The sequence below is a fragment of the Microtus pennsylvanicus genome, chromosome 5 (genome assembly GCF_037038515.1).
Source record: "Microtus pennsylvanicus isolate mMicPen1 chromosome 5, mMicPen1.hap1, whole genome shotgun sequence".
Taxonomy (NCBI): Eukaryota; Metazoa; Chordata; class Mammalia; order Rodentia; family Cricetidae; genus Microtus; species Microtus pennsylvanicus.
The window spans coordinates 11,408,607-11,480,695 of record NC_134583.1 but is presented as its reverse complement, the minus strand read 5'-3'; positions in this window follow the sequence as shown (position 1 = coordinate 11,480,695).

Sequence of the window (72,089 nt, the reverse complement as noted above, 5' to 3'; positions counted from 1 at the left end):
AAATCACAGGATGTCTTTGCTTTCATCATGTATTGTATTGTCCTGAACCCTTGGTGTCTCACAAAAGGCTGCAGTCATGAGGTGGGAATCTTTTGTTCCTGAACCTGTAAGCGCATGAAAATTCCTTAACAAATGCTTGAATAATGTGCCGCTAGAGTATGTGAAATAGTTTTTATTGGCAAAAAATTGATATGTTCTGGAAATTGGATGTACAGAACTCTATGTTGATATAGAAACAGCAACTTATTATTCATAAAATATAAAATTATAATGAATTCTTAGGATTTTAGCAACTTAGATTCAGCAGATCTATGTTTTCATTCTTAGAGAATTTGTGGATTAGATGAAATATTTCAAACAGAAAATTGATTTCAAAGATAATTAAACTAGTTAGGTACAGTGTCTGTCATTTCAGTGCTTGGGAGGCGGAGATAGGGGAGAATTAATTTAAGTTAAATCCAGACTACATAGACCCTACTCCATAAAAAGGTAACTAAGTAAACTAAAAATTATTCTAATAATAATAAGAAATCATAGAAAAGTAAAAAATGCATTTGAAAAAGTCTGCAACAATGAATTTTTTATTGATTTTTGTTGAGCTCTACATTTTTCTTTACTCCCCTCCCTGCCTCTCCCCTACCCTTCAGTCCTCCCCCAAGGTCCCAGTACTCCCAGTTTACTTAGGAGATCTTGTCTTTTTCTACTTCCCATGTATATTAGATCTGTGCATTTCTCTCTTAGGGTCCTCATTGTTGTCTAGGTTCTCTGGGATTGTGATTTGTGGGCTGGTTTTCTTTGCTTTATGTTTAAAAACCACATATGAGTGAGTACATGTGATAATTGTCTTTCTGTGTTTGGGCTACCTCACTCAAAATGATCTTTACTAGCTCCATCCATTTGTCTGCAAAATTCAAAATGTCATTATTTTTTTCTGCTGTGCAGTACTCCATTGTGTAAATGTATCACATTTCCCTTATCCATTCTTCAACCGATGGGTATCTAGGTTGTTTCCAGGTTTTGGCTATGACAAACAATGCTGCTATGGACATAGTTGAGCATATGTTCTTGTGGCATGATTGAGCATCCTTTGGATATATACCCAAAAGCAGTATTACTAGGTCATGAGAAAGGTTGTTTCCTAATTTTCTGAGAAATCGTCGCACTGACATCCAAAGGGGTTGTATCAGCTTGCATTCCCACCATCAATGCAGAAGTGTTCCCTTTACCCCACAACCTTTCCAGCATAAGTTGTCATCCCTGTTTTTGATCTTGGCCATTTTTACTGGTGGCAACTCAAAGTTTTTGTTTTGATTTGTATTTCTCTGATGACTAAGGATATTGAACATTTTCTTAAGTATCTTTCAGCCATTTTAGATTCCTCTGTTGAGAGTTCTCTGTTTAGGTCTGTACTCCATTTTTTATTGGACTATTTGTTTTTTGTTTTTGATGATGAATTTCTTGAGTTTTTTGTATATTTTGGAGATTATACCTAATGTGGGGTTAGTGAAGATCTTTTCCCATCCTGTAGGCTGTCATTTTGTCTTGTTGATCTTGTCCTTTGCTTTACAGAAGCTTTTCAGTTTTAGAAGGTCTCATTTATTAATTGTTTCTCTCAGTGTCTGTGCTGCTTTGGTTATATTTAGGAAGTGGTATTCTGTGCCAATGTGTTCAAGTGTACTTCCCAATTTTCTTTTCTCAAGTTCAGTGTGGCTGGCTTTATGTTGAGGTCTTTGATCCATTTGGACTTGAATTTTGTGCATGGTAATAGATATGGGTCTATTTTGATTCTTCTACATGTTGATATCCAGTTATGCCAGCACCATTTGTTAAATATGCTTTCTTTTTCCATTTTACACTTTTTGCTTCTTTGTCAAAAATCATGTGCTTGTAGGTGTGTAGGTTAATATCTGGGTCTTCTATTCAGTTCCATTGTTCCTCCTGTCTGTTTTTATGCCAATATCAGGCTGTTTTCAGTACTGTAGCTCTGCAGTAGAGTTTGAAGTCAGGGATTGTTATGCCTCCAGAAGTACTTTTATTGTACAGGACTGTTTTGGCTATCCTGGGTTTTCTGCTTTTCCGTATGAAGTTGAATGTCATTCTTTTGAGGTCTGAGAAGAATTTTGCTTGGATTTTGATGGTCATTGCATTAAATTTGTAGATTGCCTTTGGTAAAATTGCCATTTTTACTATGTTAATTCTACCTACCCAAGATCATGGGCGTTCTTTCCACTTGCTGGTGTCTTCTTCAATTTCTTTCTTCCAAGATTTAAAGTTCTTGTCATACAGGTCTTATGTATGTTTGATTAGTGTTACTCTGATATATTTTATGCTATTTGTGGCTATTGTGAAAGGTGATGTTCCTCTGATTTCTTTTCCTACCCTTTTATCATCTGTGTACAGAAGGGCTACTTATTTTTTTTAGCTGATCTTGTATCCTGATACATTACTGAAATGTTTAAGAGCTACAAGTTTTAACTGAATCATTTTTTCCTGGAAAGGTAAAAGAGTTGAATATTGTAATATATGATCAGAGTGTTTTGCAGACGTTTTCTGATGTTTTAGACCAAGATGATCTGAATCACAAATTTTATCATTAATATTCCCATGCAAGCTCAACTAGCCCTTGAGATGAATTACAGCCAAAGACAACTATTCCTCTGTAAAGTTCCAGATTCTCACCCTTTTTTCTTACATATCTCTGCTGTTTAGAGTTTTATCTAGCATGATGAGAACCAGCTAAGCTTAAGGATGGGACCACTTAGACACACTGGTATTTAAAACCTCCTAGCAATCAACATCACAAATGAATCCTTGGGACCTTTGATTACATTCTCTCTGTAAAAGATTCATCTGAGAAGAGCTCCATGAGATTTTCTAAAACATCCTAAGATACATGAAAGCCCCAGCACTCAGCTGTGGCATGTATATCGTACATGTTCTATAGCTTTTAATTCCTGAGTTAACATCCCACACTCCCTACCCTCAAGTCTTTATTCTTAGAATCTGCTTTCAGGAACACAGAAGGTTCCTTGAATGATACTTTGGCATCACGCCATCCCCAATCAAGTCCTGCTTCTGCATCAATTCAGAAAATGTAATTCACCCTTTGAAAGAAAATTCACAGTTTCTGTATAAAAATGAATAACAAAATAGCACTCCATTATACAACATATTTGAAAAAAGGTTGAAAGCATAAACCATTTAAATCAGTGATAATATATACAGGAAACAACATTTTATTCATCATTACATGAAATATTAATGTAACAACTTTGTTACTAATGTTATCCCATGAACATCCATCCCAGTTTCATCTATGATGGTGTAATGTACAACCTTAATCACTACCTTCCATTTACACAAGTAGAGCCTATCACTAGTGCCCTATTGCAGCCATAAAATTCTTCTGTATACTCTATATTTATGTGAAATTAGATGGATACTATAATATACATATGTTATAGAGGAGTACATAAGGTTCTATAGGAACTTCAAATAAACTACTCTGTTCAGTTTCTCAACTAAACACAAACATTATGATCCATGATCTATAACTGTAGTTTCCATATGGCCTTCCTTTCTTGTTTATATTCACTATAGCTTTAAAAAAACTGATGGAGCTGTGAACTATGAGCTTATGTCCTTGTTATTAGAAAATTAATTTTTATGGAAGTTCCCAATCTCACTTAATGTTAATGCCAATATAATTTCTCCAGTTTGAATCTCTTCACTTTCTTTACATCTACAGACAGCAATTATTTTCATAGCAATTAAAGTTTACTGATATTTTCACCTTTGCATTTGGTCAGTCTTTGGTGCCCAGGAGTCAAGGGGTCAGTACATACCCTCAGGGTCCTGCCACTGACTCATCCTGTCCTCCTTTACTTGAGCCTGACATGTACTTTCCATCATTTCTTCTAGGTGGATCTCCAGATTTTTGCATGATGCACCTTGCATTTTTCATCACTGCTCCCTGGTGTCATTCTTAATACTCCCTGATTGCAAATCACTACTTCATAGTGTACCTATGTCTTAACAATGGTATTGAGAATCTTGCTTGGGCTGCTGTCTGTTGGTGCTTATGCCTGGCCTTTTTCTTTTAAGGATAGTAATAGGCTTTAAGTTGAGAATCAATCAGTTAGTGAAGGACCATATAAAATAAAGTCCTCAGTAATATGCCCGTAGTTATTGTAATTTAGAGTGCTGGATGTGATCAAGGGAAGTTCTATTTTAAATATGAGACCAATATGTTATCATTCACCCAGATCAAATAAGTGAAGGAGAAAGTAGAATCCAGTTACATTAGCTAAAATAAAGAGTCTAAACAAGGTAAGGAACATGAACACCACTGAGTCATCTATACATTCCTCAGCAGATACTTTATATTCCAAAATGTGATTCATATGAAGTTATAAGATGTTTTGATTTTGTTCTTTAAGCTACTGTTATCTTCATGAAATTTAACTGTTATAAATCATACATTATTATATTTGCATAATTAAAAATCACCTCATTTATCTATTACAGAAAATAAACTTTATCAAAAAGAAAACCTTTTATTTTCTCTTATTGACAAGTCATTTTAACATCATCACTTTTCTTGTTATTAAAACTTTGTGATTTACAACCCATAACAAACCTCAGATAACTGTGAAACACTTTGGTTGTAAACATGCTTTTTATTTAAAAGACTTTTAGTAATAAAACTATCCTCCATGAGAAGATCTATAATTGCTTAAACATCCAAGTGTAGTACAATTTATATTAGAAATTATTTTATTCATTAATTAACTACTAAGGCTTAGTAACAAACTTATCTAAAACTGTAGGACTTTGATTTACTTTTCCCCAGTTCATTTAATAAGTTTCATAGGGAACAGTGTCAAGACTTTTCCAGTCACACAAATTTATCTGTTTTGTGTGTTTTCAGGCTTCTTTGAGTTCATGAATTGGACATTGTACATGGGCTAAGTAGACCTTTGTAAACAATAAAGAACTAATAAGGACATGATCTCATGTTACTTTTTTTTTTGGTTTTTTTTTTTTTTTTTTTGGATTTTTCGAGACAGGGTTTCTCCGTGGCTTTTGGTTCCTGTCCTGGAACTAGCTCTTCTAGACCAGGCTGGCCTCGAACTCACAGAGATCCGCCTGCCTCTGCCTCCCGAGTGCTGGGATTAAAGGCGTGCGCCACCACCGCCCGGCTGATCTCATGTTTCTTACATGCCTGAAGAAGAATGACTGCTCCTCAAAAGAACATGTTGCTCTAATGAACATTTGTAAGAATATGCTAGCATTTCACATGGAATAAAATTATCTTTAAAATAAAACAAATGTGACATGAAATAGATACGATAAGTCTTTTGACTTCGACACACATGATATGCCACACAAACATGCATGTACATACACACAAATAAAATAAATGAAAATGTGCAAAGACAAAAGGGGCAAAATATTTCATCACTGAAGTATTCAATTTATAAATGATTTATGCTGTAAACTCTCATTATCTTGCCTTTGTTATCATAGCTGTTACTTCATGGAGCGTAGTGATTTCCTTTGAAAGTCTTTTATTAATCAGACAATGTGATTATTGTTTTCTGTTATTCAGGGGCATATGTCATTCAAATTCAAACCGACTGAGATAGTCAGCTACTGAAATAACTAGAAGTACTGCTTAATTCTTATGGAAATTTCAAAAAACTATTTACTATTTTAATTCTTAAATCTCCAGTGACTATGTAAGTTAAAATATCTTTATAGATGATTTGAATGCCATAGTAAAGCATTTCTGATCAAATGAGACTCACCAACTCTTTTTAGGTCTAATGGTCTAGGCAAATCTGAATTTCTATTAATGGTATGCAATGACCATTTTTCAATCTTCAACTTTTCAAACCATTATGGGTATTTTAAAACTAGAATGTTTGTGTTACAGAAAACTATCAAAAAGCCTATGAAAATTAAAACAAAAGCAGCAAGCCATCCTACCATCAAAATATATTACTGTATTTCCTTTTATGCAAATGTATATAATTGAGATTATACACACACACACACACATATATATAGGCATGTATTAAAGTTTGGAAAATGTCTTATAATATCTGACATTATAATACACAACAATTGTACTTCTTGTCTTATTGTAATACTTTGATGATCATCTCTATGCAAAAATTTGGCCCAAATTCCCAATATATAATCATTGAAAAATAGCAATAGAATGTCCATCAAAATTGTATTAAGCTCCAAGCTCTTTTATCCACACTGCCAAATTATTTCATGATATTCCTTTGCAAAAACTCTACACTCATGTATGAATAGATGAATTCAATAGAATTCTGCCAAATATTTTATTATAGTATACTAGTTGCAAATTGGTTTTGGCTTTGAATTTCTCCATCGTTCTTTTTTGTTATCATGGAAGGACTCCAACTATAAAGGATGTAATTTACTAGCATCAAAATGTGATAAAAATCTGTGTGCCACCATTTATCTATAAATAAATAATGATACATTGATAATAATCTCATATTGGCTGTGAATACAGTGTTCAAGTATTAAAATACTATTCTGTCATTTATATTCAATTTAAAAGGGAGTTCAACTTCAAAGTAGTTTTGAATTAACATATCTACTAGAGATAGTATAGCAGCTTCCTAGAAGAAAAAGAAAATACCTTGACACTACACAATTGTAGCATTATTGTTTAGTAATCTGATTAAGATTGGGGTCTGATGTCAGTTTGCATCAACAAAGTCAAAATAAAGCAAAAGACAATTGATGGAGACAATGAACCAGAACACTCTAGCTCAATTTTTCTGTCTCAGAAGTATCTTTCCAAATGAGGCACAAGTAGACGAGGGAATAAACAACATACCAGGATACACTTCCGTCTGTCAGTTTAATATCAAGTAGAGGCAGATGCCAACAGAACAATAAATACAGCCACAGGGTCAACATCTAAAAGTTGTGGCATTGCAATTTAGAGAAACAGTATATAGATTCATATTCAAATATCCTTCCTGGGATGAAAATCAAAGCTTTGAAGTGTAGTTTGCATAAGGTATTAATATTAAATATAGAAAAAGTGGTCTCTGCTCCTAGATAGTTGCACTACCTTTCTCCCTATGGAACAAGCGGCCATTATCTTCCTGATACTCTAATCCCGTCACTTCTTCCTTCCTTGGAGTTCTTGGAGTGCTGCTTATAGAACAGGGTGCATTCAAAGGTTGAGATCCTCTCTAAAATACAGACACACACACACACACACACACACACACACACACACATTCGTAATTTCAACTGTGATCACAAGGTAATGATTATTTCAAATTCCAAAAGAGCTCTGCATTGAACCCAGTTTCTACTAAGTATTATAGATGTTAGAATAGGATATATTTTGAGGCATGCCAACTCTAAGATTAAATTTTAAGAAAGAAGAATTGAATTACCAGTTTAAATGTTACACAGATGCACCAAGAGTAGGCTAAGGATTATTCTGGGAATGCACATGAGATGATGTTATGGTGGAATTCATAGACTGAGCAGGAAATGGTTGCACTGCTACATTAGATCTTTCTTTTACAGTAGAGGAATCAATCTGAAAGACTAGGAAACTGGAGGATAGGAAAGTAGAATTTTCATTTAGAATTTATGCATCCTCTAGGAATTCCCAAGTGCTCAATATTTCACAATTACTGAGAATAATCCTTAATCTGAGAATAAATTTTCCTTCTATGCATGGACTTACGGAATGTCTTTTCTAAATTCATGCTTTCCAAGCAGTGATTTTTCTAACCAAATGTTTTCCTCCACCACAAAACAAATATAGCAATGGAACCTTGCTCATGGGATATACTAGTTATACCATTTTCACCAATCTTCACTAGTTGGTTTAGTAGCCTATCTCTAAAGAATATGTCAGTGTGCCTGTCAACATGCATCACTTGAGAAATGAATAAAATTCTCCAAAGGATGGCTATGCCCTGAACAAGATTGTGGTGCTTTTAATTTAGTCAGAATTAATGAATCCTGGACTAAGGAGACAAATCAGATGATAAGATGCCTGCTGCATGAGCATGAGAACCTGATCTCACTCCTGGGCACAGCAGCACAACTCTAGTACCAGTACTGCAGAGACAGCGACAAGAGGACCAACATCTAGTACCTATTTGCAGTGTTTCAAAAGGTAAGGGGGAGAAGAAATCAATAGTCTCTGACATGTATGTTCATGTGTATACATATTTGTTTTGTTTTTTATTTAAATTTATATATCATATTTTACCAATAAAGACTCAGTAGTCAGATGCTGGAGTAAAAACCTGCCAAGTCAGAGGGGTTGAGAGCAAATAGTTGACCTTCCTCCTTAGCTATATCTTAAAAAAGAAAGTATTCTCCTGTTGCAGAAAACAAAACAAAACAAACAAAAAAAGACTGCCACACTCAAAGCTCCTTCCTACTAGCTCCTGTGCACGTCTCTATCCATCTTTCTGACTCCTTCTTTATTCTCTTTGGCTACTTACAGTCAACTCACCATTGGCTCTGCCTTCTGATTTCAGATTGTCATTTGATTAAAACAATCTCAATTTCCATGGTGTGATCAAATACCCTGAAACATATGTTTGTATTTACAAGCACACAAATATACTTAGATTTTGGAGAGAGAGAGAGAGAGAGAGAGAGAGAGAGAGAGAGAGAGAGAGAGAGAGAGAGAGAGAGAAAGGAATCAGAGTAGTCTTTATGGTTCAATAATTATGAGTTAGCAGTAAAAGTAGTAACTCACTAACATCAGTGATAATCAATAAAAAATGTGTATTCTCTGTCCCATCAACTTTACACTGCTGCTGGCATGTAATTTGTGGTTTTAAGGAAAGGGACAACTCTACATGGAGTAACTGTAGAGATTTCAGGTTTTTTGGCCTGGAGCTATGACCTTCTGAGCTCTATATATGAACATGCAAAGAAGAACCTTATTTTACTGGCTTGGGTAATTGATCTTGAACAACCAAAGGGAATTAGGCTACTAATCCACAACAGAAGTAGAGAGCATTATGTCTGGAAATTCAGAAAGCTCTTGGGAACATTCATTAGCTATATTATACTCTAGAAACAAGGTTAGCAGAAAACTGTCAAGGAACACAGGCAAGGATTAGTGGATAGGAGAGGCAGAATTGCTTTGTTGTTCTCTCTCTCTCTCTCTTAGAAAATTATAGAGTCTAAGCTTACATCCCTAACTAACTAATCTGGAACTCACTGTGTAGGCCAAAGTAACCACGAAGAACTGACTATACTTCTGCCTAGGTTTCTAATGGATTAGACTATACACATGTACTACCACATCAATAAGAAGCCAATGAGAGAAAGACATCAGCTATGATTGGATGATGAGTTACAGAACTGTAATACATATTTCAATAGTTTGTGTTATTATAAATGTTTTGGTAAGTATATAGCAAGTTTTTGAATTTGCTATACCCTCCAAATTTCTAAGAAAGTGAAATAATATATATATTAATTTTAATCTATAGCTTTATCTATTAGTACCATTAACACCATAGTTTTAAGTGTAGTATATCACATAAAAATCGCCACTCAAAGATTTCGACCTTCTCTTCTGGGGAAGGGCTTAGTGCATTTTGTTCTAAATACATTAGGAAGTTACACCGAGAAGGAAACCTGACCTATAACCATACTGTTATCTTTTTGGAGTACAGTGTAATAAGAAATATGTGGGTAATGATCTGACAAAGGATGAATTTGTGATAGTAACTGCTCTCTGTCTATTTGACCCAGACATTTTGCCAAATATTCATCTCCAAGTTACTACGACAGTGCTTCTGGATGAGTTTGATCACTGATATAAACTTGTTTTGTTCCAGTAAATTTGAACTTGCTCTAATATAACACCACAGAGTAATTCGTAAGAAAGATTTCTCTGTCCAGCAGTTTAAGAAGCCCAATATTAAGGTACCAGCGGGCATCTGGCAAGGTTCTTCTAGTGTATCATTCCAGAAAACAAAACCAAAGAGCCAGAAGATTCAAAAGGATCACTACACAGGAAGGGAATCAACTCCCTTTCATACAAGCACACTTCTCCAGCAACCCCTCAATTCCTGTTAGAACAACATTTGTTTCTTTTTTAGATAACCTCCCTCAATGCATATGCCCTGCATCATTTAATCATCTGTCAGGACTTCTCTCCTAAAAATTTTGAATGAGTGATTTCAGCTGAACTTCAGAGAACAAACTCAACCTCATATTTGACTTCATCATATGAGTTGAACACTTAATGAGGACAAAACAAGTAAGGATGGGGAATAGCTCTGATCCATCTACCATGGCATAGACAAAACCAATCACGGTCTGTAGACCTAGACTGAAACCTTCGCTTCTCTTGATTTTTAAATTTGGGTTAGAACTTAGTAGACTATTTTCTCTGTTGAGTCTTGCCAATGTGAGGTCAGATTTTTCAGCCCCATTATCATTTGAGATGATGAGCAATAACTTTACACACACAGTTAAATATATATGTATGATGTAGGGAAAATACATATATTCTGTTTCTTGATATAACTATTAATAACAAACCCATTTTAGAAGGTTAACAAATGCATGACAAATGAAATCACCATAGCAAATTGTCTGAATTGTGCATTCCTCCTTCAGATTGCACTGTTGAGCTATTCCTCCATACTGAACACTTAATAAGTTCTGGGAATGCCTTCTTATCTTGTCTGGATATTTGAAGAACTTTTCTAATCTCATCCATGCCCTGGTTCACTCTCAAACTCTACGGCTTATTCTATATACAACAGCTGGAATAACCACATCAAAATATAAGTCCAAATTTATCATTCTTAGCTAAAGACCTACAAATATTTTCCCCATTCAAAAATAAAATCCAGGTTTTACAGACATGGGTTTAAGCATTATGAAGTATCTAAGCAGCTACATGACATACCTTTTCTTCTTTGCTTACCTTCACTCCCTATTCACAATATTATTATCCTTCTGCCCTGTAGTCCCTTAAACTCACTAATGTTCTTTTTTAGTTTGCTCCTTGTTCATGTTCGAACATGCAACATCCATAAAAAGCAAATACTTATTTCAGTTCTCTGTCCTCTTCTCCACCAACAATTCAGTATATTGAAGATGGGCCACAAATGCTTGTTTTGCAGAAAAGTATAAGTGAGATCTACTATTTATAATCTTCAATGCATTCCTTAAGCTCACAAGCCACTGAGATTTAAATAATATTTTCCCTTTCTTCCATATCTGCTATAGTATATGGTAGTATCATACCCTGGAAAATCTGGTAGATATAAAATTTAGCACAGCCTGGATTTGCCAAGACTGGTGGCAGGTACCAGGATTGAGACACGGAGGCATCTTTTTAGGTGGAAGAACATCTACCTTTATTCTGCCCCAGCCAAAGCCTTTTATACCTCTACTGCTTCTGTGGAAAACTACCGGCCAGAAAAAAACACAAATATCCTTGTCAATTACAGACCACAAGGACGTTCCCCTGTCGGTCAGGGGGAGTGAGGGCAGCTAGATCACAACAGTATATGGTAGTATCATACCCTGGAAAATCTAGTAGATATAAAGCTTAGTAAATATAAAAATCCAGTAGATATTTTAAATATAGAAATATGTTTTTGGAGAATAATAAAACTGAAACATTGACAAGGTATAAAATTCTCATTCAATACTGACTATAGTCTTGAGCTTTTCTATTTCTTTGTATTTCAAACGGCACAGAAAAAGGAGATGGTCTAAATATCACTGTGTTTGTTATCATTGTTATTACAAGTACCTGCAGATCCTCTTGCCCAAATGGTGCTTTCAATTACTAATTTTGTGCACAGCTTTTTGTATTGCTCACTTGAGCCTTAGCACCTGGGGATCTAGAAAAGCTTTGTATCCCATAATGAATGCAGCTATATATTGCTTCTCTTCTCAAGCTGTTGTTTCTTTTTTTCTCTGGGAGCGACCACCTGCTGTGATAAAAACATTTCCTGGGGAGACACGACTTCTTCTCACCCCAAATAGGGAGCCCACAGCAAACCAAAGTACTGAGAGCACCGAAGTCCAACTTTGTGAACCTTAAGTTTTATTGTAGTTACTTACAGGAATATGGGTGAGGGTTACTTACAGGAGCAGAAATGACTCAAAGACAGCTGCATCAAGAACGCCTACCTAGGCCCTCTGAATGTAGTGGCAGTTATCTGGCTGGGACAGACGGTGGGGCCACTGGCAGTAAAAGCAGGATTTGTCCTTACTGCTTGTACTGGCTTCTTGGAATCCATTCTCTTTGGAGGGATGCTTTGCTCAGCCTAAATACAGTAAGGAAATCCTTGGCCAAGCTTCAAAACAATTTACTAGACTTTGTTGACTTCCCATGGGAAACCTTAACCTCTCTAAGGAGTGGATGGTAGGTGGGGTGGGGCAGAAGGTGGAGGGAGAGGAAGGAGGAAAGGGAGTGGGAACTGGGATTAGCATGTAAAATGAGAAAAGATTGTTTTTAATTAATTAATTAAAAACAAAGAAAGCCCACCCTAGCATCAGTGACAACTCACAAAAGCTGGGAACCTGGAGTTCATTGCACAACCTGCAGCCAGCTCAGTGGGTTGCAGAGTGTCCCTTCCAGATTCCTCAGCTGCTTTTCCATGCAGCTCACCTGGTTTCTGCTTCTTCCAGGGAAGCTGGCTGGTCTTGAGTCTTCTTCTTCTTTTTTTTTTTTTTTTTTTTTTTTGGTTTTTCTAAAATATATTTTTTTCTTTTTTTATTGAAAAAAGGAGAATAAAGAAAAAAAAACAAATTTCCACCTCCTCCCAGCCTCCCATTTCCCTCCCCCTCCTCCCACTCTTCTCCCCCTCCTTCCACCCCTCTCCCCTTCCCCCCACTCCTCTCCCCCTCCCTCTACAGTCCAAAGAGCAGTCAGGGTTCCCTGCCCTGTGGTAAGTCCTAGGTCCTCCCCCCTCCGTCCATATCTAGGAAGGTGAACATCCAAACAGGCTAGGCTCCCACCAAGCCAGCAGATTGCATAGGATCAAAACCCCTTGCCATTGTCTTTGGCGTCTCATCAGCCCTCATTGTTCGCCATGTTCAGAGAGTCCAGTTTTATCCCATGCTTTTTTGGTAACAGTCCAGCTGGCCTTGGTGAGCTCCCAGTAGATCAGCTCCACTGTCTCAGTGGGTGGGTGCACCCCTCGTGGTCCTGACTTCTTTGCTCATGTTCTCCCTCCTTCTGCTCCTCATTGGGACCTTGGGAGCTCAGTCCAGTGCTCCAGTGTGGGTCTCTGTCTCTTATCTCCATCCATCGCCAGATGAAAGTTCTAGGATGATATGCAAGATATTCATCAGTATTGCTCTAGGATAGGGTCATTTCAGGTTCCCTATCCTCAGCTGCCCAAGGAACTAACTGGGGACCTCAGCTTGGGCACCTGGGAGCCCCTCTAGGGTCAATTCTCCTGCCCACCCTAAAGTGGGTCCCTTAACTAAGAATTGTGGTTCCGTGCTCCCCTATCCAACCTTCCTTTATCCCGATCCTCCTGTTTCCCCAAGTCCCCCCTCCTTCCCTTCTACCTTTTCTTCTTTGCAGTTCAACTTTATTTCATCTGCGAGAGGTCCCCAGCTTTTATTGCCTATTCTAGTGGCAGAGGAAAGGTTTTAGGAGTAGAGGTGGATGTAGTCAATCTGTCCAGTTTCAGTGACTTCCAGAAACTTGCTTAAGACTTTTACCTTCCTGCTTAAGGAGCTTCCTGCAGGATGTAATGTTTCCATGTCAAAAAAATCTTACCCAACACTGCCCTGCTCCACTGTGCCCTTCCTATTGATGTCCACTATCTTCTATCAACTGCACCATATGTCATCTAAATTATCGTGAATGGCCTTCTGCTCCCCACGCTGTCCTGGCCTCTGATACTTCCTGTATACTACTTTGCTAAAAATACATTCAAACTTAAAGCTTCTGTAAAACCCTAAAGAGTTATTTTTGATTGTGTTCAACTCCTTTTTGATCTCCCCATGTAACTTTAGGATAAAGTTAAAACACCAAACTTACTCATGAAATGTTATCTGCCAAAGTCTGCACATTTTTTTTTTCTGATTGATCAACTTCTGTATCCAGCCAAGCTTTCCTAGGAGTGCGCTTGATAGTTCCACACTCAACTTTGTGCAGAATGTCTTATCACATATCCAGGATAGGAAGAGTAATTTCTTTGTTACTACATTCAAAATTGAACTGAGCTGGGGATATACAGCACAGTTAGAAAAGCTCTTTCCTAGTATACATGAAGAGTTGAGTTCTATCTCCTCCATTGCACGAACTGGATGTAGTAGAGTAAACCAGTACTTCATAGGTAACAGGAAAAGGAACAGAAGTTTCAGGTCATCCTAAAACACATGGCAAATTTGAGAATAATCTGGGCAAACGAGACCCTATCAAAACAAATGAAAAGCTACAAAACTCTAACACACAAAATAAGTCATTCTTTTCCCCTTTTATTCTGTCTCCTCTCTCCATGCTGTCTCCAGTAGTAGTTCTGGGTACTCTAAACATTAGCACATAATTAGTAAAGTTATGTTGTAGTTACATGAACTGACTATCCTTGACTTAATGTTTCAATTGCAGTCTTTGAAGGCTTATAGGTCCACATCTTCTCATTGGCCATCTGGATGCCAGGTTCTGATGTTGTTCTGGAGTTACTGTCTCCTCTGCCAACTTAAAGTTATATTAACTGGTTAGCACTGTCACTCAGTTCCCAAGAACATTATCATGGAGAAAATGAACACTTTTCAGGTAAAAACATGCTATTCTAGCCTCCTCTATTCTAGCTGAGGCTTAAGAGAAAAACAATTAGTGATTACAGTCTGTGAGTTGTTTAGAATTTTGAATAACTTTTTAAGAGGAGCAATTGAGCTTAATTTAATTTCATGGTAACAAACTTACACTGATAACTGAATCTTATTTCTATTTCTATGCTTTCTCTCTGCACAGGGAGTCTTTTGTTTTCTTCGAGTCTGCAGTGGTTCTGAGTCAGCTTTGCCTCAGTTAGTCGTAAAGACGGTCCTGTTACCTGCTCAGTGGAGATGCCCCTTGTATTCATGACTCTGTAATATTGCTTTCTTCTTGTTACCATGAACAGAGCTGGGGCTCTAATTGGCCTGTTTATTTCTTTCCCGCCTATGAAATTTTTTTTTAACATGTGCTCTTTTCATCTCTGGTATGTGTTTATCCTCAAAAGTGTATTCCTGGGTGCCCCTTCTAACTAAGATGGATAGGATCCCTGCATTCTGCAGTATCCTCTCCTGTAGGGACAGAAACTTTAGCTGTCTTGGAAGAACTAAGTACAATGTTTGGTAGAGTATGCTACCAGTGAAAGTACAATGAAAACAATAGAAACCATAAGTATTCAAAGGTCATTATTTAAAATGCAATTTATGGAATGTTAAAATTACTGTTCATGCAACATAAATACACCTAGCTTCAGTTGAATAGGCTTGACATAAAGAATAATATAGGCATAGTAAAAAAAACAAAAAAAAATTTAATACATAGTGATGAAGGGTAATAAAATAGGCATTAATTTGTATTTTAGCCATATGGTTGAGCCTTATGGCCCAAATAAAACTTTTAAAAATTGTTTTAATGATTGATAATGGACTACGGATTAGAGTGCTTGACCTCGAATCTCAGCTCCTTGTCTTTCTGAAGTTGAAAAGTGACTTCACAGAAAAACAGGATGATCTCTAAAACAGGGAAACTATAGTGAGTCAAATGATATAATGCAAATGGAACTTTACAAGTTAGATAAGAATAGTTAATTGCTATTACTTTAATTCCTATCATTGACTCTCACTTGTATCTAAAGTAAATTACTAAACAGGAGTATGTTGATTTCAGAATTACAATAGATTCAGGCATTTTGGAAATATTTTGTGAATTGCAGTGTTCTTCAAGGAATCTGAAAACAAAACACATAAGCTCAGCATCTATTATTTATAGATTTCATTTTCTGGAGCGGTCTTAATCTGTCCTACATAAAAATCTCATATATGATGTTCTCCTAATTATATACCTTGTTAAAGGGGGGAAGGCAAGCCACATTTCTTTAGTGTCATTTAATGAAATGAAACCAATCAATCAATAAATCTACTCTTCTATTGTGTATTACCTTGCAAGCCAGCAGATTGCCACATGAAGTATGTCCTGGGACAATGGTGCGTACATGGTCCCTTCAGGTTACAGCATCCCGCTTCTTCAGCAGTTTAATTCATAAATCCCAGAACATGTAGGAATCCTTTTATTAACCATAGTTTTGGTCAGGGAAAGAGAGAATAAAAGATTTTCCTTTGTGGGTATGACTTGAGTGGTTTTGAATTGCCGGCTTATGAACACTGATAACGCATTAGCTCATAAGCTCATCTTATTTGGTCCCTTGTTTAGGTTGCAACTCTGAGCAATTTTGTTGCTATGGTGACAATAACGGTACAGGCTGATTGGAAGGAAATAGCAACTTATTTGAGATTTTTTTGTTGTTTCTAAAATGGCAGAATACATTCAATACATTACACATTGAAATATTAGACAAGATCCTGGGTGACACACACTTAGATCAGCGTGCCTTACTTTCTCAGTAGGGTTTGTTTCAGTATGCTACTTTAGACTGAAAACTCTAAAACTTGACATGGAATTTAACATTCTTAAAATAACTTAATCTCCATCTAATGGGATTTTTTTCTGAAAGCAATTATTAAGTATGTGAATTATTACAAAAGAAGAAATAAACTAAATTGAGTGTCTAAGAGCCAACTTTTAGAAGTTTGAGCAAGTACAAAATAACTTTTCCATTGATAGTATAATTTAATGACAATCTAATTTAAAATCAGGAAACTATAAGAATTCCAGAAATAAGTAAATTATGAGAACTTATTTCCTTTTAATTCCCTGATCCCATCTGGAAAAAGGTGTGAGTGGAAAATGGTTTAATTGTCCAGAGGCACATGTCTTTGGAGTCAAAGGAAATATAATATTCTGTGCATAATTTGGCCTACAGAATTTTTTACACTTTTATATCTTTCACAACCAATGCATTGTCAAAAATCAGGTACTTAAACTCCTACAAACTTATGGATTTATTTATAATATAATGGAATACAAACGTGGTAATATAATATGTCAATATACACAGCTGGAAAGCAGATGTTCAATCGAATGATCTCAGTACTTGAGAAAACTATTAAACCTGTTACTTCGATGAGAAATCCCCGTAATTTATTGTCCTCATATTTGTCTCTTCCTTCTAAATTACCTCTGTAACTATTATTTCTATTATTTTTGCTGCTCTTGAAAGCAATTAAGGAACCAGGAAAGTTTGAGTGTGTGCACTATACTACCTGAGCACTTAGAAGTGCCTTTGACATCTGTCAGTCAAATTAAACTATGAGTTATGAGTTGTTTACTGTACTAGGAAATGAAGTGATAAATGTGCAAAAGTTACCAATATATGGGACATACCATTGGATAGACCAACTTTTAAACCATATTTTCATTCATCTGCTAGAGATCCAAAACAGTTTTAACAGGGCCAACATTACCAGAGTGACATCAAACATTTTTTTTATTAGAGATAGAAATTTTGCAGTTAAAAAATTCCAAAGTTTGTGCACAGGGGTTCTGTAAGGTTTTCACAAAGATCCATGTTTTATGGTTACTGGACAATCATTCTAAAGTTCCACAGTAACTCTTACTCAGTAGAATTATTTGGATGAATCACAGCTAGCATGTGCTATTTCTAATTCAATGAGTCTGAAAAAGTATAACTCACAAAGAGTTCATCACTCATAATAAAATAGGAGACTGTATGTGTTGGTACTATGTGATGTTGCATAGTTACTTTAGGAAAACACTACATGACTTCTTAGCCTGTGATTTACTAACAGGATTTCCTTAAGGATCATATCTGAGGACAAAACTGCCCTGTGGTGTTACAAACATTTAATGACATGCCCAGAGGAGCTGGCAAAGAAAATTCCAATTCTAAAAGTACCTCTTAAGCATGAGTACTGCATCCCCAGCCAGAAGAAAAAGATCCCTTTCCTCATAGTCTCTTATTAAAAACAAAAATTAAATGCCTGTGAATTGGTGCTCTATGAGTCTAGCTATGTCATATCCCCGAACACATAATTAGATAATTACATTTTAGACAAAAGAGTTGCATAGTAATTTACAACATAAATTTTATCTAGGGAATAGAAATTGATACATGAAATATATATCAATACAAATATAAATACATTCATGTGTGCTCTGTACAGACTTAAACTATTAAGGGTCGTTAAAAACACAGGAGCAACACACTCCTGGGGATTATACTCTAAGAGCCATGGTTATAATCAGAAGGCAGCTAATCCCTGCTCACCTATTGGAATACTTAGCCTTCCCAGTATAATATTAACTATTACTTTCCATTTGCAATGTTACATGAACATGCAAATATTGGCAAAAATGCCATTCCCCCAAAGATCTTGGCATACTCTTAGATTTAATATAGACTCACAAAAGGAAAAATATAATAAGAAGAAAGTACAGTGTGGGTAATAGAACTTTTAAAGATATTAACTCCAGGTTAAATTTATTAACTCATTTATAGTAATCACCCCTCATGCCCTTGACCTTCTGTTTAATAACTCCATGCTGTTCTCATAGTCTCCCCTTTCCCCTTAACCTATAGTAGTAGATTCTGGGAATGATTTAATAATTTTTCATGTGCTGAACCAGTAAATTCTGCAGTAAATTTTGGCATTCTTGAGTGTTTCTCTTTAACAGTCTTAGTGTGTATGTGTGTGTATGTGTATGAGTATACATTCTACAATAGCCACACATAGATTGCACAGAGGAATATTTGTGTAAATGTGTGTATGCAGATGGATATTCCTATTTGTATAATTTAATATTTGAGTATTCTAGTCTTTGTCTTGGAAAGACATTTTCGAAGATGTCCCAGTAGATTAGATTCTACTTCTTTGTTATTTGATTCAAGATAAGAGAAAAGTTTTCAAACTATAGACTCTATTTCTTATTAGAACTAATGAAAAATAAGTCTAGGTAGAATTTTCTCTGCAAAATAGCATTGTCTATTCATGATGCTCCTAGTAGTAGATCAGGACCTGTCCCTGGCATTCAAGCTACCTTTTTGGAACACATTTCTCCTTCTTGGATGCCTGGACCAACCTTGGTGGAGTGGAGGAGCTTGGGCCTGCTTCCACTTGACGTGCCATGCTTTATTGACTCCATTGGAAGTCTGCCCCTTTCTGAATGGAGATGGAGGAAGAGTGGACAAGGGAGGAAGAAGGAAGGAAGGTGAGGGAACATGAGGAGAGGAGAAAGGGGAAACTGTGGTCGATGTGTAAAATAAATGAAACAATGTAATTTAAAAATCGCAAAGAATGGCTTCCACCAGAGTCATGATGCTCACTCCGTGCCAGGGAGAGCGGCAGCTGTGAAGAAGGTCTTAATTCGGGGTAGACACTGGTGCGGAAACAGCAAGGATCTAGAGAAAGGTGTGATCACGCTGTGCAGTTTTAAACAGTGGCTGATGCACTGCATGGCAAGGAAAGCATGATGTATAGATCAAGGCAGAGAGGTATGCAGAAGGATCCCAAAGACGAGATTCCCCATGTGTACCCTACTCCCCACACAGTAGAAAAACACGACTGTACAGGAAATATTGCGTGTCATGGGAGCCCTTGATGAATCAATGAAAAGTGAGAAAGAATTCTTTGTGTAAAACACAGTAGTTCAGCAAAGCTCATATACTATATCAGAGGAAGAAAAGAACTACCCATAATGCACCCAACAAGAACAATCACCAGCAAACCACAGGAAACAAAGCAAAACTCTCTCAGAAAAAATATAATCCATATGACTTTAAAGCCCCAGTTAAAAGATGTAAGCTGGCTCATGGATTTAAAAACAACATCTGATTATCTTCTTTCCCTAAAAAATACATCTCAGTGGAAGAATGACCCAAAAACTGAGAGTCTGAGCATAGGAGTCCCAAGCAAGCTGCTATAGATATTCTGATGCATGATAAAGTAAAAATCAAAGAAAGCCTAACCAGGAGAGTAGAAGAGCTATGCATATGAGGAAAGAGGAAAGTACATCAAAAAGTTACAACAATGGTAAACATTCATGTAGCAAATATTGGGCCTCCCAACTTGATATAAGAAATAGAAAAAGGCAACGAAAAGTCCCATAGTTTCTGAGATCCTAATATGATAACATCAGACTTCACAAAATGTAAGCGGTATCTCCATATGGTTGCCTGTGTGTGTGACCATTGTTGTGCGTGCTTGTGGCAAGTGTGTATTATCTGGTTGTTGTGAGCGCTGAGGTCAGTTAGATATATGAGAGTCTGTGGTAGAAAGACATGGACTCAGAGAGGTCAGAAGAGACAATCATAAGTGGCTAATAAAAGCAAAGTCCAGCAGTAGAAAGAGCTGTCACCAGCCACTTGTGTTTTTCATCTGGACTTCCCAGCAGACCATCTGGCATTCAGCAGGTGTTCAGTGAATAATTTTGCAGAAGTGATTCAGTTAATTGAGGATGCTTGATGCAATGTCTAGTCTAAGAGGAATGTTTCACAATTAGAAGCATCATGTATCGGTGGTCCTCCAACTGACAATGTTTCTGTGGTGATATATTCTCAATATGTTAAACTAGCAATATTTCTTACCTTATAAAATCAAATAAATGCTCGTGTGATAGCAAGGGAATGTAAACAAGTATTGTTACACAAATTCAATATGATTAAAAAGGAACTGTAACAGGCAGATGATCGTGGCCAAATTAAAGTATGTTTGCCTCCACATCTTATTTTTTTTAAATTTAGACACAATTCATATACGCTGAGGAAAATAAGATGATTTCTGACCTCTGCTTTCTTTTTCTTCTATGTAAAAATGTTGCGTAACCATTTTGTGCTGTTCTCTTTTCAAACTTGGCTTTCCTGATGTCTCCTTAAAGAATCTTTGTTCCTCTTTATTTGTAGTTATCACTTATGCTGAACTTGTCATTTGCATTGTCATTCCGCAGAGGACTGACACTGAGCTGCATAAATCCCACAGCCACAGCAAGATGAAAGAAGGGATGGATAAACACATAATAGCTGTTTTTTGATACTTTTCATCATTAGTCAAGCTGAGAAAACAAATTGGAATTTGAGTTTCTGGCGAGCTTTCTGAAGGGATCCTCAGATAAATGTAGCCAAAGATAAAAGATAATCCCAATTAGAAGATAATGGATATTATACACAATTACAGCTGTGGCCAAGTCAAAGTGCTTTGAAATTAAATATCTTTGTGTGAGAAGCCACAGTATTAAATAAAATAATCAACAGGAATTTATTTATACTTTGTTTTTCTAGCCTATTATCATATGCATTCCTTATTTTGGTAGGAGATTAAAGACATGTTAAAGTAAGAGGAATCTAAAATTTCCAACTTAGATTAAGGTATAGAACTTAAACACCATAGTACTAAGATTTCATAATATATCATCTTTTTTTATTCATGTTCATTTTATCTTGTTTATTTTGAACTAAAACTGGAAAACTTTCCCATGTTGCATAATAATTTCCCAGGAGTTTAACGATTCTAAAATTTTTATCAGATGCAATTCACCTTAGCTGATGTTAATTATGAAAAAAAATGTAAAACTATAACAGAGAATAAATGATAATATTGTGTCTTTAATGCTATGGAATAAGTCCATATGTCTAAAACCTGAGGTTCAAAAAACAATGTAACAAAGAGAAGAGAATAAAATTAGACAAACAAAATAAAAGTATCCCACTAGTTCAGGTAAAGTCACTCTCTTATGTTGACTTTTTCGTGTGGTTATGACATGCAGATCTTTGAAAGAGTAATCCGAAAATACTTTTCCTATTTGAAAGCATTTTGATAATCTGAGTCAAAATATGAGATCAATATAATTTTTGTAAATTTTGTTAATACAGTATATAGTTTTATCTCAATATATATACATATATATACATATATATACATATGTAATGTATATATGTGTGTAGATAGATAGATAGATAGATAGATGATAGATAGATAGATAGATAGATAGATAGATAAGTAGATAGATAGATAGATAGATAGATAGATAGATAGATAGATAGATAGATAGATGATAGATAGATAGATAGATAGATAAGTAGATAGATAGATAGATAGATAGATAGATAGATAGATAGATAGATAGATAGACAGATAGCTGCAACATCATCTGGATTGTTAGGAGTTATTACCTTATACTTTATCTATTTTCAAATTCCCTCTGTCTATATTGTCCAGTCTTTTAAACCCTAAAACAACTTAATTGTCTACCCTATTCCCTATCTCCATATAACAGGTAAAGGTTGCACCGCTGAGTGTATATGGCTAGTAGCTGCAGTTCATCAAGCTTTCACCAGAGAGAAATGCTTCAGATCACTTAGCATGCTCTATTTTGTCCTGCTGTGGTTCTGATTTTCACATAAACACCAAGAATAATGGTACCATTCTAGAAATAGTTTACATGGAAATGAGAATTCCATGCTAGGGATTCAGTTCTGTTGCTTTTGTCCAGACCCCCAATTTCAAAACCCATAGAATGGGAGGGAGGATTGAAAATTAGAGCTGGCCATCAAGATACTCTCCAAATTGGCCTTGTGGGACATTTTGGGAGAGGATACAATAGGACCCCTAATGTTTATTGCTCCCTCTGCAAAGAATATAATTAAAGCCCCTTAATGTTTATTACTCCAGTTCTGAGGGAATACCATTAAGTCAGACATATCACCTGATACATCCTTATCAAGTCACACTTCATGAGCACAGATGGGACATTAGGCAGCACAGAGAGCACAGGGCTGTGCACGGGCTTCACATGAAGTACACCGCAGTTACACCGCAGTAACCTTTCTTTCTACAAACCCGCAAATGGGAATGTGGCATCCTATCTCCTCCCTCATTCCCATCCTGTAAACACCTGGCAGTCTGGATAGAACTGCACCAATATCGGTGAGTTTTAAAACAAAGAATTGAATAATTTCTTTTTTTTTGTTTGTTTGTTTATTTATTTATTTATTTATTTATTTATTTATTTGTTGAAAAAAATTTCTGCCTCCTCCCCACCTCCCATTTCCCTTCCCCTCCTCCCACTCCTCTCCCCCTCCCCCACTCCTCTCCATCTCCCCCTACTCCAGTCCCCCTCCCTCTCAAGTCTGAAGAGCAGTCCCGATTCCCTGCCCTGTGGGCAGTCCAAGGTCCCCCCCTCCTCCATCCAGGTCCAGAAAGGTGAGCATCCAAACAGGCTAGGCTCCCACAAAGCCAGTTCATGCAATAGGATCGAATGGATGAAGAAAGTGTGGAATATATACATATTAGAGTACTACTCAGCGGTAAAAAAACAATGACATCGTGAATTTTGCATGCAAATGGATGGAAATAGAAAACACTATCCTGAGTGAGGTAACCCCGACCCAAAAAGATGAACATGGGATGTATTCACTCATAATTGGTTTCTACCCATAAAGGACATTGAGTCTATAATTTGTGATCCTAGAGAAGCTAAATAAGATGGAATAATTTCTTATAAGAAAATAATTCATCTGTTCAAATACACCTCATGAGAATTCAAGAAAGCCCAGCTAGGACAGGACCCTGAGCTTTTACCTCCTTTTAACTGTCAGTTTTACGTTCCATGCATTCAAGTAGAAGTTGACAGTGCCTTGACTTTCTATCGACACAGTAAAGCAGAAGGGAACTCTCTGCAACCCTGCATTGATGGGACCTGGCTCTGCACCATTACCTGTGATTGCATCTGAAATGTAGTGCGGATCAGTTGCATCTCTTTAATAACAGAGAGCTTAATAAACACCTTCTATTACCCCTTCCCATTGCTCTGAACACTTTGAGGTGTCATTGCTAATGTCACATACAACATGAAGTCATTTCTCTAAAAAAATTCCATCAGTGCTCTTTAATATCAGGTTAATGTGCTGTTAAATCTCAAATTTTCCAGAATGATTTTGTTACCAGAAGTCTTGTGCCTCTTTCCAGTGGGGCCATGAAATGTCTTGTTTAAAAGGTGGTAAATGGTTCACATGCTAAGGGGACTGTACCCGAAATCAAACACAAGAGACATTTCATTTCCTTAAAGTATCCACAAATTTTAAAAGAATTTATAACAAAAATCCTATTCTTCTTATTAGTAACTTCTTTTTAAAATTTATTTATTTTACATCCCAACCACAGCTTTCTTTCCCTCCTCCTCTCCAAGTACCTCCACCCAACCTCCTTCTGTCCCTCTGAGCATATATGGGTTACTAGCTACAGTTTATCAAGCTTCTATCATTGACATTTTTTTCTGCAGTCTTGTTTGATTCTAACCTATGTCTCTGAGTCATCCAGCCTGTCATTCCTGAATGACCAGGCAGTGTCAGGGTGGTCTTGCTCTCCAAGGATGGGTCCTAGGCAGGACCATTCATTGATTGTCCACTCCCTTGAGCTCTAGGTCATGCTCACACCAGCACACCCTACAGGTGGTACAGACTATAGGCCAAAGGTTAAGTTTCTGTCCCAAACTCTCTACTAGATGTCTTGCCTGGTCACAAGAGATGGCGAGTTCAGGCTAGAAATCTTAGCTGATGTCACCCTTAAATGTTTCCGTGGCCAGGTTTCTACCTGACTGCAAATCTCCTTCGTTTCCAGTCCTATATGTCAGTACTCTCCCATTTCATCACCTCTCCAGTCACTTACGTTCCAATCTCCTCGTTACTCCAGTGTACTCACAAAATTTCTTCTACTTCTCCTTCCTAGAGAGATCAAAATGTCCACTTGAGACCTCCTTGTTACCTAGCTTCTCTGCATATATGCAATATAGCATGGTTATCATAATATCCAATTATGAGTACATACCATGTTCATGTTTCTGGGTATGGATTACCTCACACAGGCTGATTTTTTTCTACTTCCATCTATTTGCCTTTGAATTTTATAGTCTTATTGTTTTTAACAGTTGAGTTAAAAGCTGACTCCATTGTGTAAATGTACCACATTTTCTTATCCAATTCTTTGCTGAAGAACATGTAAGTGATTTCCAGGTTCTGGCTATTACAAATAAACCTGCTATGTACATAGTTGAGCAAGTGTCCTTTGGCATGATTGAGCATCCTTGAGAATAGGTCAGAAAGTGGTATAGCTGGGTATTGAGGTTCAGTGTATCTAAACTTATGTTGAGGACTTTTATCCACTAAAGCATGAGTTTTGTGGAGGGAAATAGATATGGGTATATTTTCATTCTTTGGCATGCCAGTATCTAGCAATACCAGCACCGCACCATTTGTTTAAGATGCTTTTTTTTCCCATTATAAAAGTTTGACTTTCTTGAAAGTTGGGTGTCCGTAGGCATGTGGATTTATATCTGGGTCTTTGATTTGTCCACCTGTCTGTTTATAGGCCAAAAATCATGGAGTCTTTATTACTATGGTTCTGCATTAGAACTTGAAATCTAGGGTCAAGTAGCTTCTTGATTAGGGGTGGAGTTTTGTTTGTTTGTTGTTTGTTTGCTTCTCTGTTCTACTTCTCCATGCTGTGACTTTTCTGTTTGGAACATACATAGGTATATACATCTTGTGCAGGCTATAATGGACTCCATGTGTCTATGTGTACCTTAGCCCTGTCTTTTGTGGAAAACAGCTTCCTTGAAATTGTGTGCTACCACTGCCTCTAAAACTCTTCTGTACTTCTACTCTGAGTAGGTCCCTGAGCTATTAAGTGGTATCACCTCTGTGTGATAAAGGCATCCCACTTCGGACTGAGCAGTTCCATGTCTCTCGATTCCCTGAACATTATTCACTTTTGTGTTTCTGTGCAAATTACCATCTACTTCAAGAAGACACTTCTTTCTGAGCAGTGAGTGATGCCTTAATCTGTGGTTATAGCAATATGTCATTTAAGATGTTTTATTGTTATTTTCATTCTGCAGAATACTATTAATATTAATAATTTCCTCTGCGGTGTAAGGCCTTTCTACTTTCAGGCTCTTAGTTACTTTAGTATTATTGGGTATAGGTCCCACTTGATGTAGTAAGCTGTCAATTCACTTAAAATTGCTTGGTAACTCACATATTATCTGTGTCACTATTATACCAGTATACCGTGTAAGCAGGTCTTTATTGTAGGTCACAAAGTTCATAGTTAAGTGATAATTATTTTCTCCTCCATAGAAACTTATACCATCAATGCTAGTCAGTATGGCTGAAGCTTCTCGTTGGCCACCTGCTCAATTTCTCCATGTTCAATGAAATAAGCAAGTGGTGTCTTCAGTAGCAGGGGCTTACCATCAGATTAAGGAGGGTAGCAAACAGAACTGACAACAGCAAATGATGCCTGAGGGGCTCTGTGTGCCCCCTCATTAGCCATGTCTTAACTTTATCTAAGGATTTCAGAAGTAAAATCTTGTTATTAATGGGCTAGGCTATAGTTAGTTAGAGATTGGTAACAAGGAAAAACAAGATATAATCCATGACATTTCAACCTGAAGTCTCTTTCAAATCAGAACCTTAATTGGTATGCCTCATTAAGTAAAAAAAAAAAGTTTTTGAATATAATTGCTTACTGTAAAATTATAATGGGCAAAATACAAACTTATTTTTATTTACTAAAGACACAATACCAACTCTTAGTCATTTTGAGCTGACTTTAAGATTAAAAGTGTATATAACAATGCAATACAATATTTAGCCAGTCATTTTTTCTCTGTAAACTTTAGGTGGGTATTTAAGGCTTACAGTGACCACATAAGGTAGAATCAGAGTCACTGTCTTGAATTAGCAGAGTTTGGTAACACTAGTAAATTTATTGCAGACTTTGAAGAGTTTGACTTTTTAATGTGTAATTAGTTGCATTTTCATTCAAACTCAACATGGTAAAAAGTTAAAACAAAACAAAATATGCAGACAAAATTTGTGTAATATCAGGGAAACAGAGAAATATTTTTATAAATACCTTTCTATGTTTGCATTAAAAAAGCTTTCTAATGATCACAATGGAAATGAAAGGGACAAGGAAAAGGGAAAGAAAGAGATCATGTTCCTAGAAAACACACTGTAACAGTTTAGAAAGCATTACACACAAGCAATTGTACAAGAAAGCCTCACTGAATTTTCTGGGTAGTAATTTGATTTTCCAAAAGCAGATAAATGTTTGTGTGAACGGTGCTTATTTTATGACTTTTATAACCTATAAAAATGTTTACTATGAATAATTTACAAATCATGCTTCTATCATCTTGTGTCAAATAGGCACTTGGTAAGTATTTATCCAATGATGAATAACATGTAAACTTAGGTGTTTCTTCAAAGCGGATAATAGAAGAATCTAATGTTAAGAACCCTCCCAAAAGCTTTATTAATCGTTGTGTCTATCTCACCTCTCAGAAAATACTTCACAAAACAGTGTATTAAAGGAAAGCACAAATAACATAAGTTTTCAGCATTTTTATGTTAAAAGTACAGCATGAAACAAAATAGAAATAGACATATATTCTAATAAATATACTGAAACAACCATGTTTGTTCAACTCATGTATAGAAACATTGGTTCAAGAATATGAAACCTGCTTATAAATTCCACAGAGATCCATTGAAAAGCAGAATGCACCTTCTTTCTCTCCACAAAGTAGAGGTAGGCAGACCTGAAGTCCCTGGGAGTAGGAGGGAAGAAAAAAGCAGTCACTAGCAGACATGCATTCACAGGACAGTACTTTCTTGCAAGGGGGTTAGCTGCAAACTGGACTGGACAATGGAATTCCTATTACAGTCCTGAGGTGACTGCTTTGAGAGTGTGTTGAGAGTGACTCATTTTCTTTCCCACAGAAGGGAATGACGGAAAGCATTTTAACCCCTCTTCAGTATCTTTGCTTGAGTCCTTCTGTACATTTGTGTCTATATTCATTTCTTTTTCCCCTTTCCTACCTACTAAGTATCTTGTAAGACCTGTGCTGTGCCTTTCCTTAATCTGCAATGTTGTGTGTAGTGCTGTCTTCTTTTTCAAAATTCCACAGTAGGAAAGCAAGAAGACATTCATATACCAGATTACCATTTTGGTGCATTTAAGCATTCATGAATGTTCCACTTGGAACTTTGTATTTCTTAGCTGTTGGTAGTCTCTGGCGTTCTTATCCCACATGCCATTGAAGCATCATATTTGTTTGATTGCTCTGCTTCATGATATTCAGATTCATAGTTAATGAACATTATCCACCTGACAAGTGTACAAAACCCTGAGCATCTGAGAACAGTTCATCAGTGTGCATTGGATGTGTTCACTTAGAGGAACTTATGGGCTCATGACTACTGACTCTCATTAGGCCTGGGAGGCACGCGCGCGCGCGCGCACACACACACACACACACACACACACACACACACACACAAAACACGAACAAACAAACAAAAACAGCAACAACAAAAATCCCTCAAACCTGCCATTTTCTCTTTCTCCTCTTCTTTCTCTTTGTGTGGAGCTGGTGGTGGCTGTGCATGTGTGTATCCCTTTGTGTCTGTCTCTGTCTCTCTATGTGTTTCTCGGTTTGTCTCTCTCTCCTCGTCTTTCCTCTCTCTGTGTCTTCCCACTCATCTAAGCTGTTTCTTATAAAGTCTGGTAGGCAAAAGAGAAACATATTCGAAATTGGAAGTAGAGCTCTTTTTTTTTTTGCAAAACTATTAGCTATCATTTGTGAATCAAGTTTGCAGAAAATTTAAACAATAAAGGTGAAATGGAAAAAGAATAAATTGAACAACATTCTTTTATGTAAAATAACCTATTTTACCTAATTATTTTTAGAATTTCATATATAAGTATACTACTTACATTATTTTCCCAGTCCCTTCAAACCCTCTTGTGTTCTTTCACTCCCTCTGAAACTCATGGCCTTTTATTCTTAATTTTTACTTTTGGCATACAGACACACACATGCATATACAAATTTATAAAATTTATAAAAAGTCCTACTGTGTCATGTTCATTTAGTGACCTTCATATGTATATGTGTTAAGGACTACTTAGGATTGGATAACCTACCAGGGTGTTCTTCTCATGGGCAAAGGTGCTTTACCTCTCTCTGCCACTACAGGTCTTTATCTAGGGACTTTATGAGAATTCCTTCATTCATATTTGCATGTCAACTAAAGGTGTCAGTTTTCCTGTATTGTTGATGCATCCATAACATTGAGATTTCCTGGGTTTAGTTTCCTCATCACAGAATATCACTATCTTACAGCAGCAGAAGTGGCAGCAAGCATTCTCATATCCTTCTTTTATAACCTTTCTGTCCTCTCTTCAGTAATGTCCCTGGAGGAGGAGACCTAGGTGTAGGGTGTGTATATGAGTCAGTTGATGTTGAGCATTCCACAATCACTTCAATTTTTTTAAATTACTATTTTATATTGGGAGAAAATCAGAAGTGTATTTCATGGTACAAATAATCTGTAGAAAATGTATATTTAAATGTATTTGTACATATGGGCAAATTTTTTAAACATGGAATATTTCATCTTTCTCTGCAATGCCTACCTACATAGAAAACTTGATATCATAATTGTCAAACACTAATAACATCATTCAAATTATTTATCTTTTATCATTTTATGTTTTATTCCAATTTCACTATCATTAGAAACGTATTGCTGATATTTCTTTACAACCACAAAAGATTCTCTATTAGCATGACTATTTAGTAAGTTTGCTCACTAAAGAGATCTTACCTTCTGCATCCCTGTGAATGCCACATTTCAGTAGTATACCCACAGACAGCACTCAGAATTTTGTTCTTCAGGAAAATGTGAATCCTAGGAGGAAAAACTCAATCAAAATTTCTGTTGCACAATCATGAGGATCTGTGTGTTATCCCAGCAGACATGTAAAAGTCAACTGTGGCAGCGCATACCTCTAAACCCAGCACTAGAAACACACACATACACACACACACACATGCACACTCACATGTTCACACAGATAAACAACTAAACAACAATAACACAAAAACTAAAAAGAAAAAAAAGAAAAGGAAACCCACTTATATTTTCCAGTCTTTTAACTAATGTGAAAAGGTAAACCAGTGAAGTCTTTGCCAAAGAAGCTGGGATAAACTCACTATGCTTAGTTTAATTCTCATCAAGATCAATAATCTTCATCATAAAATACTAATATACTCTATCTTTTTTCATTTTAATTATGTCATAATAAAATCAAAATAAATGTAAGTGTATCAACAAACACATTACTTCAGTAAAAAAGCCATGCTTACTCTGGTAATTATTGAACAGTTTTCAAGTAACAAAATACCAAACATAGTTGACCTCCATTTCTCACAAAATCTACACTTTCAAATTCTACAGTTTATTTTTAGCTTCAGAATTATCTCTGGGCATGTTCACTCACATCTGCATTCATATATAAAACAAGAAAAAACAAATCACTCCATGTTTATCCTCTCAAATGAGGTTAAACAGGGCAACTAACTGGCATCTGATTTCAGTTTTCATACTAAACACAAAAGTCATAGTTTGTTCTGTTACTGAGATAAAATACTCTGTAAGAAGCAACTTGAGAGTCAATGGGTTATTTTAGCTCACAATTCCAGATTACATTCCAGGTGGCACAAACTTGAAGCAAGTTGACATGCCTAGTTGAGAACAGAGAAAATGAAGGCATGTGTACTGGGTTGAACTCATTTTGTCCAATTTTACATAATACAGTATCTTCTGCTTAGGGAACAATGCCATCCATGTGTAGAAGGTCTTCTAATATCAAAGAAACAAGATATTTCCTCACAAGCACACTCTTTTTCTATACAATTCCTCACTGAGATTCCATTCCCAAATAATTCTACATTCTGTCAAATTGGCAGTAGAAAACGCTACCGACTTTTATTCTCTTCTTCATTTATTTTGATGTGGGGCTCTCCCTCTGTATGCTGTGAATATGCTTTATTACCATTGATTAATGAATAAAGCTGTTTTGACCAATGGCTTAGCAGAGAGAGTAGGCAGAATCAAAGAGATGCCATGTAGCTGCCGAAAGAGAAAGACGCCAGGCTGAAGACTTACTAGGGTAAGTCACAGCTTCGTGGAAATCCATAGATTAAATGAAATTGGTTAATTTAAGATATAGAGTTATTTAAAAAGATGCCTAAGCTATTGGCTAAGCAGTGCTGTAATCAATATAGTTTCTATGTGATTATTTGGGTCTGGGTGGCTGGGAATGAAAGCAGTCTATGCCTACAAAATGGTTTGCCAACGTGGGGCAACAACATCCACATAAAACCTGATAGAACTTGGGAAGGAATTCTAAACACAAAAGAACAGAGTTAAGCATGCCTTATTGGTAGCAGCATTTTTTTTCAGCTAGGCTCTGTTTGCTAGAGGCAAACAAAGGCATGATTTCTTTAAGTGAAGGCTTTCTGACTCAGCATTAGCAGCAAAAACTGCATGGCTTCTTTAAGAAATGGTGACTTCCTGATTTGTGCTGGCAGCAAGAACTCTGGCTCTTTGGGGAGGTCCAGCACTTAAATGGAGTTTGTGAGCGGTGTGCTACTAATTGCTTAGTGACAACATAGACCTGCTGTGTCTCTGGAGATGGAGCGGTAAGCATGGCTCACAGAGTTGGCAGTAAATGTAATATGGAGACTTTAAAAAATATATACATATATAAGATAAGTTTAAATAGAGTTTAAATAGAATTGGGGAAAGGATACTCTGATTGTTATTACATGCTACCAAATAAAACTCTTGGTCCTAGGAATAGTCCACATATTTTTTTATTTTCAAATAGACTACCCCCAAACACTACAGGCTATTGCAAACACCATTAGTTACCCTCCCCAACATCATGGCAAGATCCTACCAGTAAAGACACTACATACTGTTCACATAAAAAAAATGAGTTGGTATTCACCTGGAATGTTTTACCATGCAAATCAGTCCATAGTAGTATGTTCATAGTACTTTGAAGTACACTACTGAAAGCAGTCAGAAATCTCACCCAACTACAAACTACTGGAAAGCTATGGCAGTTACTTCCTTGTAGGTTATGCCAACTGGTGCAGCTATAGCACAAATGTTATGAACATAACCAAGAACATTTTGTTACACCCATGGAACAGAGCATTGGAATGACAGTAGGTATATCATCCACAATCTAGTCCACGAGCACATGGCCAGCAAAAATTGGACTCTGTGGGGTTTTTGTGTGTGTATGTGTGTACCTTTTGCTTGTTTTATCTTGTTTTAACTTTTATTTAGTTCTAAGAGAAAAAGAATTTGAATTTGGATGGATAGGAAGTAGAAGATCTGAAAGTAATTGGTGGAGGGCACAGCATATGATAATATATTGTATAATAAGTAGATATAAAATATAAATATATATTTATAAATAAAAATTAAATAAATATAAAAATGCACATAAAAAAGACTGGCATTGATCAGTTGATACATACCCCAGGAACAATGTTTCAATACGCACTAAGCTGTTGTTTTCAGTATGAGCAGGACATAAATACCAAAGGAAAAAAGAATCATATATACACTGTATATGTATGTATGTGATATACATATCCTGTAGGTAATTGGAACTTTTGGTTTCTTTGATAACATATAAATTCAATGTTTGTTTCAATCTAAGGTTTTTAAGTGATAAGATAGGACACATTTGTTACTATAGAAATTGAAGTAATTATAAACATTCTTCCAACTTTTCTTTAATTATTTCAGAATTTTTAAGACCATGAACACAGTTTATAAGTTAACAACCATTAAATTGATCAAGGCTATCATCACTTTATAGTAGGAAATGAGGAGCAATAATCATAGTAGAGATATCTTGATATGGCTTTGAACTCTGTGATGGGGATAGAGACACACAGTCAGAGAGAGAGAATTAAACAGACACAGGGGCACAGAGAGGACAGAGAGATACAGAGAGAAGACAGAGAGACAGCAGATTGGCTTTATTTTAATTCCAGGAGTGGTGGAAAGCCTGATCATAAGTTAAACCCAATTTCCTGATAGGTATGAAAATTATTCATTCAGAGTAAGGACATGGTGAGGAGCATTTGTTTACAAATTCCTAACATCTCTGCAGGGCAGGCCTGGCCTCATGTCTCTAGGATGCAATCTGGTTTTAAAGTATTAGATCCAGGAGCTAACAATTTGCGTGTGTCGCCTGTGTATTTTTATATTCACATGTAGAAAAATAATTGCATGCATAAAATTTTAATAGAATTATAATTGATTTGAAGAGAGAGGACTATAGGAAAACAAGACAGGATTAGAAGTTAGAATTGGCAGAAAAGAAATGGAATCAGAAAGTTAAAGGGCTATTCTAAACTGAGGGTCAGTCTGCATGAGGACCAGGCATAAAGATCAGGAGGTACTAATGTTCTAAGCACAGCTTGATCATGGATGGTCAATACTATATGCCTATGTACATTTTCTTCAAATAAGATATTTACTTATGGCAGGCAGTCTTTTTAAGACCCAGTGCCATTTGCCATTCATACTTGGCCACTTACAGAGTTAAGGAAGCAGTATTTGTTGTTCCAAAAAGGCTTCTGGGTAGTTAAACCATCATACCTGTCATAAAAGCTAAGAGCACTGATTTAAATTCTTCGGTGTGCTACTTAATTACCTTTTTAATTAGGATGAAGTGTATTTTCACCCTCTCCTATTTGAATACTGTCACCCTGCTTTCAGGGGCCAAGTTATAAACACACCACAGTGAATTGCTTTCCCTGGCTCCTCTTTCCCCACTGAGCCAGCTGCTTCTGTGAGTTCAACTGTCAGTGTGAGTGCTGGGCTGATTGCTCCAGGGTCTGCCTAATAACGCAGGCAATAGGGACAGCTCATGGCTGAGGTTGACAGCTGAACAGAGCTCAGGGGAACTGAGTGTGCAAGAGTAACAAAAGAACAAGGTATTCTGATGCTTTCAGACGCTAGAGTAACTGCAGATGCTGTTGCAATGTTGCTACCAAGCTAGATAACCAAGCTGAGCGGCTGGAAGTGTGTCTGTAAAGGTCAGAAAAAGAAACTAAGACCCAACACCAGAAGTGGAAGTAAAGATTTGGATTTATTTATAGTTCTTTCATGGAAAAATTTAGTCATGCTACAAGAAGATAGAAGCCAGTTATGTCCCCTGAGATTCAGAAGTAGGGGACGTAGATGACTAAGGCTGAGAACCTGCCAAGAGCTAAGCTTTCCCACAGGAGAAAGATTACCCATCTGGGAAAGATTCTGAAAGAAGATAGTGGCTTCTAGAACTGTAAAAATATCCTAAAGAAAAAAAAAAAAAGAATCCTCAAACACACTTCTAAACTGTGTTCCCCTCTGCTAAATTACATACAGTGCAAAAATGTATAATATTAGCCATTTCTAAATGTACAATTCAGGGTTGCTATGTATCCATGTACAAAGATTACAACATCCCTCTTTAGATCCCCCTCAACTTGCAGAAACCCCAGGATTGAGCAGGATTCCATACTCTGACTCTATACCACTTAAGTACTCATATCAGAGGAATCTTTTGGTCTTTGTTGTTGGGTGCCTTATCTCAGTTGGTACAATGTACTCAACATGCATTCACAGTGCAGCATATGCAATAGTCATCTTTATTTTTGAGGTGTATAACATGTATATGAGTTTTCTTTAGCCATCGCTAGACACTTAAATTGCTTCTACTTTCAGTTAGAAAGGGAAATACAAATATCACTTTGAGAACCACATTTAATTTCTTTAGGGATTTTTTTAAAAAAATAGATTGCTTGCATCATATAACTCTAAAAAACCAAAATCAAATGAATAAAATCAAACTAAGGAATCCCCATATTGTTTTTTATGTTAGCACCACAATATTCCATCCTTCCTACAAGAAAAAGGGTTTTCATTTCTCTACACTCTTCAAAAGACTTGTTTTCTGGTGTGTGTGTGTGTGTTTTGTGAGTGTATGTATTACTCTAATTGATGTGTGGTTTCTCAGATACAAATAATTTAACATCCTGTCCTCTATATCTTAAAAGACGGATATTGGGATGTATAGTATTACCATAGTCATCCTAGAGCTAAGACATAGTTCACATTCTGGCTAGTAAAATGAACTCAGAGTTAAAGGTAGATCAGCTTGCATTTTGTTTGAAAAATAAAAGAGTTGGCAATGCATCCAACCCTTTGAAACTCTCCTTTAACCTAGTCTATTCCCCAAACATACATGTTTATACACCATTAATTTGACACCCCCCCCCTTAAAAGTTTCTTACCTAATAGGGAAATGTATGCACATGAAAAAAATATTTTAAAAAGACATAAGTCAATATTGGATTTGATAACATTCCAGTAAAAGTGAGTAATGAGAAGACACATAGAAATGGCATCAAAAAGGATTTAACATAATTTGAAAGCTTATTACCAGGTAAGTTTTGTTCTGAAGTGTGTACAAGAAAGGATAATTTACTATAATATAGAAATTTAAAAACTGTAAAACACCAAGTAACATAAGTCATATGCTAATAAACTTCCATTATTGTTATTGTTCTCAATAATATTCATGTATAAGAAAGTGTGTGTGTGTGTGTGTGTGTGTGTGTGTGTGTGTGAACTCAAAGGCTATTTTAAGGTTCTCAGACTCAGTTCAACAAATAATAATTAAAGGGCTTATTGAAGTAGTGGGGAATAAGAAAACACCTGCTCCCTGGAGCTCAATTTCCAAAATGATTGGATTCAGATCAACAGAAAACAGCACAATAGTGACTGGTTAAGATAAGTTAGAATCCTCTGATTGGTGACCAATGGAGCAAAAGTGGCCAGAAGTTGGTCAGTTTGCTTGGAACAAGATTATATTCAAATTCTAAAAAGCCTTCTAAGATATCTAAATTCCTAGCTTGTTTTGAAAATATAAAAACAAAATAACAAAATTTGATAGCATAAACAACAGGAAAGTTTCAAAACTAAAATTAATGTTATGAAGTTATTTTACAATTAAATTAAAAAAATAGAATCAACAAATCCTGTATTACTTTGGAAAACGTGTCTGTAAATCTGAATTCTTAATTCCTGGGAAATTACAAAAGCTGGGACAGTATTGACTGTTAAGGTGGATGAATTATATGGGAATTGTGGCATATGTCTGTGATTAGGAGCAGAAGCACATAATCAAAGGGTTTATGAGTTCATGGCACGAATGAGATACATAGCAAGGTCATATCAATGAAGAATGAGGAATCAGGGAGAAAGAAGAAGATAAAAAGAAGAAAAGAATAGAAGGACATAAAAAAGAAAAGGAATAAATGTAACATAAAGACTGTCAAAGATGGTCAACTATAAACATAAGGGGATTTAAGCACAAAAACATTTAAAGGTATTTTTATTGTTCTCTACAATATATCAACAAAGACATATGTATCTTTATTTTTAAGTGAGAAATGTTATTTAGAAGTGTATAAAGATTCAACCCGTCTTGGTTAATATATATTTTAAACAAAATATACTAATTCCTGAAAGATATCAATATTATTTTAATAATAAAGAAAACTGTTTTGAAAGACATTTTTGCCTATCCTGAGACGTATACCTTCTAGAGACAGTGAGGGATAGAAGATTGATTGGCCGTTCAGCATTACATGGGAATATGGAAGGAACTAGTAACACAAGGAATGCCAATCATGCATCCATAGGTATAGCGAGGTATTCCAAACTTGTCTGCTATATAATATCAAAATCTAATTACTTTAAATTGGAAATTATCATCTTATATTGGGAGTTATAGCTGTGAGGGGCTCATCTGGAGGATGAATTTTGAATTGTAAGGAAAAAATTGAGTTTAAAGTCAGGGGAAAATTTTCAAACAAAGGGAAGGTCACAAGGAAAACAGATCACAGCAATCCACAGAAACCATGGCAGTGAGCTCAACAACACTTAAAAAAAACTGGCTGTCTTTTGGCCCAGAAGTCTGTTTATATAATTATTAGTTGTGTATATTTAAACAAACCTCAAGACTGGCATCTAAAATTCTTCAGTATTCTATAGTTATACAAGATTCACTGATTAACTTATGTATACTTTAATCTCATGACCACGTCAAAAAGAAAACCTCTGAATACAAGGGAAGGGATCTACCGACAGCTTCTATGTGAAGACCAAGGTAAATTTGACCACTTAAAATTTTCTCTCATATATTCATTTTCTGTGAATTTCTTCTATGAAGGAGTTCATTTACAACTTCTAGAAAAAAGGTAATTTGATCATATTAAAGTAAGAAATAAATACAAGAAAATTTATAAACTTTTCTTGTCATAGCTGACTTCATGTGTATAGAGACCTTTAAAGAGGAGCCTCGACTTTAGAATTTAGTAATGAATTGTTAAACTTGTCCTTTGATGAAAAGTAACATAGAATTAAATCAGCATAAATGTTGTAGTGATGAGGCGAGCGGGCCTGCTTTTCCTCCCGCCCTGCTCCCACATGGTTAGCTTTACACCCAAAATAATAAAACACAAATTGTATTCATTTAATCACTGCCTGGCCCGTTATCTGTAGCCTCTTATTGGCTAACTCTCACATCTTGATTAACCCATTTCTAATAATCTGTGTGCCACCACAAAGTGGTGGCTTACTGGGAAGATTTTAACCACATTTGTCTTTGGTAGGAGAAGCATGGCATCTGACTCACTTCCCTTCTTCCCAGCATTCTGTTCTGTCTACTCCACCCACCTATGTTCTGACATGTCAGGCCAAGCAGTTTCTTTATTAATTAACCAATGAAAGCAACACATATAAAGAAGACACTCCTACATCATAAATGCGTGACCTTAATATGTATATGTGTTTAGGAATGACCTTAAACTGTGGTTCAAGTTAACCATTGTGTATGTGTAGTTGTTTGGGAAAATATTCAATCACTGGGAAAGTTATAGGTTCCTATATTATGCTTTAAATCAATCTAAATTTAACATTGAATATGGAAGGAGACTCTTATGTCTTAGTAGGTAAAAGATGCATAATTATTTTCAAAAAAAATTTTGACTAAAGGAAGTTTACCACTGAAATCAATTAGCATCATAAGGTTAAGTGTATTATTTTCTGATGGCCTTACTCTAGAGTAGCTGCTATTGGATTAAGCCGCTGCTCCTCAAATACTGACTCATTTGCAATCTGCTCATTGGGATTTCTGCATTCCATTGTTGAAGATTCAGAACACAGGAGTCAAATTGAGTTTACCACTCACCACCAAAACAATAATTTCTTAAAGTCAGGGGAAAATTTTCAAACAAAGGGAAGGTCACAAGGAAAACAGATCACAGCAATCCAAAGAAACCATGGCAGTGAGCTCAACAACACTTAAAAAAAAACTGGCTGTCTTTTGGCCCAGAAGTCTGTTTGTATAATTATTAGTTGTGTATATTTAAATAAACCTCAAGACTGGCATCTAAAATTCTGACATGTCAGGCCAAGCAGTTTCTTTATTAATTAACCAATGAAAGCAACACATATAAAGAAGACACTCCTACATCATAAATGTGTGACCTTAATATGTATATGTCCTAGCAGGTACTTGGCATGCTGGGGATTGGCAGCTCCTTCAGGAGACAAGAAACAGAAAGAGCGTGTTATAGTACATGGATATTTTTATTATTATTTATTGGCAAGGGAAACATTTAATCAGTGGAAAAGTAAAGAACTACGATGTTCAAGAGCACTAGTTTCAATATGTGGATTATCAGGCCCACGTGACCTTAGGCAAATTAATTTTCAATGAATCACCAATTTTGAACCAACATTTATGAAAATTAAAGTAAGAGCTAACCTGAAAGTATGTAAAATATAAGCCATTCTTACTAGGGTGCATCACTATCTTATGGTGATTTTCTTAAGAGATGCAGATTGTTTTTTAACAATCTGTTGTCACTAGTGTGCCTTCATTTGAGATATGTATATTCAGGTCTACTCCACACTTTTTGTCTGACTTTTTTTTAACTGCTGCATTCCATACATTCTAGAGATTTGTTTCGTGTCAGATGTTCAGCTTTCAAGTACTTTCTCCTATTATGTGGGTTGCTTCACTCTGGTCATTGCTTATTCTGCTGCACAGTAACTTTTTAGTTTGGCATAATCACATTGCCCAGTTTTGTATTTCTTCTGTGTGCTCTTGGGACCTTGTCTGAAAGTTTTGTTGATTGGTTTTTTTGGGGAGAATTGTTTTTATATAGATTCTTATCTATACAATTCTTAGTATTAAGTAAAATGTTTACTCTGATATATAATGTTCAAAGGTCAATCACTCTGTACAAATGTCACTGTCTTCAAGATTGATTTCACATTTCTCCAACCTTCAATACATTCTTGAATCAGTATTATTTGGTGATAAAATAAACATCAAGTATACTATAGTGCTTTAAATCAATATGTGATCTGCTTAGACTTGATATATATGTTTTATTGACTGATTTTTATCATAACTATGACAGCACCAAAGTATACTTTGAATTCCCTTAACCCAAATAGCCTTTATTTTTACCATTTTTCTATTACTCTAATGTTGATCTTATTCCATGTCAAAAAGTAAAAATTAATTATCCCTAGCAAGAGAGCTTTCTCTGAGCTACAGGGACTACAGTGAAAGCTCATGGCAGGAGACATACAGATACATGTAGTCTCATGTCATAGGCCTAATATGTTTAATATACTCAAATCTATGTGATGCAAAAGTCAAAGGGGTCACTGAAGTTTATTCATGTGTATCATGTAATGAGAACATGCCTAACTATAATAAAGCCTAAAATGAGTGCTGTTTTCGGATGGATTTTAGTTCCTTATTAGCACAGTTGAGAGAGCTAGCAGCGGTGTGGTCAGCTGGATAATGGGAAGTGGGTAGCACTGTCCTCTTTCATTTCTTCAGCTTTATTCTGCTCCTACAAGAAATGGACTATTAAGAATGCATTCTTTGTGAATTGCAACTCAGAACACTGTTTTTCTCTTTGTCTTATAACTACCTAAGCCTCTCCTATCCAAGTTACCCAGTCTTCCAAATTCAATTTTATCCGCATTCATGATGTCCGTTTGTGGCTTTCAGATTAATTATTATGTTTGTGATATCTGCCCATGTTTTATGTGCAGTAAGAATTTTTCATCCATTTTTATTACTGAACTGTGTTGCATTATCATTGTTAATTTATCCATGCTATGACTTATGAACATGGAGATTGCTTGAAATCTTAGGTAACTGCAAATATTGCACTGTAATCATGTTTGCTCATGTATTTTTCTGCATGGGCTTAGGCACAGCCATGGGGAATTGGTGGGTCTTTGGTATAATTATGTTCAACTTTTGCACCTGCTACCAAACAGTTTCTCCAAATTATGGACTCTTTCATTACCTCTCATTAATATTGATTAAGAAAAAGAATTTTTGTGTGTTCTAAAATCCTTATTATCAGGTCAGGTTCTTGGTAGAATTAATTTAAAATATCTCATCATAGTCAGTGTGCATGATAGCTGCTGTATTAATGGTCATTTGTTCTGACTATAAAGTTACTTCAAGAATCAGCAGAAATATAAATAGAAAGGACATGCACTCAGAAACCATTTCAGTCACCAAACATTGACAAATATCATAATTTTTATATTTCCTGAATTAATATTGCAGTTTCCACAATTCATAACTTTTACTAACATAAATACTTTGATATTTAGTTTATAGCATTTTTTAAAATGCATTTTTATCATTGAAATTAATGTCTTGACCCAATATTTCTTTTAATAATTTGTCTCCTCTGCTAAAAATTCATCCTATTCAGAGATATTGATTGAGTTAATTATTTCAGAGATGATCCCTTTTGTAAATGGAGAAGGCTCTTTTGTTTTCTGGCCACTTAGACTAGAATAATCACATAAAAACTATTACAAAGCAGCTTGTCCAACAGATTAGGAGTATTTCTAGCTAGCTCTTATATCTTAAATTAACCCATTTCTATTAATCTGTGTATCACCACAAGGCTGAGGCTTGTCAGGTAAAGCTCTGGGTGTCTTTCTCCTTTGGCAGCTACATGGCATCTCCTACATTCTGCCTACTCTCTCTATATATCTTTGTTCAGATTTTCTGCCTGACTTTACACTGCTAAACCATTGGCTAAAACAGCTTTATTCATTATCCAATAAAAGCACATGCACATACACAAACATATACGGATATCCCACATCATTTCCTCTTTTCTGTCTAAATAAAAAGAAAGTTTTAACTTCAACATAGTAAAATTATATACACAAAACAGTTATCAAGCAAGAATTATAGTTACAATATTTAGTCCATTTGTATTTGACAAAATTAAAGAAAATATTTTATCATCTATCTTATCTTTGTGAGTCTAAAGTTTTATATCTAATTTATTCTTAATCATAACTAAGGAAAACTATAATTTTAACTATCTGTTCTTAAACTTCATCAAAGTCCCCAGAAGAAGATATTACCTAAGTAAACAGGAAGTGTGTTCAAGGCAACTTCCAAAACTCTAGAATTCACAGAGATATCTTGCTGCCTAAACAGTCACCCACCCAAAGTTCTTCTGTAAAGTTGATGCATCCATCTTCAGTCTACAGGCCCATAGTATTCAACAGATTTTTCAATGAAGTAAAAAATTTGAAGATCTGTTATGCCTTGTACTGGCAAAATTTATCAGTTGCTTTCATCTGTGTCCTGCAAAATTTCTGGGAGTTTCTTCTGTGAAGCAGAAACCCTGAAGGACCATTCTGTCTTCTGGAAAGTTCAGCAGTCACTTTTCTGTGGGTCCTGCATGTCCAGTTCATATAGCATGCTATAAAGCAGTCCAGGCAAGAATGGTTTCTTGCCCAAATGTCAAGCCTTATCATGTTGAAGGCAAATTGAGTTTTTTCAATGTCCATCAATCTCTCTGAAGTAATTGCTGCTGCCAGAAACAGATATGCCTCTCTGTCAAAAAAAAAAAAAAAAAAAAAAAAAAAAAAACCACAAACCTCTAAATTCTTAAAACATTTTAAATGCCATATCCCTTAGGTTTACCTAAGGAATGAAGTGTTGAAGATTATCTATTTAACTGAAATATGTCTCTGTATATATAGAAAACCTAACATTCATGACTATAAGTTTGATTTTTGTAAATGATTATCTATTAATCTGCAGTTTTTGATTATATATTACATTTTTATGAGATGTATAAACATAATAACTTAAGCAAGAACAGAAATAAAAATACACAACATAGTAAAATGAACTTAAATTTGTATCAATAGACCAAAGTCTATACCAATGCCAAGTATTTATCTTCTTTTTTGTAGAGAGAAATTGGCTGTGAGCATTTAACATTTATAATCAACCCACTTTAAATGAAAACAAACATTTATAAACAAACAATTTTTGAATTCAGGCATAGTTTTCTCCAAACTACTTCCTGCTGGTTTTGAGCAAAATATTTTTAGGATTTATGAAGATCCTTTGGGGGATATTGTTCCATCAAACCACAGTAGCCTGAAAGGAATCCAGAGGTTCTCATTTTCTGTGGAAACAAACACAGAACCTCTTTTCCAAAGCAAAATATCTTAGATTCAAATTTTGAAGTCAAGATACCTTTAAAATATATATGTTGGTTTAGTTTAGCAGACTGAACAATAAAATACCTCTCTGTACTTAGCTCCTTCACAGTCAGAATTTAAAGAAAATAGAATAATTTACATAATCCAGACTCTCTGTGTATTTTCATCTTTATGTGGCTTATTATTCTTTATATCTTTAATCTATGACTGCCTGTACTCTTATATTATTTTTATTGTCTCTTCAAAGACTTTGCTTTACTTTTAAAACTATTTCTTTTGTAACTTTTTATACTGTTTTTCTTTTCTCTCCCAAGCCTATGTATATTTATCCTACATTGTAATCCATTCAGAGGTCTTTTTCACCTGAATCTGTCTTTACTGCTTATTTGCAATCATATCTGACCAGGAGCGTTTTGTTTGTTTGTTGTTTTGTTTTGTATAAAATGGGCATGCTAGGACCAACTCTGTTGGTTCTGCCCAGTCCTACATGACAGAGGTATGTTTACTGAATCTGTGAGGCATGCTCACCATTCTAGCTCCAGGAACACAACAGTTCTATGTCACCATTAAGCAATTTGTAATATGCTGCTCACAGACGCCATTTAAGTGCCCTGTAACCACATCAGCATGAACCAAGAAGCTCTTATAGGAGCTGCACCTTTGCTCTACCACCAGCAAACACAACTTATCTGAAAAAGTTCAGCTACGAAAAATCTTTAATTGACTCCCGTTTTTGTGCATATAAACATGGTATTTTTTAAAGCTTTCTTAGACTTTATGTGAATGTACCTTGCTAAATATTGGGAGTCATTATGTAAACCGAGAATACTCTTTTGTTTTCCAGCTGCCCAGACCTGAATAATCACACAAAAACTATGGAAATGTCTCAGTTGTAAAACAAAAAAAAAAACCCACAAACAAACAAAAAAACTTGCTGTGAAGCATGTGGACCTGGTTGCATACAAGTAAAAAGTTTGCATGGCTGGATATGCCTTCAACTCTAACAAAGATCCCAAACAAGAAAGGCAAGCTTTTGTTTCAGTGAGAGATACTGTCTCATAACAGTATAGTGGAAAACAATAGATGCTGGCTTGCTCTGGTCTCCCAGTGAGCTGTGCATGTCCATTTGTACACTAAAACAAGTGTCAAGCACACAATACAAACACACTCATGCACTTGCACACAGAGACATACTGACTTTGCTTTGCTACTCAGGGCTCAATTAGGATCAGATGTAGCCTTCGCCTCAAAGAGCATTCCAGTGCTTCCACAGTCTACCTGGCTCAGCATCAATGCCACTTCTGATTAAGGACAGCAAGCAGCCAACTACTATTACTAACATAGTCATTAAAAATTTAACACTTTAAAAAGAATATTTTTCCAAAATTTCTGCTTGACATTTTTAACTTTGAACTTTTGGATAATCACATATGGGAGTATCACACCAATTTTCAACTAAATCCTCCCTAGTACAAATAGCTATTAAAACGTGACTTCCAGCATGAATTCCCCTTTCTTCCTAACTAATCTGAGCACGCAAACACAACACACTCTGTTCTTCCTTCATCTTCCCTTTACATGCTCTTTATTGCGGTATACAGGCCTGTTCATGGCAATCGTATTTATTACATCTCTCATGCAATGTTGCAGGATGTTTTGATGTCTGTGTTCTATTAAAGATTGGGAAGCGGTAGGTATAGCTCAGCTTGTTATTCAAAAGGACACACATTTTAAGTGTCATGATGACTATATACTATCCAAAAGACTACGTACGATGCTACTCAGATAGCATCACCTTAAATTTTGTTGAATTTACTTGCACACATCTGCTGATGTGAAGGTGTGGAATTATTTACAGAAATATAAGACGTATAAGATTCTATATCTAGATCTGCAGATATAGGTATAAAAGTAGCGGGAACTACGACTCATCTTGAAATCCAAAAGCAATGACCTTCACAGAGCTCTCAGTGCAGAAAACTGTCCCTGTGGAGAAGTCTATTGCCAGTGCAGTCACAATATTTTGTTCAGACATATCCGGATTTATTTTTAAACAAAAGGGAAAGTTCTCTAGACCCATGGGTTTTCTTTTCAACACAGACAAACTTCTCCTACCCCCTTTGGAAGCTGTGATAATTTCCATGACACTATAGATCATTTCAGAAAGAATAAAATATAATGAAGGGCTGCTCTTACAAACACAAATTTTATCGAATCCTTTGGACTATCTGTGTGGGAACATCTTCTCTCAGGGGAAGTAAATTTAAGTGGAGCTATACTGTGCTCGGTCTGTATTCCCCTCTCAATTACCATCAATACCGCTGAATCAGGAGCTACACCAAAATTCCTGAGATAGCTTTTTAAAAATCTAAAATAAAAGAAGAAAGTGCTATTGCAGAGGAGAAAGAAATCTTCATTCAAGAGGGGCAACATCCCTGGAGGGCTGGAGCTCACAGTATGAAATATTAAAAAAAAAGAAGAAGAAAAAGAAAAGCATGAAATACTTACACCAGAACATGCACATCACCAGCCTGTTCTTGCTAGTAATTGTTCAGGACTGCAAATATTTGGTGTTGTTTCGCTTGCCTTAAGATACATAGTAAAAATTTAAACAGATATGTAATAAATTACCTATGTGATTATTGTAACATAGAAACAGAACGGCAAGTTTGTGCAATGTATTTAGGGGATTTCTCCTTTTTGAATAAATAGAAAACTCTTTCAAACAATGATCCCCAGGCATTACAGAATGGTAGAGTCCCTTGTCATGGCCTATGGCTTCAGCATGCTGTAGGCAACTGTTTATCACCAGTTAATGGCTCAAAACAAAAAGATACATTTAGAAGATGCAGAACATTATTCAGCACCATTCTTAGCAACAAATAGATCATTGCTTGGGCTGAGCGGTTTTGATAAGAAGACCTGTCTTTATTTATTAAAATTATAAAAGTCAGTGTAAACTGCTTACTACTTTTAAGAAATTGTCAAGGAAGAGGTCATTTGAAGATAATAAAGAGCACAATCTGATATTTTTGAATGTTCAGTTTTTCTATATATATTAACATTTAATAGTCAAGGCTGACTTAGTAGATGTGGATGTTTTGTCTTGAACACATTCAGTAGTCCTTAACAAGGACCCACAAGTTCCATTGCTGCATACAATGCTCAAGCGTTTTCCAGCTGCTGTAAGTACCATGGTCAGGGACTTTAACATCACACTAGACACCCATGGGAGCGTCATGAGAGCTGTCCTCATCATTGCAAAGCACATTTTGCTTCATCTATGTTAGTTTTACTGCAGATGATCCTTTGTCAACTCAAGGCACCATTGCATGGACCTGAAACACATTATGTCTTTGAAGCAAGGGTTTGGGTCTGTGAGGTAATGGAACTAAGTTCTGTCTGATTACAGACAATTACTTAACAGTATTTCAACAGAAAATAAGTTAATAAAATTTGACCTTTATTGTATGAATCTATATATCAAAGGGCTATCAGATTTGGTATAGTGAGTATATATGTCTCATCTTGATCCTCACTTTATCATATTAGGAATATTGCAAATTAAACTTAAGTTCATTGTGGATATTACACTACAGAGCAAGTATAGACATAAAACTGACCAGGGCTCTAAGAATCATATTAACATAAAGATAGACCCTAAATGTATGGATGTAAGAAAATTCAGTGCTAACAATCCGGGTGAACTGGGACTTCACTATAAGCCAGAGGCTTAGCCTAGGCTCTGCAGGTGACTAGCTTGGTGAACGGGGCAGACAAGTCTCTACAAAGCCTGATGTCTTAACTTATAAAGAGGAATAAACCCCAAAGCTTACCTCACTGAGCCATTGTAAGACTTAAACTAGGTAATTCTTTTATAAGTTAAATTAGGGAATTCTCTTATAACTTATTTACTACAGCTCTTTACTTATAGTAAGTGTTTGTCTAATATTACCTGCAAAAATGTAGAAGACAGAAAAGTCAGGTTCAGGTTTGAGCTTCCCAGTACATGACAATCATAAAGGCTCTAGTGAGAGTGTGCCATGAAGAGAAGTGGTCGTAGTGGAAGTTCCTCTGCAACTCGGCCCCTTTAAGTTCCACTTCATAAGGCTGTTCAGGAACATAATAACAGGCCACAAACACAACCGTCCTTCAATACATGAAGGTGAACCGCATGTAGGTGGGCAGAAGGGCTACAAAGGTGCAGTGAGCCACAATGGGAAAAGCATAAAACAGCTGTTGATCACTGGGAAGTAGGAGCAGCAAACAGGCAGGGCAGGCAGGCGCTTGTCAGAGAAGAGACCCCTCAGAGGCAGGGAGACAACAGAGCATTCTATGAGGCAAATTGGCTGAGCTCTTAACAGCAGGAAATTGGGCAAGTCAACTGAAGGGTTTCCCCTTGTACTGTGGCCTGGGGGACTGCACTAGTCCGGCAGTCCTCTCTCTCTGCGGTTGGTATATAGATTCAGACATGTCCTAAAGGCAACTGGAAGTGTGGCAAAAAAAAGCAGAGGCTGTGTGTTTATTCACAAGGCTCTGCCACCTAGCAGGTCAGTGAACTCGGGCAAGTCACTTGACCTCCCGAGCTCATAAGCACGTTTTTCTACATACTGGGCTGCTTAACTGACCAAATAGCTCATGCTAGTTTCCTTCTTTGGACCCTTTTCGATTGCTCACTCACCCAATATTTGGTCCATGTATATGCTTGTGCATTTTGTCGGGATTGTTATCCTGGTAAATACTCAGGGAAGTCTGTTGGGTTCTTTTGCCCCTGGGACCAATTTCCTTTCTCCATAGCAATACGAAAGCAGCACACACACACACACACACACACACACCATCAAGCTGTAATCATTTCAGTCAATCCAGAAATGGTTCCCATTCTTCACTGCAGAGATTGTCTCCATTCTTTATCTGGAATTACTTTTGCTTTGTGAAACTCTCTGGAGCTTTGAAATTCTTAGTACATATTACATCCAATCCAGATCCCTTGCGCAGACCTTTACCTTTACTACTACTACTATTATCATCATCATCATCATCATCATCATCATCATTACTACTACACTATTATTACTATTGTATTCAAAACTCATGCATCTTAAAACCCCAAGGAGAGCCTGCCACCATCACTGGATTTGCCCTTATCCAAATCTGCATGCGCTTCTTGACCACAAATTAGGTCACAGATAAGTTTGGAACTGCCAATCAGCCTTGGATTCATCAAGCTTTTTAACGTGCTAGTGCTGCAGCACAAATGGCTGTGTGTGCCACAGATAAGGCTATCATTTGCATAGTTACAATCAGCTCGTGGGAGAATGCTTCAGAGGCAGAGGAGATGCATGGCAGGTGCAAAGTCACTTTCAGATTTGCATTCATTTCGGTATTAAATGGAGAACAGAGGACCCGACTGAAAGGACATCTCCTCCTGTTCGGTTTGATTCGGTGGAGCCTGTGCCTAGAGAGCTGTTCAACGCTTTGAAAGTGCATTGTGATCATCCTAAGAGCTATTCTTCTCAACAATGTGTGACATAGCTAGTGGGCATTAGTATCCATAATTTAGTGAAAGGAAGGGAATCAAAAACAGGTTGAATGACTTGTTCGGCACTGCAGGAAGTCACAGCTGAGACGGAGGAAGAATCCATAGCTCTGGGCTGACTCCACATCTGTCGCTAAGCCCCATTAGCCATGTTTTCTACCTATACCCTATAATTAGCCAAAATAAGTGCTGCCAAAATAAGACCTTGTATTGATCCCCCCCCCCCCCCGCCCAGTAGTTCCTTTCTTTTAAGTTGCCCAGTAGACTTGCAAAACATTATGAAAATAAAACCACCCTCCCTCATTCCAGGAACAACAGAAACGAGGGTGAAACAAAATTCAGTTACTCTGAGGATCAGAGCCACAAGGAGTTAATGTTTCTGAAGGCTGCTGCTGCTGCTGAGAGAAGCTCACAATCCTTGAGAGAATTGTGTTCTACTTAAATGACAGGTAACAGCATCTGACTGATATTGTCTATAGTTTTCCCCAGTTGCCTGGTTTTTTCTTGGCACCTAAGATTTATGGAATATTCCTGTTTTAATTATGGATATGCTAGTATTTTAAAGGGAGAAATGATAAGACAAGCCTCCGGCATTTTGCTGTGTAATACATACAATTTATTGAAAAATGCACTATACTACAAAGGGAGAAAAAGGTTAAATCCTTTCTTCAGGAACCATAATGGAAAACACTGCCAGGAACAGAGAGCAACCCCCTAAATATAAAAAACAAAAAGTAACTTCTTTACTAGAGGAAAAAGAAGTTAAAAAGCACAGCAATCCCTGACTCAGCAAACACAAGCGGTTGATAAATGCACCTGCTACCCTGTCTAAAGCTGATCTAGCCTTTTCAGGGTGGCCTTATCAAGTTAAGATCTTGTTGGAGAGTAATGAACACAAGAAAGACGCTGCTGCTCAATTGCTCATCATTAGAGCCCTGTGTACAGCTTGAGGGAGAGCAGGGACTCCAATAAATCAGTGCTTCGAACCTCCTGATAATTGCTGCTCAAATTTTGGAAACCAGGTATTATTCTTGGCTAAAGTATCTGCCATATGGCTACACTACATTAATATACTGAAGACAAAGTAGTATAGGCATTCAGCCTTACAAAGGAAATTAGCAAAACTGAACTATACATGAGCGTGACCTGGTACATCGCACTGGGCAGTAACCTTAAAAATGTCTTTTTTTTTTCAACATAAAGAGAGCAAGAGTCAGGTATGAAAAGACAACTGAGAACACAGAAGAGTGGAAGGTACCTGTAATGAGACTGCTGTGGACATATGGGTGGTGCTGAGTGATCACCTAAGTTAAAAATGCGAATTCCTGGCTCTCTAATTCTGGCTTACATGATATAGATTCAGAGGCTCTGTTTCAATCCTTAGAAAGCCAATGCTGCTCCTGAATGGGTTTATTTTCTTATTGCCTATAATCTACTTGTCCTTCTCAGCCCTCAGTTGACCAGTCAGTATCAATGGTTGTCTCCAGGGTCATAAAATAACCCTCACTTATTTTTGTCTATCTCTTGGGAAACATCCTTGGGCTTCTCAAGGCCACAGATGGTGCAGGCTCCTCGATGTAAGTCGGGACAGATACTCTCCCTCTATCCTTAACATATTCAAGGCTAGCTTCCTTTCCTAACTCATCCAGTCCTTGGGATCCTTCTAGCCACCTAGTACATGGCTTTGTGTTCATCTGGTGCTCACGTTATTTCACTCTAAAGTATTTCACTTCAAGGTTGATTCAAATAATGATTTGTGGCAGGTTGAGGTGCTAAGGTCCAGGTGCTCTCCAATCTCTCAAACTGTGTAGAAACTCCTGTGGCATTCAGAGCAAAGAAAACACCCTGAAGTTAATTTGTTCCAATCCAGTTTTACAGTTCTCATTGTATTCAAGTGGGGAAATAGATTAGAGTCGCCTCATTCGTCACAATTCTGATTTTTAAATGTGGACAGCATCTCACAAAAATCTAGCATTACAGATTTGCTAACCAGGCATCACTGTTAAGAAGCGCAATAGACCTTTGGTGGTACCTGGAGCTTCTGAGAGGTCCTAACATCACCAGGAATGTATCCTTGAAATCCGAAAGCAGTATTACCACTCAATCTTAGACTGAAATTTCCCAAGCAAATAGCGAAAGTAAAGCTTTTCTGTTTAAAAGTTAGCTATCTCAGGTAGGTTTTGTTGGGACTGAAAGCCAATAGGAAAAATTGGTACCAGTGTGGGTCATTGTGTAGAACTGTACCTGAGAGTAGGGGGGGGGTTAGACTTGGTTTAATGGAAGGACGTGGGAAGTTTGGAGAACCAAGCTGAAAATAGACTAAAATGACAAGGAAGGTTAAGAGGTCACAATGATGGGAGAAGAGAAGGCTAACATGTTGAAAGGAATGGGGACAACAAGGTCATGATATGAAGATTCAGGGAGAAGTAGATTCTATTGGGAACTGTCAAATCATGGTAAGAATGTGTATGTATGCCTTGATACTTGTGGGAAGCAAGGCTTAAGTGGGTCGATAGCTAGCTCATAGAGGACACTTTAAAGGCTGTAGAATATATAGATGCCGCACAGAAACCATGGGCAGTTGTTAGTGAAATTTACATAAGAATTGGGTGGAAAGTGAAGTAAATTATTTGGGAAATTTTCATCTTGGCCAGAAATTTTGGCTGTTAGTTGCCAAAACAGAGCAGACAAAAACTTTGTACTAGAAAAATAGCAAACATATCACATGTGCATCTTGGATATTGCAAGGCCACCCTACCCCCACTACATGAACAAAGGTGGAGAAGTTCTAAACTTTCCAGGAAATGAATACTTTTATGAAAAATGTCATATAGGCAAGATAGTGTTGCTTTGTTCCCTTCTTTTCAGCAACAGGGCATTCAGAGGCCTTGGATGGGTGATTCAAACCAAGTTCATGTGTATAACATCAATGGTAGATCTTGGATTGCATGTGATGTTTGTTTGATAGACATGCAGTGATGTGGGGTTCTCCTTTGCATGCTATAAATATCATTAGTTAATAAAGAAGCTGTTTTGGACCTGTGCAGGGCAGAATAGAGCTAGGTGAGGAAAACTAAACTGAATGCTGGGAGAAATTAGGTAGAGTCAGTGAGAAGCCATGTAGTCTAGCCAGAGAAGCCATGAATTATGCTAGATGGAATTTTTCCTAGTAAGTCACAGCCACATGGCAATACACAGATTAGTGGAGTTGGGTTAGTTTAGGATATAAGAATTAGCCAGAAAGATGCTTAAGCTATTGGCCAAACAATATTGCAAATAATATAGTTTCTGTGTGATTATTTCATAGTCTGGGCAGCTGATGACCTCCTACTACAATGCAGAACACAAAAGTTATAGGCCCATAACACCATTTATTGTGGTTTCAAAAGCAAATAAATACACAAAGAAAAACCTACTAGACTTGACAAATGTTGTAAGGTGTGAGTTTGGGCAAGTTGGCATCTAGACTGTTATTCACACCAGTGCTGTGGGAGTATAAGCAAAGCTACAAAGCTAATACAAAGATCTGCATCACTTTACAGGGACAATGACAGCCCAGCAGTGGTGTACCATATAAAAATTACAGGACCAAGGCTATCCAATGCTAATGAGAACCTGCCTTCTACCACAGTGTTCCTCGTGTGCTCTACGGAACCTTTGGATTTCATGGTTGTTCCAAAGTTTTGGTGTTGCTTTGGAGTTAGCTTACTTCCTCTTTTTTTATTTCTTCTTTTTGGAGTTGAGATGTAAACCTCATGCCTTATCACCATTGTATTTTGGACATACATTACTTCTTTGTCCCTATGGGTGCAGCTTGCTTGAATCACAGGGCTTTGCTCCTTTCTCCTCATTCTCCTAACCCATGACCTCTTCTTGCTCTTATGCACATGTGTTGTATTCCTACTATCTATGATTCTTTGCAGGCATTTTGAATTCAGGTATCCCACTGGCACCCCAATGCTCATATTTTTAAAAGATATTCTTATTGAGCACTGTTCATCTAACAAATTGAATGACAAGTCAGGTTTGAACTTGGTAAGTCATCGGAAAACAATATCCCCAAAAGCTGTAGGGAAACAAAAGACAATAAAGAAATAGAAGCCAAAGGATTAAGATAAGAAAAATGTTGATTCTTCAGATGTTTTCTCAAATTTTGCTATTTCTAACCATTTTTGTTATCTGTTTTATTATAAATATTTCTCATAAATATTATGAGACTGAACATAATGTTCAGAGACTCTTGTTTTCTATTTTATATAAACCTGTGTCACCATTATTGGCTTTATTTAATGAAAAATTGGCTTAATATGTTACCAAAGTTGACCTGCATCTAGACAAAAATGATTGCATACTTGCAATCACAAGGAAACAATCAGCTCCCTCATCAATATTGTGAGAACGAATTCCATTTCACACCTGTCTCTAAAAAAAAAAAATAAATGTCTATGTCTTCCAGGTTTATAAAATAGAATCAAAACTTCCCATTTCCATGAGAATTCTTAGACTTATTAAAAGAAGGGCATATGAATTTGAATGGACACCTTTACTGTGAAGTCTGAATTTCCCACCTGTCTGACAGCAAATATCCACACACATGGACAAGCTTCAGTCAGCATTGCAGCGACTTGTTAATATTCCCAGAGCTCTACATATCTGGAGATGAGTTTAAAAGTTAATAATTCATCTGTGAATATGGGACCTCTCAAACTTGGGTACTGGGTTTGTTTGGTTGTTATATTAGTGAAAGATAACACTTGGATCTAAAATATTTAGGTGTTAGTATTGAATGAAACTCTGGCTCTTTCTTCCTCTTTGTTGTTGACTATGAAAAAATTCTTGAGATGTAGGGGGCAAATTATTAAGGAATTGTCAGTAAGTATTGAAAATGGCTGCCCAGGACTTACAGAGGGCCTTGATAATCAAACATAACACACTTATTTTTTATGCCCCTGAAATTTGCAGAGTTGTCATGATAACTAAATCAAACCCATCCTGACTAATTTATTAATAGCACAAATTTTATATATTACTGTTTATTTTGCCATTTTTAAAACAATTTAATTCCATACAAAACAAACAACAAGAAACACCTTGGTAAGATTTAAATGTGGGTTTCTCCTAAAGTTTGATGTGCTAGGACCTACTGTCTTTAAAAACTATAACCCATTTCCTGGTTCTTAGGTCATTAAGGGCATTATTCTCAGAATAAATTAATCTATATAATGTGAGACATTTAAGTTGGATCTCATAAAAGAGCAGAGGAAATACATGTATACCCTGTGCCTCTTCCCAGATGAGGCCCTGCACAACCAGCAAGAATGCCATCGCCACAGGGTACCTCAACCTTGACCCCAAGAATTGCAAAGCACAAGCAATCCTCTTTCTTTAAAATTTACTCATTCTGAGTTATTACAAAAATATCACTGAAAAACAATCGAATCCTTTTTCATACCCATGAAAGTACTCCACTTTTATCTTTCCATAGGAGAGTCAAACATTGGCCTTTCCTGGGGTAAACTACTATTGTGTAACCTGGGAAATAGGTTATTAGACCACATACACTTCATCAGAGATCCTGTATGGTAGAAAGTAAGCTACACAAGGAACCCTTACCACTGTTCTTTTCTTTTTTTCTTTTTCCTTTTTGTTTTTGTTTGGTGTTACAGTTAGGGTCTTGAATGTCACCAAATGTTCATGTGGCAAAAATTTTGTCTCTCTTGAAGCACAGTTCAGAGTTAGTTTTATTCCTTTCCCTTTTTAAGTGATGGCTTTATGAGAGCCCAATTCTTATCAATAAATCAATCCATTATTAGATTAATAACTGAATGAACTACTGGGAAATGGTGGAAAAGTTAGGAAGTAATACCTAGTTCAGGAAGTAGGCAGTGAGGCACCCAAGTGCTGGAATTAAAGGCATGCACCACCACGCCCCATCCAGTATATCCATTTTTATTAGATGTTGTGTACCTTATCAAATACATGGGCATGTGTATCTATGTCTGTTATCTGTGTATCTTCTTCTCAGACATCAAGGTCCCAGGATATATAGAATTTCTTACCTAACTACTTTATCTATACACGTGAAGTCACAATCTACTCGATCTGCACACCATACCCTTGTGCCTGGTTTCAAACAGAACACCTGTTAAACCACCTCAGTGTGTGGATTATGCCACAACAGATAAGCCAGTTTTCACATCTTCCTGTACCCAGTTGCACTGACCCAGGGACATCCTTTTCAGTGCCCTCTTCACTCTTTCTTTACTTGGTGATCTTTTCTCTATTTCTGCCTTCAGGTTGAGGTGTGTGGTATCTAACTCCTCTCCTGTCAGGGCTCAGCCCCCGAGGGTCAACAGTAAGAAGACATCCCATTCTCCTGATTCCCGCCCTTGTTCTCAGGCCATTCCTACCGAATCTTTTGCAACTTGTGCTTTTGATCCTGACAAGAGCTCCCAAATTCCTAGCCTCTTGACAACCCAACTGACTCAAAAGTCAGTTCACCTTCCTCCTCTGTTCTTTACCAAAGTTTCCCACCATATCCTTGAAAAATTCTCAATCGATGGTGTTTAAATTATCAGCAGAGACTTTGGATACATCTGGGATACTAGCCTTTGCCCAAACATTTAGATGGGAACAAGACATACTTTCAGATGAAAATGGTTTTAGGATTTTTTTTTCATATTCTATTTCTATTTATTAAGTGTTGAGATTCACAGCCCCTTTACACTCTCAGGTATTTAAGTCTGACAGTGGGTGTGAAACATTTGCAAGTAATGCATGTCATCTTCCTACTTAATGTATGCAGATCTGATGAGATTGGAACTGCTCCAGAACACAGTAGCTAGCACAGAACACGAGAGTGCTGAGCGAACTCTTTAACCTTAACTTCAGAGGTAAGAAAAAGTCCTTAAATGTTCAGATGTGTAGAAATGTCCCCAACATAACCTTTTTTGATCCTGTTCTCTGCAGAAATATTTCCCAAAGCTTAGTAGAGTTAGGTAGAAATAGGCTCTGGATTAATTTTGACCTTCTGTGGCAATGTATTTCCAGGACCACGAATTTATGTGCGGAATATTAAATGTCACATGCAAATATGAAAATGGTGCCACAGAGTTGCAGATAGCCCGTAATTGATATTGAGCAGACTATTCCCTTTAAATGTTAATGAAACTGTTGTAATTACTAAATGACCAAAACAGTGCAGAAGCCAGGGTTCACAGCTGTAAACCATTACTCGGAAATTGCTGGTACGGGCTTGCATTAGCAGATGGCTCAGCCCATGGAAAGAAACTTCCTCAAGATGCTTTGCTTCCAGGCTTGGGCTTTGCAGCAAATTAGATGAGCATATTAGAGAGGGGCAAGTGCCTGTTTGGACATGTCGCTGGAGATAAGCACCTCCTTTGATCTCTTTGGCCCCTTGTCCCCCATTACATTCTTTGTAGAAAGTGCAGAATACCACAGAACACAAAGAAAAGAGATGGTGAAACTGACAGAACTTATAAATATTTCAAGGAGGTACAGAGGAGCACATTTCTACCTGCTTTTATAGGGAGACTGACTTTCCTACATTCTGAGGCAGTTGGACAGGCTGGGATAGAGGTAAATGCCAAAGTGTGTGGGGGGGTTGTGTGTGCAGGAGGGGTGTGTGTGTGTGATAAAACCTGCTAATAAGCCAGTGGCAGAAAACCAATTAGAAGAAAAATAGAGCATTTGAATGGGTTTAGTACCCTCAAGACAAGGACCGTCTATAAAGCTGTGTAAGCAAAAGCATTCAGCAGACACAAGCAATGTCTTTATTAGGGATGCCTGTGGCTCGTCTCTGCTTTGTTCTGTAAATGCCATTGCAGCTTTGCAAACGCTCAGAGGTTCTTAACTTTATTGAGGATGGTTTACAGGGTTGGGTACAGGCTAGTCTTTCTTTAATATGAGGGAAAGAGTCATTCAGATATTTGCCAAGGATCTGTAAAGAAAGAATGTGTATTATACCCCATCCTAGAAAGAAAGCAAAGCCTTTATCTTCATCATAAACTGCTCTGTAGAGAAGGGATTTGTGGCCGTCCTGCTTTCTGGAAAATTTGAATCCTGGTACCAAAAAATACCAGTTGTTAGTATTTCAGGGTTCGATTTTATTTTCACAGGAAAAAAAATAATTGTTACAGTTGTTTTTCAGTTAAAAAAAAAAACTCAGTCTAAATAATCTGGCTTTTAGGTAACTTGACAGACAGACTGAACATCATTTAAACTTTCTGTGAAATCATCCTATGTAAAAACTGAGCCATGGCTGTAAGCTGCAGCAATGCATAGCTTTCCAGGATGTTTATATTTTCTGCTTAATCAGAATTACAATTGGCCCATAAAATCAGAAATTTTTGATTAAATGCTCACAGAATGTCTTGAGTCTGGATTCTGAGATTAGGAGGCATTACAATTCATAAAAGTATGGCAATAAGTTTAGAATCCCTCCTGGATCCAGAACCTGCTTGGCAAAATATTTTGAAATATTTTTTTAGGTCTTCAGAATACTATCACATTCTTGACTCCACTTGGAACCAGTAGAAACCATAGAAAAATGCTTCACCTTCTACTGCTCTTTCTGCCTGATGTTCCCAACCTTCCACTCAGGCTTGTTAAACAGAAACATCTTTCTTTCCTGACTTCTCTCTCTTCCTCCAGGGAGTTGATTTTAGATGATAGGTTTTAAAAGAATGCAAAGAAGCATGCAAGCAATTTAATCTAATTCCTGTGAGACAGTCAATCAATTCTTGACTCTTCCAGAGATGGAAGGCATTTTTGGAGGCATTCCAACATCTGAGTGTTATGTTAAGGTTTGCAGTCATAAGCCTGCCCCTGGTATATTTTGTGGTCTGTAGTATAATGTCCAAGTTATCTCTAGTGTCCCACTATCACCATCTATCAAACTGGTAACGATTTACTCCAATGAGACGTCTGCAAAAATTAACATACGTAACACATTTCGTGACAGATATTAACTGGTCTTCCAAATTATGGAATCGAACTAACTTTTGAATTTAGGCAGTTTAACATCCCAAAAGTATGAGACTCATTCATAGAAATAAATAATTTCCATGGGAAAAACTAATAAAAAATAATTCATTTCTTGCATTTTTTTTTTGTAAAATGCTAACAATTGGGAAGCTGAGTGCAGAATAAATGAAACGCTAGATTTTTCATGACCTTTTGTGGATACATTGAAAATAAAAGGAGTTAAAACTAGTATTAAGATAAAATATCATCTTTTTTTATTTTTCTATCATCCACCCTCCCTCTTTTATTTTATAACAGCAGCATACTTAACAACCTTTATGGTTTTCTTGATAATTTCTTTATCCATAGGTACCAAAACCAGTCCCTAAAAGGATAGTCAGGTGAGGTAAGGGTACTACTAGTCATTATTGAGGTGGACAGTATCAGCAATACCCTGAAAAATTTGTACAGATATGTGGGAAAATAGATATTTTATATTGAAGGGCCAACGGCATTTATGATAATTAATGAAAGGTGTGAGAACATCCAAACTTAAAAAATTAAAACTAATTCAATAACTAATTCAATAAAAATTGTTTGTGGAATTTAATTATTTTTTGTTTTTTTTATTCATTGTGCAATTTAGTTTTTCCTATATCTCACTACTGAATCCCTACTATGTGATAATAATAATAGCAAAACTAAAGGGTTTATTATGAAGCACACGAGGAAAAGCTATGACAAAAAAAAGCATTCCCTTGTCCAATGAGAGATGGAATAATCAAGGGATATTGCCATAAACAATCGTGGTAGCTATTCTCAAATAAGAGGGGCAGCAAGTCCTCATCATCAAAAGTTAACGAAGAATTCCTGTAGGAAATGGCTTCTATGTTAAGCCCTCAAGGAGGAGACATTTGCTGATTGACAAAGGGCTCACATCTTTTAAAGAAAGCATCATTTAAAAGTGTAGATACAAAAGAAAGAAGCCTTAAGACTAATGAATCTTAGAAGAGTTAGACTGTGGCATGTGGAGAATAGCAGCTGACACTGGCCAGGAGCACATGGGACTCATCTTCCAGAGCAATGTTCAGACAGATCAGTTCTACTGAAGAACACTGGAGAGCCTCTGGAGGTTTTACGTTCTCAGAAATATGTTCAGGGAAGCTCACTACTGTAGCTCTGCAGAATGAACCACAGAATGGGGGGACAACTGAGACAATGGTAATGCCTGGGAATTTGGGTATAAAAGACAAAGAGAAACAGTGGTGCATGTGTGAGATTAGGTGTAGGAGAGTCATAACCATTTATTCATGCAGAACAGAAAGAAAAGCTTGGGTACCAAGACACTGAGTTCTAGGCTCATTAAATTTTTATTTCTGTTACTACCCAAGATTTCAGCATAACATTTAGTTACACAGCTACGGGCTGTGGCGATAGATGCAGGAATTAATGGTATTGAATGTAATATTGAAGCTACAGCAATAGATAAAATTATTCAGAAGACTGAGAGAAGATCAGTGAATTAATTAGTACACATTCTAAATGGTTATATCAAACACCTGGAACATAAGGACAGTCTTTAGTTTTCATTACTATATCCGTCCCAGTGTGGTGAGACTACCATGATATATCAACTCCAAGATTCCTAGGGACACTGGTTGTGAGTAATATGATTTTACATTGGTGCTATGGTGTTGTAAGGAAGCCACTTATTGGTTCGTTGTTTCCCAGTTGCTCAGTTCTGAAATAATCACACAAAAACTATATTGTTTAAAACACTGCTTGGCCCATTAGCTCTAGCTTCTTTTTGGCTAGCGATTACATATTAATTTAACCCATTTCTATTAATGTGTATATCACCATATGGATATGGCTTACCAGCTAAAGTTACAGCATCAGTCTCCGGGGTGGCTACATGGCTTCTCCCTCTCTCAGCCTCCTATCTCCCAGCATTCAGTTTAGTTTTTTCTGCCTATCTACCCTATCAAGCCAAGCCATAAAAGAGTAATTAAAAAGTAATAGAGTTAAAAATAATAAGCCATATAAAGATGGAAAATTCACAGAGAGCCTGGATTATGTATATCATTGTGTTTTCTTTGATTTTTTTGGCTGCATAGGATTATTCTGTTGATAACTGGATATTGGTGCTCATAGTCTATTGTGCTGATAACTTGGTTGAGAAGCTCAAATGGTTTATAGTGTTGATAACTTGCATGTGATGTTCCTCATTTATTGTGTTGGTAACTGGTTTTGAGGCTCATACTTTGGGTTGTGGTGCTCATGATTTATTGTGCAGGTAACTTTGTGGGAGTGCTAAAATTACTTTCCTGGTAACTTGGCTGTAGTGCTTATCACTACTGTACTGAAGTACGAGGGATGTGTAGCTTGTTTTGTTTTTAGTAGTGTCTACAATGTGAAGGTTTATCTTAATTATATCAATTTCCTTAGCCTAGAAATTTATAAAGTAGTTTTTGTGAGATTTTTATTTACCTGTCTTCCTCCAAAGCATAGAACTGAGAAAGAGAAAAGAAAAAAACAGAAAGGCGAGAAGAGGAGAGGAGAGAAAAGGAAAGAAAAAGGGTAAAACCATTTTCCCAAATTAAACTATCAAGCACTTAGATTTTGTTTGTGTGATGTTTATAAGAAAGACTATATTCTGTTTCAATATTAAAGAGTGATTCCATCTTTGGCTCTGATAGATTCCTGTTCAGTGCTGGTAGATGAAGATCCATTCAGAATTTCTGGCACCGTGTCTTCTGACATTGTACTCTTGCATCAAAGCAATGAGTCATAATGACACGTGGAGCCTTTTTTCAAAAAAGCAGCCAAACAGATGTGCTGCCAAGCCTCACAGGTGCTCGAAGATCCTCATGGAAGTTTTCTCTGGTAAAGACAACTGCCTACTTTAAAGATGGTGCTATCCTTTTTGTACTCTAAAATGGCCTCACGGAATCCAGATGCTCTTCAGATGCAAACAATATACACAACAAGAAGAAAAAAGGATGTTGTCTTCACTCAGGGTCATCAGGGTGTTTGAAAACCTGCATCCAGAATGCATGGGATTTGACAGTGCAGTCTCTGAAGATGCATTATGTTACGACTCTGCAAGGAGGAACAGCAATCACTGACACAAGTAGTTTTCTGTGATCACCTGTAAATGCTGTACAGTGATGTCCTGCTTCACAACATTTCCTTCAGTGTGGAGGCTAATCCTGCTTGACAATTAAGTCGCATACTTTTGTGATGCTCTGATATACTGTTTCTCTAAGAAATACAAGCTCTGTTAATCATGCGTCTAAAACTTAAGACTGTCTCTGAGTTTTCATTTTTTTTAAACATTTGCTTTTGTGACCTGGTCTTGCTCACATTTAAAATGGCATGTTACAGTCACTAATTATTAATATTAATATAAAATATTATGTTTTATATAAATATAATATAATTATAATAATCTTAGTATATTAATACTGATCAAAAGACAATATTCTGTAATTATAATATCATATAATAACTAGGTAATTCACTTAAAAAATCCATGCTTCTTTATCTGTGAAGACTCTGCCCTGAGTGTCAAGGACAACAGTGATCAGAACAGATCCAAAGTCTTCCCGCTGTGAAGCTTACTGTGTCATGCATGGGTCACCTCACTGTTTATCCCATGACATACAGGACAGTGGCAGCACCTGTGCAGCTCTACACTTCTCTTGGACAAAATTAATTATTAATGACATAATTAGAGAGATCCATGATGAAAGTGTGAGGAGCCGTGTGGTTTTCAAAGCTATGTCAAGAAACAAGAACCTTCTGCTTTCTTTGTTAATTAAATTTCTTGTTTTTGTAATTTGGTTCATTATTTCTGGACATTTCTACTTGAACGTTCAAAGGTCCTGCAGACCTAGTTCATAGAACATTGTCAAAAAATAAACACTTCCCATATCTTCTTAGTAGAAAGGAGACTATACGATTTACTGGAAACAACTTTCACTTTGTCTGTTTATTCAATTATTTGTATGACAGAAATCTTCCAGCTGTGATACTTTCTTAAGCTTAGACTAACGAGAAAGTCCTGACAGCATGTTAATTTCCATGATAGTATGTACTATCACAAAACGCCTGGTCTTTAGAATGATGTCTAATCCTATTAAGTCACTTCCAGAAATGGTACTCTTTAAGAACTTAACCAAATTTTCCTTTCTAGGAATAAACTATTCTCTTTTCCACCTTCAAATTATGGATGTCTTTTGCTGTGCTGAAGAAACATGTTACAATGAAGCTGCTAGGACAATGGTCTCCCATTGGGTAGTAGGAAGATCTAAAATGAATTAAACACCTGTGGTTATATCTGTCCTCTGTGGCAATTCACAGAAAATGTGCTCTACATTTTCCCAAATTTATTCTAGAAGTTGTTTTGTTACAATATTAACCATGAGATTCTAGTGGAATTTCCCCTGTTCTTGGATGAAAACCTTATTCATTTGAAGACCCTTTCCATGGTGACTATTTTTAATGGAGTCAATATATAACTCCAACAGAAACAGTAAGAATCTCTCCCTGGGACTGGTCATAAAAATGTGAAGAAACTCTTATGTTCTCGTTGGCCTTAGACACTAAGGAATTTATTTTTGCTTAATTTTTCTTAAAAATAATTTATTATTTTATGTGTCTCAGTGCTTTAAATGCATGTATATATGTGTGTGAAGTGCCTGAGGAGGTCAGAAGGGGATGTTGGATCTCCTGGAACTAGAGTCACAAATGGGTGTCAGTCCCCATATGGGTCCTGGAAATCAAATTTATGACCTCTGGAAGAGTACCCAGTGTTCTCAGTCACTAAACTTCTCTCCTTTCATAGACCTTAAGGATTTAGATGCACAGAGTGCCAATAGCGTTTTTCTTGGTTGGTATGTGATATTTGTCCACTCATTTTGCCCCTGTGTTAACCTGGATGGGATGGTTCAGGGGCTTTTTTTGCCCAATGGAGGGAGAACTATCCTAGTCATGTAATATTTCACTCACCTGCAAATTGCAAATTGGTTAGTTGCATCATTAGTAAGCGAGTAAGTGTATCAATGAAACAGTCAGCTTTATTACCTGCATGATGCTTTATGACAATTCTGTAGATTGGATGGCATTATCATTAAAAGTGACATTTTACCTTATTTAATATTGTTAGAAAAGTGAATATTTATTTAATAAATTATGTAGAATCCATATATTTTTAAAAAGTTTTATAAACATTAGATAAGAAAGAGGAAGAAATACAAATTTTAAAGCCAAAAATATATTCATAGCCTAACTTCTAAATGACTAAAGGTTAATTTAAATAATACTTTACACAGAGTTATTAATTTTGCCACATTCTTCAAAATACTGACATGTGTTAATCCTGTACATTCAAGAAGTTTGCTGTTTTTTTTAAAACAACACATTTTTCTCAATTATAGGTCTTAACGATTTGTTTCATAACATGAACATCATCAAGTTGTTACTGTAAAAGCTAATGAACTAAAATTTTATATTATTTAGGAAATGAAAAAACTGTTAAATTTCTAATTCTGGTTTTATTCCATGGTTACTTTTCAAAGTACAGAATTCTTTCTTGGAGACTTGTCAGGAGCCAATTTCCTCCTAAAGTCATTGTAGGAACCATCACCCTGGGGAGTCTGCAGAGAACCCCACACCCCTAATTGTGTTAGGAATTGTTCTATTGACAGAGCCTACCCCACACCCAAATTGGCTGTTTATGGAGAGCTATCTGTTAACAGAACCCACCCCATATTCCAAACTATCTAAAGATCTAGGTGTGTCAACTCGTGACTTCCTGGCCTACAGTGACCTGACCGAAGATAACCTCCTGCCTATGTGACCAACACAGACCATGTGACCAACGTGAACCACGCGGCAAGAGCCCAGGCCCCTGTGCCCATCCCCCAACTCTTTACCCTATATAAGCTGTACCCCATCTCTAATAAACTGAGGCTTTGACAAGAACCACCGCTTAGCCTCCTTCCTCTTTCTTAGCCCATTTATCTTCCAGATAGTGCCTCTCCATGACCCTGGAATAACTGAATTGCCAGATGGGTTACTAACCCTAGACAAAGTAACCCGCCAAGGCAATCAACAGAGACTGAAGAGTTCAGAAAGTGCTGTGGGACAATGGCCTTTCATCCTGTAACTTGTATTATTTTTAATAAAATGCCTACTGGCCAGTAGCCAGGGAGGAAGTATATTTTGAATGAGGGTATAATGTCCCCTTTCTTGTCTTTTGAAGTTGTGATTTCAAGGAGTTACATGCATGCTCCACAATTCCATGTCCTTGAGGATTATAAGGAATCTGTTTCATGTTCAATAATCTACTGGGAAAAAAATACTGTTGAAGTGTTTTACTACTATGTCCAGATCCTTTACATGTCTTTATAATTTTGTAGTCATCATTAAGAAACCTGAATATATATTAATTATCACATGCACACATCTTAATTTGGCCTACAGCTGCTCTGAAACCTTCAAGAGTTCCTGATGGCAGGAGAGTGGTTTCTGGTGGGCTTGGCTGGGGCGTGGCTATCTCTATATAATCTGCCCATGAACACAATAAAGGGGGCATTCTTGGGGAATTCAAGGATGATCCGTGTCGTTGTCTCTCTGCCTGTGTGTGTCTGTGTATTTTAACCTCCAGCCCCCTTTCTCGAAGCTCGCGAACTGGGTGCCAGCGCTCAGAGCACAGACACGGAGGAGCGGTGTGTGGCATGTAAACTTATCAACTAAAGCATTACCTTCAGCCAATGGACCAGGAAGACTTGTATGCACCCTAAAAAACACACAAAGCATGGCAATTTTCTTTGATGAATGGTATATTAAATTTGCTGGAATAGTATATTAACTTAACCATTCCGTGTTCTAATCCAGGGGACAGTCTCTATGGCCTGAACAATTGTAAAAACATAATGGCTGTCAATATATGTTAAATACATTATTTGCAAAATAATGGGCTAGGGCATAGCTAGAGCTGTTGTCTAGCTGGGGATCAGGACCAGGAAGCCCCAGTTTGTCTTTGCTCACCCAGCTTGGGCAGGGCACGGTCTGTGCTTTCCATGCCCATAGGATCCTCTGAAGGACAGCAGTGGCGGCAACTGACAACTAAGCTGCAGCATAGGTGCCCAGATACTTGCCATTGCAGCGGCTCTGAGACCGTAGGGTCCACAGGCTTGGCTGACTGGGAGCTCATGTGGGCAGAACCAACCTGTCTTTACCTCCCCACCTTCCTTTTCCTGAGCTTCAGAGAAGACGGATGGGGCAGTGCCACTCTCCACCTGGCAAGAACTGAGTGGCACCCGCATGCCAGGTGCTCGGTTCTCTGGCTCCCTTGCTTCCTTCCTCGCTTGCTCAATAGTGGCGGTGGCTGTGGCTCTGAGACCACAGCACCCTAAGGTTGGGCTGACTGGGGACAACGGTGGGGCTGCATCTATGCTTTGGTGAATCCTGTTACAGTCCCAAAATTGCAGTGGCTTTGCCGTCAGTGTTGGGGAGTGAGCAAGAATTTTAAACTATTTACAAACTTTAAAAATGTCTTTGTTTGTGGCTGCTCTCCCCTAGTTCTCCTGGCTTTCAAAATATACCCAAGTAAATTTACAGACAATTGATTACTATTTCCTTGTCCTATGTTTACAAATTTACAATTTTTATTCCGAATGTAAACTCACTGGCTGTCCACATTTTATGGAGGAAGGTCATTGGCTAATAAAGAAACTGCCTTGGCCCATTTTATTGGTTAGAACATAGGTGGGTGGAGTAAACAGAACAGAATTCTGGGAGGAAGAGGAAGTGAGCTCAGAGAGACGCCATGCTCCCCTCTCCCGGGCCAACACTAGAGCTCTGCTCTCTGAGGCACACACGATGAAGCTCCGACCCAGGATGGACATAGGCTAGAATCTTTCCCGGTAAGACTGATGCTACACAGATTATTAGAAATGGGCTAGTCCAGGTGCAAGAGTTAGCCGAGAAGAGGATAGATATAATGGGCCAAGCAGTGTTTAAATAAATACACCATGTATACACAGACAGAATATTGTATACATAATAAATAAATAAATATAATTAAAAAAGATTAAATAAATACAATTTGTGTCTTGTTATTCTGGGGCATAAGCAAGCCAGGTGGCCCGGGTGCTGGGGACGCAGCCCCACCGCTCCTGTTACTACACACATTTACTATTTATTCGAGCACTCACTTTTCACTTCTTCACCTGTGATGTCTTTGTTCGTCTGCAGTGTCCATCACGTTATCTTCCTCACACAAGTCACACGTCCAATCCTGGACCTCATTGTGGGCCTGTTGCTGACACAGGTTGGGGCACCCTTTGTTGTATCCTGCCTCTGGGCGACAACATCAGCTGTGTCTTGTTTTTTTCTTCCGTGCTTGGATGGAAGCTTGAGGATTAAAAATGGCATATAGAAAAATTACATACGCAAAAGAAAACACAGAGACACAGAAGAGTCAGGAGGACAACCCAGTAAATACTGAATCTACTGGCTTTATTTTTCATAGGCTTTATGTACCACATCCAAAGATGAGAGAGAATGACCTTAAGTGTCTTTTGGCCATTTGAACTTCTTCTGTTGAGAATTCTCTGTTCAGCTCAGTGCCCCATTTTATAATTGGGTTGATTAGCCTTTTACGGTCTAGTTTCTTGAGTTCTTTATATATTTTTGGAGATCAGACCTTTGTCAGTTGCGGGGTTGGTAAAGATCTTCTCCCAGTCAGTGGGTTGCCTTTTTGCCTTAATGACAGTGTCCTTTGCTTTACAGAAGCTTCTCAGTCTCAGGAGGTCCCATTTATTCAATGAGGTCCTTAATGTCTATGCTGCTGGGGTTATATGTAGGAAGTGGTCTCCTGTGCCCATGTGTTGTAGAGTACTTCCCACTTTCTCTTCTATCAGGTTCAGTGTGTTCGGACTGATATTGAGGTCTTTAATCCATTTGGACTTGAGTTTTGTGCATGGTGATAGATATCGATCTATTTTCATTCTTCTACAGGTTGACATCCAGTTTTGCCGGCACAATTTGTTGAAGATGCTCTCTTTTTTCCATTGTATACTTTTAGCTCCTTTATCGAAAATCAGGTGTTCAAGATTTCTTTACCAAGATGTAAGGATCAAAGTAATAACCTTCTTAATATCCAAGGCATTAAGTAACCATACCTAGGTCAAAACATCCTGTTAGAACCTTGGGTCAAATCTGTCAATAAGCTTGAAAGAGCAAGAATAGGCTGAACTCTCTGGCCTTTGGTCAGGGTGGAAACAAACATCCACATTTGTGAATTCCCGCAAGTTAGCATCACAAGAATAGGCAAAAAAGATGCAAGATCCCCAGCTGAGAACTGCTGTGTTATGGATATGCCATGTCTGTGATGTGTGAACAAGACCTATACACATAAGCTAGACAAATGTCCAGCATAGATAGGAAAGATTATCATCAAGTTATCACGAATACAAAAATATGTTTTATATTATACATATATATTTATATTTCTTATAAATATATTTATATATAGTATATAATACACACAATTTTATATAAAATATATTGAAAATATAATTTAAAGACTATATATATTAGTCTTAAAATCTATGAGACATTAAAGCATAGGGAGACTGTGGAGGAAGAACAGATTTACAGAGGTGATGTAAAGGAAAATGAGAGTATAATGGTAGAAAAGTTTATCTAGCACACTTTCTCTAATATATGGAAATTGTATATATATATATACAGATATAAACATGTGTGTGTATATATATATATATATAAACATATGTGTGCCATTAAAAATGGAGACTACTTAAGGGAGGAAAGGCATCAATGGAAAGAGAAGCCCTTACTGAGGGACGAATGGAAGTTCACACCTCTGGGAGTAGAAGAATCATTTTTTGAGGATGTGTCTTCTGAAGGGTTTCAGAAGCACTAGTAGATGGCCAGACATTCATGTACATACAGGTAGTACTAATTCGACTTAGTGAATTATCAGGGATAGGAAGAAGGAGGGGGAGGGATGAGAGAAGAATAAGGAGGAAGATGAAAGAGGGTGGGAGGAAGGGGAGGAAGAAGAAGAAAAAGAAGAAAAGAAAGAAAGGAAGGAATTCCATTTATATATATATATAAATTTTATTTATTCTGTTCCTCCAGGGAATCCTGACTAGTGTAACATGTCTCCACTCCTTCATTACTTGCATGTACACAGGTCTTCTATGAGCATTAAAGTTTCTTGCTGGAAGACATTTTGCATGTTTTATTTTTGTTTTTATATTTTCAGTGCCTAGAAGAGATTCAAGCTTACAGACAACTACTGCATTTTGAATGAGTACATGGGAATAGAATTGAATTTTATTATACTATGTGTTAGTCTTGCTATTTGAGATAGGGTTTTATGTAGCCCAGGCTAGCATTAATCTCCTCTTCTTCCAGCCTCTACCTCCCCAAATCTGGAGTGACTGGCATGTTGCATATAATTAAGTTACAAACAAGTTCTTCCCTTAACTATATTGTTCATTCACTGCTGTTAAATGTAATTTAGTTGTGCTTCAAGGATTTACCGTTTGTCTATTTTGTTGCCCTTGGTGTGTGGCTTTACCCTTATGTTGCTACACGGGCTGGTAGCAGAGGTTTCCTCTCTAGCTGTCTTCAGGGCTTGGGCCTTCTTTGTGAACCATGTCTGCATAAAGCACCCACCTACACCAGCTGTAGTATTTGTGAGGTCCTGGTTCTCTTCAGTTTCTTCATTTCTAATTCTCCTGCTTTCCAGCTTCCCAAACTTGGATTTCTTGGTTCCATGTGTTTATCATCAAAGATTTTTTTTTTTTTAGGAGAAGGACCATTGACTAACAACTCTCTGAGAACTAAATTTTCCAGTATTTATAATGTTAAGCAGGTTGTCCCTAAACTTTCAGAATGTCTTTATAGTAAGACACATATTAAATTTCTCTTCTGTCTGTATTTTTCCATTTTTTAAGCAACAAAATTTCCAAATAGTGGCACCTAATAATTTTCATTATTAAAAATACAGTTTAGAAGTATTCCCCAAAACACTTTTACAAGATGTGTTTATTGTCATTATTTTGATGTTAATTATACAGCTCTACAAGGAGTCATGTAGTTAAGCATATATAAAGTGCATATGCAAATGTATTATATAATGCATTCTGGACCAAACACAAGGGATCTGCTATCTAAATAATGTATTTAACAGACAGACTGTAAACATAAACGTCAAGTTGAATTAGAATGCTTTTATTGATTTTTTTTATCATCTATGGGGAAAGATATTATGGCAAAACTTCTCAGTCAAAAGTAACTTTGAATATACATAAGAAGAAGTTTGATAAAATTAATTGGAAATCTAGAAGTTAGATTATATATTATTATAATCTATTAAATTTTAAAACTGGTTGAAATAAACAATGTATCTTAAATCGAGGCAATTTATTGTTGTATATACAATCGCAGTCCTTTGCCACAGAGTAACAACTGAAACCCTAGAGTGCAGATGGTGATTTCTTTCTTACCCATTACCCAATAGTATGTACTGCCCGTGTCCATTCTTTGTTCCTCCCCCTTTAGCCCGACTTTGCTATGACATAGTCTTTCTTTTCTGGCTGCTTGTATTATATGTTTTTGTCACCCACTCCACCTTACTTTTCTGTAGCCTCGAAATCCTGTACTTCCGAATTGTCACTTCATCATCTTAAGAATTTTCTTTATTTCAAAATTTAAAATATTGCCATGTATGCATTCATAACTCTCAAGACTTCTGATGCATTACAAACATAGCCCTTTGCGTTTTATTTGTCCTTGCTTATTTTTCAGAGAGTTGTTCACTAACTCTCTTTTGAAGGACACTTAAGGAGTCTAAATTTCCAAATCTCTTCAGAGTCAGTAATGCCTACATGCCTGCCATGTGCCCAGTGGGAAGTGAGGTACAATGATATATGGTTCTTTCAGGTTGCCCTAGAGACACATTATAACTTAATCCTCTTACTAGACAAATTTCTTAGCTCTATTCTCTCTCTTCTTTGCTTATCCACCTTCTCAAGGGGAAAAAAAATCTTAAAGTGATCCATAGGAAAGAGACAGGCGATAGATAGATCCATGGCTCTTGAATGATCACATTAAACATAGATCTTCACACATACTAAACATTGTATTTTGATGCTAATGGAAACACAAACGTTCATTTTGTTAAGCAACTTAAATGGTTAGTTGTCACAGTAGTCGACATATCATATTACAAATCTCCATCAATGTAGCTCATGTTGAATTCATAGGCTGCTTAAAACTGATTTCTCCCTTGTTTCTCTTCACATATCAAAACATGGCACAGAGACATATTGTTCCACCTGTTCTCTCCTCTCATACCCAACGCATTTCCATCATTTCCCCAAAGTTTCAGTTTCTCATAGACTTCTGCCTTACTTAGACAAGATGGTGCTGAGCTTCACTGCTCAGGGTGTTCCTGGCTACCTAGCCCCTGCTTAACATTTGGATTTGCAAAATCATCATCTGTGGAACTCCAACCCTAATCTCCATGTTGATAATATATTCCTCTTGTGTGATTCTGTTTTATCGTATGCTTCCTTCTTTCTTACCAAGTGACACCTTATAATCTTTCTTGTATTTATAATACAACCAATATTGTGAATATTTGAGCATATTTACTTATATCTTCAGCAGTAACTAAATGTTCATTAAATGTTTGCTGCAAAATGGGTGATAACATGACACATCACAGGTATTCTAATTTATGTTCAGAAATATATACTGATATATACATAATAGTTGGTACTTTAAATAATAAAATTGATGACAGATGCATTATAATCTCCAATCTACATTAAACCATCCAATAGAGAAAAATATTCCAGAACATATTACAATTTAATTACATTCTGTTTAAAGGTTAGATGACACATATACTCACAAACACACACATTTTAGAAACAGTAGCTCTTGCATGTAATAAAAAAATGAATGTCTATGACGTTACCCTGGAATAAGTATTACTAAATAAAATTTTAATGACTTTTATGTTTAATCCAATTTAACTATCCATCTTCCTATTTCATTTTTAAATTATTTTTTTTAGTTTAATTGTCCTAGTATTTCTAAACCACACAGCCCTCTCATATGTCACCAAACTGATGTACTAACTGAACCTCTGCAATAGAGTTCTCCACTTGTACAATAAACTTGACATGGCATTGAACTCATAATTTCTCACCCTCACTCTGCAAAGGCAGTTACTCCATTCTTGAAGTCTCAGTTTTCCTAATATGACATGTTACTGCTGTTCTCCCGAGTCACACACGGGGAGCTTTTCTTTGTCAGTAAAAGGTTTTCAAATCTCCCTTCTCTCCACTCCTGTTCATCACTTAAGTTTTTGCCTAGACAGATAATCATTTTGTCATAATTATTTGTAGGATAAGCTTTGCTCCACCAATGCAGCATTTTGCAAAGATTGACCTTACTGATGTGCATGTCTCAGAGCACTCTGTATCATGGCTACTTTTCTTGTCCAGTTTGTCTAGTTCCTGTACTCTGTGTTACCCAGGACTCCAGCATCTCAGCATGTCCCATTACTTCCCTATGTGTTCCAGCATATCATGCTCCACAACACTATAAATATCAGTGCCTTCTCATGTAGTACATCTTTCCTGATTACAACACTTTTTTCTCCTAAACTTAGCCTGCCCTTGCTGAACCTAAAAGTGTCGGCAGTCCAAAATAAAACAGAATGTAAAACCCACTGATAAATTTCCATTTGTTATTTTAGTAGCTATACAATAGATCAGGCTACCTAAGTTATATTCTTTATTTTAAAAGTTAGTAGAATGTATTAAGATCATAAAACATCCGGATCATGATAATATCATCAATATTTATTAAGACACGTTGAAACAAACCTAGAATGCAGATTTTAAAGATTAAGATGAGATAAACATAATCAATAATTTTACTATTTTAGAATAATGGGAACTGACAATATAATGATGATTGCAAAATTCATCCATATCTCCATCAGCCTGAATAACCTATGAGGTAAAAATAAATGTCACTAAACTTATTAACATTGATTTCAGTTAAAACCCCTAAAATACATTTGTTCTGAGTCAGAGAAGGGTAGTGGGTCTTTCTTTGTACCACCAGCTCCATAATAATGACACAGAGACTTATTAATTATGAAAGCTTGGTCTTGGTTTAGACTTGTTCCCAACTAATTCTTATAATGTAAATTAACCTGTTTATATTAATCTACCTTCTGTCACATGGCTCATTACCTCTCATCAGCAATATATATCTTAGTTCTTCAGCATCTTGCTAATGAATCTCCTGCCTATCCTCAGACTGTTCCCTCGAGCTCCTCTCCCTCCCCAGAAGTCCTGCCTATCCTCTCCTGTGAGGCTGTTGACCCTTCCGCTCTTTATTAAACCAATGAGAAGGTGCTTTAGGTAGAGGTAAAACAGAGACACATCTTTACAGTATACAAAAGATTATCCAACAACAAAGAAAAGAAACAGGTTTTAAAAGAGAACATTATTTTACTAACACACATTTTTTTTTTTCTGATAGAAGTGATCAGGATATTTTTAAGGAAAGAGGGGGTGATTGCAATCCACAAATATATTCAGATTGGCCATTCCAAGATGCAATTGATAAAGTATCCAAAGAGAGTGTTAGGCATGGAAAATCATTTTCTTGGTATTAGAGCTAGGTATATACAGTGAACTTTTCCAGAGGAAGAAGTGTGTTGATTGAATGGTTTTCTTACATCATCGCCTGCATTTGTGATACCGCCTTTGTTTATCTTGTGCTTCTATAGAATGATCCCACTCGCTATGGAGAGCAGT